The sequence below is a fragment of the Thalia democratica genome, chromosome 2 (assembly GCF_965202585.1).
Source record: "Thalia democratica chromosome 2, ktThaDemo2.hap1.1, whole genome shotgun sequence".
NCBI lineage: Eukaryota > Metazoa > Chordata > Thaliacea > Salpida > Salpidae > Thalia > Thalia democratica.
Window position 1 is genome coordinate 34,398,786 of NC_139166.1, and position 72,089 is coordinate 34,470,874.

The following is a 72,089-nucleotide window of genomic DNA, read 5'->3' on the forward strand; positions in this document are numbered from 1 at the left end:
TAACAATTTTTTAGTTAATTAAAAATTTAAGAATTAATATACACTTCTTTGTTTTTTGATACTTTTAAATTTGAACAAATTATAAAAATTAAATGTTATAGAACTTATTTTGTTGGCAACATACAGTTGATAATGATTTAGTGTAAAATAAATTACGTTCAATACGTTGTTTTTATAGCTTATTTAAAATTATACAAGAATTATAAAAACTATAATAATTTTGAGCATTGCATTTAAACAGCTAATAAATAACTATTTTCATTGAATCAAATTTAAAACAACTTTTTTTACCTTTTTAATTTTTTTTTAAATGTTTTAAAGTTTTGGCTTTTCCATCATTAGTCTTAACACAAATAAATTTATACTTTAACTTACTTACCAAAATATAAAATATATAGCACAAAGTACATATTTATATTGTTAAACAAGTAATAAAAACATCTTTAACGTAATACATTTTACGGAATTTGTTTTTATAAGTCTTTGTTCAAATTTTTTGATAAACATTATTTTTATGTTAAGTAATTAAAGTTTTATTAAACCTTTTCAACTATTTTTAATTGATTTTATTAATGCCTTTGTTTCAGAGCCAGTTTATAAAAAAAAACTTCTAACAAAGCCTAAAATTTGGTTCAAGTGCGCGAAACTAAAATAGTTTCCGAGAATTAACCACTACGTGAGAATACATGAAATTAATTAATTGATAAAGATATAGTAATCAAATGCTTTAAAGTTTTGAGTGTTTAAACTTATTAAGTTTTATAATATAAAGATATCGCAGCGCACATTTAAACACTTATATTTTTGTTTGGAAGCATTTCCTTATTTAATGATCCTTTAAGTGGTGTAAAAGAATTACATATAAAAGTCAATTTACCTTATTAAGAAAACTAAAATACTTATGACAAATGATTTATAAAACGAAAATTTACTATAAATTTAAATTTTGAGTTACTATAATAAACTTTAAAAGTTTTTATTTTAATTCTATGTAAAATTTATTTATAGTTCAGAGGAAATTAGATCTAATAAAAAATATATTTAATTCTACTGTCGGAATTGGTTTCACTAGGCTTAAAAAACATTTACAAATTTAAATACTTTTATTATTAACTAACAGTTTTACATTGAATTAAAATTTTAAAAACAGCTTATGTAAGTTAAACAGCTTTAGAAATTAATAAAAAAGGTAAACATGGTAATTTTATGCTACAAACTGTTTTTTTAGTTAATTATTAAAATTAAAATAATAAATAATGAACTTCACCACATGACCAACAACAAAAGCATCCGAGACAACCTACGACCTGACGATCGTGTGTTGAAGTTCATTGTTTGTTACTTATGGCGAGAAAAATATCAAATTTGTTGATGATGGACGAAATAAAATTTAGATATAGGTAAAAAAATTTTTTTTAGTATTTTTAGAATTTAGCTCCCATGCTATTTAATAAAATTACTGTAAGATTAGGGTAAATCTTCGTTATATAGTCGCTTTATAACTAATAGAGATCTATTTTTTTACTTAGATTTTTTTTTGGATAATTCTTTTCAAAACTATAGAATGAACTTCAAACTAATAACTTAAAACTCTAACATTATAAAGATTTAAACTTTTTTAGGTTGATGATTGTTTTTTTTTTTTGAACTTTTTCATATGTTTAGATTTAAATAGTTTTTTCAAAATATACTATTAAGTATGTTTAATTAATATATAAATGATACGCGATTGCTTAAAGAAACTAAACAAAATATTAAATAAAACTTGTAAAAATTTAATTTTGTTATGGTTCCCGAAAACGATTCGTGATTTATATTTACTTGCGTTTAATCCGCTGATGTATACATGACAACCTTCCCTTGTTTACATGTGTTTAAATGTTACTTTGTTTATATGCCCTAACACTCTTAATATTCTAATTATAGAACAGCTGTATATACACGCAACTTTGACATAAATATTTAGATTTCAACTTATGCAAATGTAAGTCAGTTTTAGAAAAATGGTAAAAATTAAACTTATTTCTCTTTGTTACTACTTATCGCGTGCAACTGTAGGAACTATATAATTAAGAATAAATATGTTTTGTTTTAACTGCAAGTACAAAAATAAATCGAACATCTTTATTGACATGTTTTTATTGTAAGTACTTTTTATAAAGTTTGTAAAATAAAACTTAACAATATTGTTTGTTTTATATCTTAATTTGGTTTTCTCCTATCAATGTGAAATAATATTATAATTTATACTAAGTTTGTAGAACTGCTATACTTGACTTTGAGTTTAGTACGTATTAACTAACTTAATATTTATTACTTCTGTGTAACTTAAATTTATGAAACTTATCGGAATTAGAATATGAACAAAAAAATGTTGGAAAAAGTAAAAAATATGTCTTTTTTATACTTTGTACTTTTTATTTTAAGTTTACTTTGCTTGTTTAATCAATAATCTAAAAAGTTAAATAAAATATTTCTAATCAGCAAAACCAATGTTATTCTTCAAATTACAAATACTTAGAAGTTCAATCTTCCAGACTCAGGAGTCTTATTTAACTAGGCTTATTACTAAGTTGAGCCTACTACATTTAATTCAAAAGTTTACACTTTAAATTATCAGTTAAAGTTTTGTATTTTTAAGCTTATTATCAGTGAAACTTTTTTTTTTCTACCTAGTTTTAATTTTATTTAGAGTTTAATAAGTATTAATAAAAGTTTTGTATATGAACTTAAAAATGATTTTTAAAATACTATTATACTAGTTTCTTTTAGGGTTTTATGATGCAAGCCATAATTTAGGGGCTAGTAAAATAAAATAAAATCATACAAAAGAATGAGAAGGAATTTTAATTTGTTTAATAGGCTTACCTGCATCAAAAACAAAATTATGTTTTTATAGCCCCTTTTCAATATTATCTTTACATTAAAATAGTACAAGACACAATACTTTAGAATACATCAAAGTAAAATAATTAAAAACTTGGAATTTTTCCTAAACTTAACCTAAATTAAACTTTAATCAAACAAAAAAGTTATAGTAAGTATCAAAAAAAAAACTTTTGTTAATACAAACTTTATTATACAACATGAAAAAAAAAACTTTTGTTGAGTTTTAAGTATAAAAGTTTTATTATTTTAATATTTTTATTCGACTAAAATATTTATTAAAAAGTATAGTCTTACCACTTCTGATTATTTTAGATTTACATCATCTGTTATGTTTTCATTAAATGTGCATAATTTCTTATAGTGTTTAAACTACTTTTTGAATATATGTTATTCACACCAATTTACTACTATCTAAAATTTACATTTTTATGTGCTACTAAAGTGTTCATACTTTATTTATAACCTTGAATTTAAAACCCGTAAAACTAATAAAGCAAATAATTATTGTTTCTCAAACTTAATGACAGCTTTAAATTGTATGTTAAATAAGCTTTATAATGCAATCGTTAATACTTTATGAAAAAATTAAATACTTTAATTTAACACTTTTTAATGAAATTTAGTTAAAGTATATTTATCAACTAATACTAAGCGTAATTGTCGCAGCTTGCATACAAAAAATAATTAGAAATTAGAGATAAATACAAATGAGAGAATAAATGAAAAAAAAACCTTTATATTTCGTTGTCCACAGATACGATTGACAACACTCGTAAACACTACAGTAGTAACTGACATAGTAGTGCATTTAGATCAAAACAATATTGAGTATAATAGTATAAATGTAATTTTTATTTATAAATTTTAAGCCTTTTAATATCAAAATTATAAACGAAGTAATTGATTAATAAAAAATTTTATGTTCTTAGTTTTAAATTAAAAGTTAATTTATAAATTTTTTTCTACTGTAATGAGAATTTATTATACAGTCCTTATACAAAATAAACTAAGTTTACATTGCTTAATGTATATTGTACTTATTTTACTCTAAGCAATATTTTTAACAGCTTGAAAACTAATTTCTTTTTGTAAAAAAGCATTAACAAATTGTAGCACAAAATGACAGCAAACCAGTTGAACAAAAATTTGCCAAAAACGACGAAGCAATTTAGCATTAAAAAGAATAATGACAGCGGAATTGGCTCAGAAATTACACACACTTGTCTTTCTGAAAACAGTTCAACTTCTTCCGGTGGAAAAAACCTGCATAAAATGTTACATAAAAACAGCAAGTCTATGAACACTTCAAAATATAAACTACGATCTACAGAATCCACAAAACACAGCTCAAGTTCATCATCTACTAACTTAGACAAAAAAGACTTTCTGTGGCACGCAGAAGAAAAAATCGCTTATGAGAAAATTCGTCTTATTGGAAAAGTTAGTTTCGCTTTTCTACGAAACCGCGAAATAAGTTTGGTTTAACTTTTTTAATACTTGTTATACCCTGCAGGGAGGTTTCTCGACTGTTTATCAAGTTCAATCGACAATTACTGGGGAAGTTTTTGCGGCAAAAGTTATTGAAAAGAAACATCTATCAAATGCTAACAAAAAAGCAAGAGTTCTTAATGAAATTGAGATTCACTCTGCTGTTAGCGGTCACCCTAACATTCTTAATTTTCAAGGCAGCTTTAAAAGCGGGGAAAACGTTTGCATTTTGACAAAAATATGCTCAAAACATGTGAGATATGTTTTAATTTATTTTCCATTTGCATACCTTAATACAGATCTGAAGTTTATATTTTAATATTTTTTTAATTGTAAAGAAATAATTTTCTTTACCTGTCTTAATTGTTAACAATAAGCCATATTCTTTTTTGATTTTAAAGACTTATTCTTCTCAACTATAATTTATAAAACAGAGCTTGCTTGGGTACATGAACAAATGTGAACAGCTTTCAGAAGAGGAAATATCAAAAAAACTAGTGCAGATCGTGCGGGGTTTACAACACTTGCACGGAATGGGAGTAATTCACCGCGACCTAAAACCTGCTAACATTATGCAAACACAAAACAACCAAATTAAAATTGGAGACTTTGGTTTGGCAACACTGGTGGATCATACAGATAAAAAGTTTTTGTTATTTGATTATAAAGAATTTGTAACTTTGTTAAGTTTTGTTATAGTGTTTAAAAGATGGTTTTACTCGACATACGAAAACCTTGGTTATTATTTAATTTTATTAACAGTACCATTTGTGGAACTCCTAATTTTATTGCTCCTGAAGTACTCAACAAGCAAGGTCATTCATTTAAATCCGATATATGGGCATTAGGCTGCACATTTTATGCACTTTTAACTTGCCAGTATCCTTTTTATGCTGTTACAATCAAGGTTTGTAAAACTGTTGTATATATATATATCATTGAATTTTTATAAATTTAGATAACTTATTTTGGTTTTATTTTATAACATATTTTATTATCTAATAAATTTTAACAGGAAACTTATCGGCAAATTGTCGAGGGAGCATACAAGGTTCCAACTTATGTTAGTAAGGATGCAAAAAACTTGCTATCATGGCTACTTAATATAAACGCAAAAAAACGACCATCTCTCGACCAAGTACTTAGGCACCCGTATTTAAAAAAAGTTCGTATTTTAATGACTTCTTAAATATAGTTTATTAAATCAACGCAAACACCTTTTATTTATTTATTTATATATATATATATATATATATATATATATATATATATATTCTTAATCAAGTGTATACAAGATATATATATTAAACATGTGGTAAACAAGATATATATATATATATATATATAACGTTGTATAAAAATACTTAATGCCTAACTGTTTTTTTTTTCAGGTTAAGATTAGTAAAAACCTTCTGCTAAATTGCAGCGATGTCGAAAAAAAAAGCCTCAACTCATTTAATAAACTTCCCGTTGTCACGAGAATATATAAGAAAGTAAAAAAAATCACTGCATATAGTCATACAAAATCCGATTCTATCTATCTCCAAGAAAGTATGTCCTATTAATTATAAAACTAAAAAGAATTAAAAAAACCTAAAAATATAAAGTATAGTAAAAAAAAAATTGTTTTGATACAAATAAACAACAACTTTAGGCTTCAACAAAAACTCAATCGAAAACCAAAACCGAGTTTTTATTACCAACTGGGTTGATTTTTCTAATCGCTATGGGTTTGGTTATCAACTTTCAGATGGAAAGATTTGTGTTCTATTCAATGACGGAAAACACTTGTCACTTCTACCGAATTCAAAGTGAGTTAAATAACCTACTGTGTAAACAATGTTTTTTAAAAGGTTGCTCTTAAATTTAAAAGAAAATAGAAGTTTAAATTAAATTATGTTATGAATAATTTTATCATTTTAACTTTGATCTCTAAATAAACAAATGGTGACAGACATACTGTTTTGTAAACTAACATTTTTGAGACTAGTTGATAAATTGAATTTTGTAGCAAAATGGAATACTGTCCAGCAAACTATTGTAAAAACGGAATTCGATTTAACTTAAATCAATATCCTTCAAGACTTCGACGATATATACAATCATTTTCAAAAATTGCTGATTATTTGAGTATTGTCAAACCAATTCAAAATGAAAAGGTTTGTTTGACTTCTGAATATTTAAACTTCAGTAATTAAAATCTATAATTTTAGTGTTTTGTTTTACAATACTTATGTAATGAAAAAATATAACCTTTTTTTTTTGTAAAATAAAAACAGTTAAAAAAACTTAATGTTTTCAAAAATTATATAAGACTTTTTTCAAACAATAATAGTAAAAACTTTTTAAACTAATTTTATTTGTAATATACTGTGAAATTTTTGTTCAATTTAAATCTAAACATACATTTTAAGTTTCTTAACTAACAATAGATAAATAACAACTGTAATTTTTTTTTTTCATTTGTAGCTCATTATAATTTTGATTAAGTTGGGTATGTAACTCGATGACCGAGAGGTCTTTTTGCGTATCCAGGCCCTTGAACAACAAAATTTTAATCAACTTTTCGTTTTTGTTCAATAAACCACTAATGTTTTCAACGTGCAGATGACAAACTCTACTTGTACGAACGTTCGGTTAGTATCGTGGACCAGGGATGAAAACTGTCTTTCGATGTATCTAAGTAATGAAAACCTCCAGTGTAAGTTTTTTAAAGATGGCAGGAAAGTTCTTTTCAAGAACATACACAACAAATCTGAAATATCTATCAGCGTTTTGAATAAGGTAAAAAAAAATTTTTTTTTCTTATTCTTACGAATAGTATATTGAAAATTGTTAATGTTAAAATAGCACGTCTGAAACTGTTAAAGTGTGTGGCTTAATATAGACAATATTTTTATTTTAATATTTCTAAAACAGAAAACCGCTAAAGAATATACGACCGATCTTTTAAATCGTTTAGCCCAAAATGAAGAAGGTAACACACTTCAGGTTGTACACAACCATTTTCACAACAAATTTTTCAATGTTGATTGCGAAAAAGACTGTCACCCTTTTTGTAAATTTTTAGAAAGTATCTAGAAAGCCTAGTTGTCCTTAATTTATAGTTATACATGTTTAGATTTAATTTTGATGCTGGTCATTTAAATTTTTGACTTTAAACATAACTTTTTAACACAGCCATACATTTTGTCTGGTTAAGGAATTTAATTGAATTACACTTGCAAATGTAAAGCATTTTTATAAGTTTTATAGCTTTACTTTTTTTATAAGTTATGTTTTTATAATCTAAGAAAAAGTATGCAATCATTTGATTTTTTAGCTGCTGTGTTTATTTTTGCTGCTAGTAATTTGACTAGTAATTTTGTTATCCAATATGTATAATGTATAAATCGAGTTTTATAAAATTTGCAATAATAAAGTTATTAAAAAAAATCATGCTAAACTGTTATTTTATTCCGTATAATAAGTCTAACTAAGAATTTCAAAGTTAATATATTTTCAATTGTAAAAAATACCACAACGAGAGATTATGGCAACGATTCATATCAATATATTAAATAATGACGTAAAAATACTTCCCTACTGAATTTATATCTTATTTTAATTTTATTAAGTTAATTACAATAACTACAGATTCAAATATGTCAAATGTTTTATATTTATACGATAGGTAAAATGAATTTACAGTACATAAATCTATACCACATTCCATTGGATTTTAGCCAATCATTTGGAATTATTTTTCACTCCAGCTTCCGGTTCGATAGAGTAGATCGTTGTGCAATATGTTTACAATTGTTATGATTAAAAGGCACGCATGAAAAATTAATAATTAACTTAAATATGATAAAAAACCAAAACTTGGCATCTGGTTTTAAAAGCTTAGTTGTTTACATAAAAAATTGCAGTTTTTTTTTTTATTGCAGCCTAAAAGAACTAGTTTAAGAAATGAAAGCTTAAGTTAAAAAATTTAATTAGGTATGAAAATATACAAAGTCTTAACTTCTTGAGCAAATGGAACTTGAAAGTTTTATTTCTTTTTTTTAGGCAGAAAAATAAACTCTTCATTTTCTGGCAGATTTACGCTATTTTATTTACTAAAAATGTGATGCGCATACTAAATTAATACATTATCAAAATTGGAAGAAAAAAAAGTTGTTCATATCGATCTATGTGTTTAACATAAGTTTAGATACTTGAAAGAAAAACGTCTGAAAATGATAAGTTTGATGTTCTACGTCGAATGTTATTTTAAGTACGATTGAATTGAGCCTCAATAAAACACTTCATAAATATTTAAGGTATATATGACGCAAGTAAATATGTAACAATAGCACAGTTTAAAATAAATTCAACAAGTGAGTAAAAATAAAACACGAGACAAAAAGTAACGTTCTTTATTTATTCAAAAGTTTCGGAATGTGTTGCAAAATTTAAATACTTATAAAACTTTGAAAACTTTTTGTTTATTGTATATTAATAAACAAAAACAATAATCTGTACTACTTTATTTTAAACCTTGAAATTTACTAAGAGTTTTACTTCTGAAGTTTCTGACAAAGTAGCTCTATATCTATTTCAGTGTTTTTATCTTAAAATGTTGTATGTACCTTGTTAAAGTTGTTGTAAACATAGTCAATTAAAAGGCTTATAAAGTCGAAAAACTAGTAATTCTTCGTAAAGCTAAACGTTTTGTTAAAAGGAGTTTGTTTTTAAATTAACTTTTAGTACTTTAACATTATAAGCTTTTTACAAAACTATTTGACATAAGAGTATGTGTTGAGCTTTATAACGTTAATTACAGCTAAAGCATATTTTGTTAAATAGCCTAAAAATTACATGCTTATTAATATAATAAAGTAAAAAATTTACGTACAGTAAAGTTTTAAAACAAAAGTTATTAAATATGAAAGTAACTAAATAGTTTAAATAAAGTGATAATAAACAAAAACTTTATTTCAATTTAAAGAACAAAAAAATAAGTTTGGAAATATTAAGTTAAAGTTTATCTTGTGTGAATAAATTATTTAATTTTTACAAAATAAAGAAAGCTGTGTATAATTTGTTTTATCAGTTTCTTTTTTATTAATAGTAACACTAAAACAAAATTAATGAAAAGAACACTTTTTAATGATTATTACTTATTTATATGAGATATCAATTGTTTTTGTACTGTAAAATTTTATTGCATTGCTGTAGTTAACACTATAATTTATTTTTCTAACCATACTTTACTGTTTTCATAATAGTTTATTTTTTCGCTCAAACATCTTAAACTTTAATTACCTATTAAATCTAGTTACATAAAGTGTATTTAGAAAATCTTTGTAAGTACTCTTTCAAGTTCTCTTTAATAATCGACAAATAATAACTTTTAGTAACCTTTTACAACAATTTTGTTTACTTATATTTTCTTAAGTAATTTGTTTTTGTTCTCTGAAGCTTAACAAAACCTGGTAAATCAAGTGATGAGGTAACTTAAAACAAAGTAAATATTAGAATTTTCAACAATAGACACATTACGATACTTATTTAACATTTTTCATGTTTTGCACTCTAAGTTTTGCTTTTTTCTTACTTTTATAATTCCATCAATACTTAAGAAAATTTTTCATTTTAACTTTTTTTCTTTGATACTGCGTTTTTTGTTAAAGACATAACTTTTTACTTTGTTAAAACACTCTTTTACAACTTTTTGTTTTAACTCGTTCTGTATAGTATTTAGTACATTGGTAGTTAATAGAATATTATAGTTATTAATTAAAAGAACTGAAGCCTTAAAGAGTTGGTTAAATAAATACATTATATAGACTTTCACTAACTATCAAAAGTATTAATTTAAGATTTAAAAACAAGTATCATGGAAATGTGGTCATTGAAAAATTTTATTTGAAAACATTTTTTTATCAAAGCTCTGTTTTCAAAGTTAAAACCAATTGTTTTGGTTTCGCAGTTTAATTTTGTCTTAAACAACAGTTTAGTTAATTTAAACAAAATATTTTCCTTAGGGTAACATTAACAACAACATATTTTATATTTAGTATAATATTTACGTTTGGAACGTTCTTACAGCGTTTTAGTTGGTTTAGTTTAGTTGCTTAACAAGGTAGTTATTTAAGAACTAGTTTGATATCTAGCGAAAAGCTATAAATAATTAACGATTTTTAAATGATAAAACTGAATAATATGTTTATAATTACATTTGATTATGTTTATATAGTTTACTTAGTTTTCTTAGACTATAAATAAATATTTAAAAACCTGCTAACAATAAAAGCTGCTATGAAATCGCTATTATAACTAGCTTTTTAAATTTTCGGCTTTATACTTATAAAAACTTATTACTACCTCATATGTAACTAAAAAGGCTCGTGGTTTTAATAAACTATTTTAAAATTGAGCCCATAGTTAAATCATCAGGGTATGAAAAACTGTAAAAAGAAATTAGAAATTTTAAGTTTATAGTACGCTGTAAAATAAGGCACCAATGTTTTAAAAATCTATTTTTATATTTAAAGTTGATTTTTTGAATTTATAAACTACTTTAATAACAAATATTTTCACAAACCTAGTATCAAAAAAAAACTGTTTTAATACCGTATCAAAAAAATTAATATAGTCATAATTTTTCAAACATTAAAAATAAAAATAAAACATAATTAACTTTTAGTTTATAACAAACTTCTTTAAAAGTTAAATCTAAAAAATGTAACGAATCATTGTTAGGCTTTAGACAAAAACTTTAAAAACAAAATCAGCAATACTTATAGTAAATAGTATCAATATTAACTACTATCAGTAAATTTTTATAACACCTAAAAAAATTATTAAAAAAATGTTTAGTTATAATAAAACAAAAACGTTAAATGAAGTCTGAAAACGAGTCTGATACCAGATCAGAAGTTTCAAATACTGAAAACAAAAACAAGTATGCTGGGGCATTGCTACTTTTTGTCATAGCATGTGCGAGGCTTGGTGGGGTTTGTTTTAATATAATGATATTTTTATAGTAGTTTTATTTTCCTTGACTTTAGTGTAGACAGTTTTGAAGGCGAATCTAAATATATATTTTACTCATTTTACAAATGTATAATAATAAGTCTTTTAAAAACAACCGCCAACTTCAATTTAAAAATTCATGATTTATATGTTCTGTGCCGATAGTTTTGTAAAATAGTAAAATTGATTAAATATCTTAACTTCATTACTTTTTGTATTTTACCTTTTATATTTAATTTTAACCATGCAGAATTTTTTTTCAGACTAAAGTTAAGTTGTTTCATAGATTTTTTTACAGGGTATGTTTTTGTCTATTCACGGGCCAACCCTACTTACACTAGCAACCAATGTAAATTCAAGTACTAGCCAAGTTTCCTGGTTGTTTAGTGGAAGATCTGTTGGACTTTTAGCTGGTGGGGTCGCAACAGGGTACATGATGAAAAAAACAAACAACATGATTGCATTTTGTAAAAATACTGTTTTTACTAAACTTATTTGTTTAAACAAGTTAAAGTTATACTGACAAAAATCATTTGCTTAAAGTATTTGTTAAAAGATAGCATAAACAGTTTTCATTTAATTTACTTTCTATGGTCCAAAGTCTTTTTAAATAGATTGAGATTTATTTAAAGCTTAGATGCAACTAGTTAATAAAAGTTTAAAATTAAAAAAAAAAGTTCATACGATCTCGAAAAAAAATATTTTTGTTTAAGTAAAAAGTCTGATTTTTTTTTCTATAACAACTCTTTAGCTTTAAATTATCAACTTTAGAAATAAACTTTATATTTTTTAATCAGTTTCTTATTTGAAAATCTTAGTTTATAATGGCTACTAAAAAGAATATGGCAGATGATTTACTTTATTTTTTGTATATAAAAGTAATAAAATATAATATAAGCCCGTGAAAGTCACTTCTACTTATTTTTTATTTATTTAAAAATATTACTAAAAGAGACTTATTCTTTAAGCTAGTCTATAAACTTGAAATCAATACAAAAACAAAGATTAACTAACGTTAACAAAAATATATTGAAATATTAGAGTCTTTAAAAACTTTTTTTCGATATTACAGACTTATGAAAAATATTTAGAGTCAAATATTAATTTTATTTTAGCATTAAAACAGTTGTTTTATATTTTTATAAACAGTTGTTCCGACTGATTATTTAACTTATCTTTCAGGCTTTTCTTCACTTCTCTTAGCTGCAGTTATAATTGCGACTCCGTGGATAACTGATTTGTGGCTGTTGGTTATTGTTGTTATGGCTGGAGGTGTTGGATTTGGGTATTTAGATGCAGGTTTTTCATATTTCTTAGAATGTTTTTAAAGTATGTAAAATAATGTTTTTTTACAGGTATGCAAGCGCTGATTCTTCAGTGCTGGGGTGAACGAAAATCGAGACCCTTAATTTCTGGTTACCACTTTTCAATTTCTATTGGTGCCTTTCTTGCGCCTTTGATAGGTTTTTTTAAACAACTAAGGTTTATTTTTATTCGACTTTTAATATCTTTTAACTTATAATTTGTAGCTCAGCCGTTTTTAGCCAAAGATGGTAACTCAACAAGCGACGATGTTTGTCCTAAAGGTTATGGTCCTACAAGTAATCAAAGTACTACTAACGTTAGTTTTAATTTACACAAGTTCTTCAAATAGTGACCGTTTTTGATTTTTATTATATGAACCTTAAAAAATGAGTAGTTTTTTTATTAAAAGTTTTTAGAAAAGTGTACTTTTTGAAAGTGTAAAGACTTAAAAATTTTTATCAATATTTTTCTCAGTTTAAACATTGCAGATAACAACTTTATTAAATTATCATTATATAAACTACATACAAAGCTTTTTACTTTTAAAGTTAACACCACAGTTTAAAAATACTTAAATATTTTTTTCAATTAAAAGTTTAATAATATTTATTGTTTTTAGGCATCTACAATGAATATACCATTTTTAGTTCAAGTTTTGGTTGTTTTTATATATACTTATACTCAAAATATATTCAATGTATAACAGAACTGCTTTCTATAAGAAATGATCTATTCACTCTTATAGTTTCTTCAGAATACAATTTTTAAACTTCACCAGCCACCGACGGTAACACCTCAAGTGGATGGTCACTGGTACAGCAACGTCGTTTGGGCATACATGATTTGCGGTGCTACTTTAGTCGTAGTTGCTGTTATGTTCTTGTACCTATGGTGGATCGATATTGAAACAAAAGTAAGAAGCCAACATCGAGATGAGGTTGAGCAGCGGCCAGAAACTGACATTAAAGAAGCAACACTTCTGATGAGTCTCATTTGCTTGTATTATTTTTGCTGCGTGGCAGGCGAAAGTACATACAACAGTTACATTTACTCAGTTTCAATTTGTTCTGATTTAAACTTTGGAGTAAGTAGTTCACGGTCTATTTTGAACTGTTTAAATATCACTAATAAAAAAACTAATAGAATTTAATTTACTTGTTTTTTTGCCATAAGTCAACTTTTTCATACATTATTTTAGTAAACAAACAATAGTATTTTAATGACTAATTGGAAATCTAACTATTATTTATAATAACTGAAATAACGAAATGTTTAAAGAGTTTTTTTTTAAGTTTAGTTTTGTTTAAGTTTTTTTGCTAAATATCAAACAGGTAAAAGAAGCAACAAATATAAACTCAGCATTTTGGCTTGCATTTGGACTCGGAAGACTTTCTGGAGTGTATTTCTTTAAAAAATTTAAACCACGTACCATAATTTTAATAGACTTTTTTGGCACTGTAATAAGTATGGTTGTCATGGTGATTTTCGGTGAAACATCTATTCCAGTGGCTTGGGCTATTACTTTTTTATACCCGTATCTTCAGGGAACAGTGTACCCTGGAGGAGTATCATGGGCGTCCCAGTACATAAATATGTCAGGAAAATACATTTGGATTTTTTCAGCTGGCCAAGCTATTGGAACAATGACTCTTGTACCCGCGAGTGGTTTCATTTTTGAATACGATCCGTTTAATGTTATGTACGTTGTTCTTGGTTGTTCGATCTTAAACAGCATAGCTTTTCTGTTGATGATCTTTGAAGGTAAACGATTATCAAAAAGACTTGGCTTGTTCAAAAATGAAACTAATGACATGAATGATAACAGTGAAAAATCAAGACTTTAGTTAGATTGCTTTATTGATTTAAAACGTAATGAAACTTTTAATTTGTAAGTAAACATATTCTCATGTTTTCAATGTTTTTGCTTTACTTGATACTTTTAAAAATTTAATTCTACACTGTTTTTATAAGTTCTAAAAATCTGAGTTTCTCATTAAAACTAAATTAAAGCTCATGTAATCTTTTAAAAAATAAATAATATTTCAAAATAATTTTATTCATAGAAATATTCTACAGGTTTAAGACTGTTTCCATTACACAAAACATATATATGTGAAACAATTATTTAAATCAATTTAAATAGTAAACAAGTTTGGTAGTTCTTTTAACTATAAGGAATTGATAAAAGTAGAGTTATATTAGTATGAGAGACCTTATGGAATTTCGATAGCTAAAATTCTTTCTTGAAAAAATGTTGTACGTTAATCTATCAGTACGTATGATTTTTCTTTTAATTGTACTAATTTACATTTCGCTGTTTCAAAACCATATAAATTGTGTTTGAAGTAAAAGTAGTATCTAATACATAGAAGGTTTATTTACTACACTATGTCAAGCATATTTAAACACTTAAGTATAATTTTTGTACATTTATTATAGATGTCTTTTGATAAATTGTAATTTTTTCATTGAAAAAACTATTTAAAAACTTTAAGTTTTGTATAAAGTAGAAATAGTACTTAACTTTTTTTAATATATAATACTTTAAGTTGTCATTTTATAAACTGATGGTATTTATGCAATAAATTTATTTAACACAATTAGGCTAAAAGTTTGCCAATTTTACTGTATAACAAACACTTAATTCAACCAACTTTCTTTACATGATTTAAACATTTTTACTAAAAATTACGATTTAGGTTTATAGTTAACGATAATATATGCCAATAGTTTATAGAAAAGTCAATTAATAAGTATTATAACTAAATAAAAGCTTAAAATAAAGTTTGTTAAAAGTTTCTTTGATTTTTATAGCCTTAAATTTTTTTGGAAAAAACTACTCTTCTTTTTAAATTTTTGTATACCTCGAAATAGCTTAATAATCTAGCTTACACACAAAAAACTTTATTTGAAAAATAGTTTACGATATGAAGCTATATGAATTTACGAAATATCTATATATCAAGTATGACCGACACTATAGTTACTTGAAGAACTACTGATAGTACATAGTTTGTAAACAAAAAGTTATATTTCATGAAGAAGTATTGAGAAAATAGTTAAATCTTAAAGTGCTTTTTGTGAGAACTAAAAAAATACAATGAACAGTTTGAGTTGCGCATTAAATGCTTCCTTTTTAAAGATATGTTTAAGTGTTAAGTATAATTTATTCAAAGTCTAGTTTACCTTATTTGGATTTATACTCATTGATACCAATTTTACCTTCTGTATGAGAACTTGTTTAATTTATATGAGTCTTTTTCGTTAGTGTTAAATGTTATAGAAATTTTATACGAGTCTTTTTTCTAGTACAGTAACCTGCCATCTAGGTACGCACTTCCTAAATACGAACTGTAGGTATTGTACGTACTCTTTTGCCGAAAAGCGTTAAGTTCAAAATGCTTTTTTTTACTTTATAAATAAAATAAAAACATACTTAAAAGAAGTAATACAAAAGTATTATACTTTAATACAACTTAAACTATATCTAAGTTAAATAAACTAAAACTAAAAGAACTAGAAAAAGTTATGAGCTTACAAGTTATATATAAAATCCAATATTTAAAACTAACATATCACAGATTAGTTATCTAACGAAAACGAACAGTCCAATTTGAATTTTTAAAACCCCATGATTAAAACATAGAAATAAAAAACACCTAAAGTGTCATAAAAAATTTAGATAAACGAAAACAATCAACAGTGCAGTTAACATCTACATACCCATTTATTGAAGCATAAACGTAAAAAGCGTAAAAAAATATAAAATAAATTAGATATACAAAAGTATGTCCATATAAACAAAATAAATAAAAAGTACATCTCTAAGATTAATAAAATTGTTAAAAACTTTTTCTTAAATCAAGCACTGCCAATAATGACAATGGAAACGACAGTCTACTATAAGTACCACAACATTTTATACTTATCTCTCGTGTTGTCTACCAAGACAAGTATTTAAAATGCAAAAGTGGCTAAATAATAAGTAAGCAGGAGTTAAATCCTATAACCCTAAACTAGCTTTTTTGAATAAACACAGTACAAGCATAATCAAGGTTTTAATTTTTTTTTTAACTTTTAATTAGTTATATGTACAATGTAAATTTTGGAGCTACAAGGAAAAGGTAGATTGAAAAACGATATAAAAATTAGTAAACATACATAAATACTCAGAAAATGCTGTGGTTATATAAACTAAATCACCTTCCACAGAGCCCACTTTAATGGCTTTTAATAATTTATTGAAAAAATTCGAATTTTAAAAGAACAGAACATAACTTTTATAAAAACAATAAAATTGATTTTAATCATCAGCTTTAGATCCGAAATGAATTGCACTTTAAAGTGTTAAATCATTGATTTTAGAGTAACTCGGAGGTGATAAAAAAGGCACAGCCAATAGCAGATGGTCCCTGTTTGTAGGCTCTGCTAATTAAATATATGTTCTTTTTTAAATTTCGAAAGGCTATGCGGAACCCCTGAGAGGCGTCGCGGAACCCTAAGGTTCCGCGGAACCCCATTTCAGAAGCATTGGTCTAGTCGACATATGAAAAGCTCCTCTTAAAATTCAGTAAACTTTAAAGTATTTAATGTTATAGTCACTTATTTGTAGTTTTGTGAATTTTAGTGATTTATTTAGAATTAAGAAGAAAGATTAATTTTTGCACTGAAATTTTACTCTTCCGTAATTCATAATTACGTCACCATGTTTTTTTTTGTATAACTTTTGTATCAATTTTTAAACAACTTTTTTCCGGGAAACAGGTCAGAAAAGCAAGGGTGACACTTTAGCACAGAGTGACACTTTAGCACGGAGTGACACTTTAGCACGGAGTGACATTTTGGCACAGATTTTTTTTCTTTACTTAAATCACATTACGTACTGTACTGTTTAAAAATCTAAAAACGAACTATGCAACAAGTTAACAGGCTTTAAATGAGTTAAAAGTTTAAGCTTTAGTTAAAACTGAAACAAAAGTAAATTTTAAAACTTTGTTAACTTGTTTTATTATTTAACTTTATATGAAAATATTTTGATACTTTTGCTTTAAAGTTTTTGCATTCAAACTATTTTAATAAATAAAGGTAGCAATAAATACAGGCCCTAGGATTATTAATGCTTTTTTTTAAATGATTTAACTAATTTTAATAAGGATAAATTTTAAGCGTAAGTTTTAAATAAAAAAATAGATATATAAAAGTCAGAAACTTTCTTATTTCATTTTAAGCCCATACTAAAAACTTTATTTATAATTTTTTTTAAGACGATATTTTTAAAAGTATGAGAACTAGTTTTCACAATTATTTGTTTGTTAATTTAATTATTTTAGATATTTAAACATTATTTAAAAAAACATATTAAAAGATTTAAAACTGCTATGTGGAAAAATGTCACTCCGTACTAAAGTGACGCCGTGCCAAAAAGTCACTCCATGCTAAAGTGTCACTCCATGCTAAAGTGTCATTCCAATGCTAAAGTGACGCCGTGCTAAAGTGACACTCCGTGCTAAAGTGTCTTTCTGTGCTAAAGTGACACCCGTGCTATAGTGTCATCCTGTGCTAAAGTGACGCTGTGCTTTTCTGACACCTACTCTTTTTCCGGTGCACAACTTGTTCAAAGAAAATAACAAAACACATTTCTTTTTTTTAATTTATTTGTGTACATTCAAGTAGGTCTTGTCAAAAATTGTATCTTACTAAATTAAACTGAACTTAAATAAATTTATAATGTAGTTATAACGTTAAAGTTTAAAAATATAAAGTCACGTAATGATCAAGTGTAAAAATTCAATTCTATTTGAATAAGATTTTATTCAACGGATGATCTCGTTTAATTTAGTTCAAACGAGTGAAACATTGTTTTGTTAATAAAATTTGAAGTTTTCAATTGATCAGTCTCCTTATCATTAAATCGAGAACTTTTTCTGTGATATATGAAGTAAAAATTACACAAGTGTAAAAGTTCACTAAATGCTAAAGGACTTTGATGTACTAATAAAATTTGTTAAATTGAAATCAAACTAAAATAAACCAGCGAAAAAAACTAACAATAAAAATAAAGCTATACTTTTTAATTCAGTTTAAGGAATTAATTACTTTGAAATTATAAAATATAAGGATTTGAAAAGTCTAGTTTGATAAAAGAACTTTTTCTGCTTACATAAACTGGGCCTTAAAGATTGAATGCATAAGGCTTCCAGAATATGTTGCTGAAAAGAGTTTTCAACTCTCACTAAAACTAAAACTCTCGCACACTCATCATGTCCAATAAATGTTGTCCAAATACAGAGAAGTATTTTTTCGCTTTTCTCCGAACGACCATCAAACCAGCTTTTCAATATTTTCGGAACATGCTGATCGATTATTAATAATTGATATTAATGTTTTAGCAAATAGCAATTCATTTTGAATCTACAGCTGATGATTAAAAGAATTTTATTGTTTGTATAAAACATACGTTCTGTTAATTTTAAATTTGAATTTTCTCAATAAATCAAATAAATACTTAAATGTATATACTTATATTGAACAAATACTCAGACTTCTAATAAATTTAAACAAATATGTTTTGTTTTTATGGTGATAGTATTTGTTTTGGGAGTTTTGCTTCAGTCATTTGTAAATTTTAGCGGTTTTTAACATGACTTTATTAGACTTAATGTAGGTGACTCAAAACCGAAATTTTCTAATTACGCACTACCGATTGGTTACGCTGTGCTCAAAGTGCGTATCTAGGTAGCAGGTCAGTGTATTAAGTGTTATGAAAATAAGCTAATTTAGAATTTTCTAAAATATATCATAATTTTTTAGCTTGGTACTAAAGTATATTTGAATTTTACTAATATAATTATTTTATGCGAAATAACTCAACAGTTATATTTATCTTCAAAATTTCCAACAAATAAGTTTAGTTAGAAAATTTTAAAGTTATGTAGTAAATTTATCCGAATCTTTTTCCTTAGAGTTAAGTGTTATAAAAAACAGACAATTTTAATAAAAAAAAACTGTTCTGATTTAGTTTAATACTAAAATATATTTGAATCTACTAATTTTATTAATTTATGCGAAAAATATCAACAGTTATTTGCATATTCAAAACTTTTAACAAATAAGTTTATTTAGAAATTCTTAAGTATTATGTAGTTAAGTTTCTACAATTATAACTTAAACGTTTAAGTCATTATTTTCAATAACCTAAGCAGCTGTTAATAAGTAAAACTATTTTATCAACTTCTGTTAAAGAGTAGATACTTTAGATAATCATTAATTTACTCAACCAATAATTGTTTTAGATGCTCTTAAAAAAATAATTGACTTAATTAAAAATATAGAAAAGAAATAAAAGAATGAATGCTTTATTTTAATGAGTATTTTTCTGTAGTTTAAGGTTTTTTTAAACTATTCAAAAAAGTAAATCAAAACAACATTTTTTCATGTTTGTTATATTTCTTTTATATTGAAACGTAAATATTTTTGTTCAAAATAAATACCTACCTAGTTTACTCATATATAAGTGTTTTTTTCAATTTTTACATGTAGTAAGGATATCTATATGGTACCTTGAACCCGTGCAAAAGAGCGAATATTAAGCAAAAAGCGTACATTGTAGGAAAAATTTTACTCTTTTAAAAATAAATAACAGATAATATTTAATTGAATTTAATTAAAAAACAATCTACTTCAGTTTATTTTAGAGTTACTAGTATATTCTAATCTTATAAAGATCATGCATTTGTTTTTTAACTTTTTTCGTTTAATAATCTAATAAAACATCATAATCTTTTTTTCAATATTATTTTTATTTTACTCGTTATCGAAGTTTAATACGTACTCTATGCAAGTGCGTACCTTATCAATCTTCCTTCTGTATTTTTAGATTGTTCTTAGAAAAGTATAAATTATTGTTATAAAATATTTTTTATACTTTAATATCAATAATATTTAGTTAGTAAGAGTACAAAAGTTAATAGCCTTAATGACTTTTTAAATTTTAAATCAGGACTAGTATTAAAGTTTAAAAAAGTTTTAATTTGTCAAATCGAAATTTACGAAATAAAACACAACTTAATATAGTTTAAGCATTCATTTTTAGTACAATTTTGACGAACTGGTGCGACCATTTAATCAATGGTGAAAAAAAAGTTGTAGTTTAGAATTGAAAAATAGCTAAACAAAACTTAAACAAGTGAAAAATTACTAGTTTTGAAAAAAAGTTAAAACAAAGTAAACCATAGACATTTAATAAAAGGTTTAAAAAACATGTTAATAGGTATTTTTAAGGTTAGAGCAACACAAATAAAAATAAAAAGTAATAATAAACAAACCTTAACGAGTATGAATCAAATGCTAAAAAATTTTAATTAAATCTATATTTGAATTCATTTACGTCAACTGTAGAGTTTTAAGATTTTTTTTTATAGAATAGTTTTTCAAAAAAAATAGTTATTTTTACGAATAAATGTTTAAAAAATGGACAAAAAAACTACATAAAAATTTTTGTTGTAAATTAAAGTTTCTTAAATAATATAAACAGTAACAATCTTAGAATAATCGAAAACTGTAAAAAAAACATAAAAATTTCTTCTAACAAATTGATTTTAAAACTAAGTTTAGACTTTGAATAAAATTTTAAGATTTAAGCTTTTAATCTAAGCTTTTAACATTTCCTAACTAAGTGTAATGCAATCTACTAAACTTGTAAAGAAACTTAAGCTTGCAGTATTCAAATCTAAAATAAGTCAAACACGCACGATAATTTTATCTATGATGTTAAAAAAGTCGTGTTAATTTAATAATTTGTTTTTCGCACTTACTTTTAGTATACTGTGCATATGTAACTTTTTTTAGAAACACTGCCTTTATTCTAAACAAATTTCAAGCTTGTACCATAAACAGTCAGTCACATTAAATTAACTAAATTTTAATTAGTTTATGTAAACATTCTTAAAAAATCTTACGCTTTTCCATGTGTGTTTTGGTAGTTCATAAATTATCTTAAAGAGTTGAAAACTAAATTCTAAATAACATTACTTGAAATTCATACAGGCTAATTTAGTAAATTAAGTTTTTTTTTTCTTTTACGTTACTTAGACTTTATTAATAAATTATTAAAAAGTCACTAATATAATAAGTTACTGAATGTAAAAAAAACATAGAAAACCTTAATGAAATAAGTTAGATTAAAAAGTACTTGGTAATTAAAAAAAAATGTAGTTTGTTTATAACTAAATAAACTACACTACCCTGGTGATTTACATTTAAAACTATTTTCAAAACTTTACACATTTAATTATGTTTTATAAGGTGATAAAGTATTTTAAAAGAGTTGTTGTAAAAGAGTTGATAAAATAATTTGTTAATAAATTAAAACATATTATCAAAACTTAATATTACAATAAAAAATAGATATAACTACTTTTAGTGTTTAATTTTACTAGGTATAGTATACTAGTTTTTTTTACTGGCTACCTTTATAATTAAAATTAGATACAATTATGTTTTAAAGATAATTAAATAAGATAACAAAACTTGGTACAAATATATTATTGATTACAAAACTATTGCATGAAAAACCTCGTTAATTCTAAAGTTTTAGTGTACTGTTCTTGTAATAAAAAGTAGATTTTTGCTTTCATCTTTTGTATGTAAAGACTCGATTACACATTTATATAAGATTATACACGAGTCTGTTTTCATCTTACTGCACACATAGCATCAATTTTTGAAAAAGTTAAGCTAAGCTTAAATCTTTTTTAACATGACTAAACTTTTATTCTAACATTTTTATCAGTAAAATTTTTTAGTTAAATATATCTAACTTACCGTTTTATAAAGAGAAATGCTGTAATAAAAACATAAGTTTCCTAAAACTAGTTATATCAAAAACTAAATACATTCAAAGCAACAGCAACTTAACTATACTTATTTATGTTTAATGCAATATAAGTGTTTGCTTCCTTTCAAATCTATTAAAATAATTTTAAGTAAGAATAAATTTTCACCTAAAAACCATGGTATAAGTTTATCAATATTTCTACTTTTTGATTACAAATTTTCCTAGCAGTTTAAACAGTATAAAAAACATTTAATAACACTTTTTTTCATAAGTTTTAGTATTTTTGTTCAAACTTCATAGTTTTTACTTTATTTTGAATCAGTATTATTTAAATTTATAATGGTTGCTTATTTTAAACTTACGTCAGTAGGTAACAAAGTTAATAAATAAGTAAACATAACAAAGTTTTATAAAAACAATGTAAAATAATTCAATTTTAAATAACGCACAAAACTTTAGAAAGTAGTGTTTCTCCAAACTAATTTATTTATATCCGTTTGTACGAGAAAAGGAAGGTATTTTCGCACATATAAGTGTTTTATGCTAAAAACAACAGAATGATAAGAGCTTTTATTAAATATTAGCAAAGATATAACAAAGACTTTTAAGATACCATCCCAATTAACTACACAAAAACCATATGCTAGGTAGTGTTTTATATATAAAATTGCAAAATTTTGTTTTAGTGTACTATATTTGAGTGCAAATAAATAGCATATAAAAGCGAGCTTGTTCTATAAAATCACAAGTTTATAGAAACTAGTTTAGAACATTGATTTACGTTTTGAAAATAGCTCAAAAAAATTAGACGTTGGTTTGTTACAAAAATTCGACTAAGATTTTCAAATTAATTTTGATTAAAAAATTTAATTCCAATTACTTATAGACAGAAACTTTTTTTTAAATGATTTGAGTAAACTATGCGATAAAGTTATACTTAAAATATATATTAATTAACTTACAGAATTTCAAAATTCTGAACATTACTTAATGTACTTTTATTTTTTAAACAAGCCTTAAATCGAGTTAAGAACATTTAAAAGCAGTAAAGAGCAATATAATGAAATAAAAACTGTAGAATAAGTTACATCTATCTTAACTTTATGTCAAAAAAAAGTTATAAAACTGATAGAACTTAGAATGAATAGAATTATACCTAATAACAAACAAATTGATAAAAATCCAAACATATGTTCAAAAACATTTTTTCTTAAGAGTAAGAAAAAATAGGATTAGCAAACTAGAGAATTAAAACAAACTTATATGCAGATTTTACTTGAAAGTTGACAGTTATATTTTAATTAAAGATTTTATTGTTCATTTTTATAAAGTTGGTTTTTTATTAATATTTAAAAAAAATTGCAGAATCATAAAAACTTAAAATGTTACTTCAAATTATAAAATTCTTAACTGTTTTCTTTTTTATCTTATGTGGTATAATAGAATCAAAGCCAGCATCTGAAAACGAACAATTAATGGAAGTAATGAAAATTTGTTTAAATAACAAAGCTGAGGTATTTTAAATTTTTATTTTGAAGGGATGAAAAATAAATTGTTTATAATTAAAAGTATCTAAATTCTCTTGAAATTTAATAGAATTTTTTAAATTTTTTCAAGTCTTTTAAAATAAAGTGTTAAAAATATTTTAAGACGGCTCGAAATTTCTTACTTAAAAAAAGTTTCTAATCATTTTCAAGTTCTAACTTATCACTAAACAGTGGTGTTCATGGTGTCCACGAAACTCTTTTAAGAATTTGTGAAGTTCATTTTTAAACTCACACTATATACTTCTGAGTTCATGGTGAACAAAAAATATAAAAAGGTCTTCCACGTATTTGTAGGGAGTTTTGAGCTTTGGGTACATAGAGTTTTATTTTTTCAGTTTAGTGTGCACATATTCCAATTACTCTTAAAACCACTGCACTAAGTGCTTACTGCTGTATTATATTTTGTTTTATCTAGCTTTAGTATAAAAAAAAAGTTTTCATAACATTTCTTTCTGATAAAAACCATAAATAAAAGTAGCATGTATACTTTTATTTAACAATATTTAATTTTGTTTAATTTGTTAATAAAATCTAACAAATATTCTCTTTCTTCTAGGTACTAGGTATCAATTAGTTTCTTAATAATTTGTAGTAGTAAATTGTTTAGGTTGTACCAGTACTTTCTATATTATGAACTTGCGCACAAAGTTGACGATATTTAATTATTTTTTATACTTCATAGAAGTTTTTAGAAATTTTTAATAGCAACAGATAAAATTAAATGATTACAACAGTAGCTCTTTTTAAAATAAACTCATATTTAAGATAGTGTTTTACTGTACTATACAATAGGATAAGTAAAAAGAGATGACCTTTTGTTTTATTAAAAGGAAAAACATACATTTAGTAAATATTACATAAACACCAACTGCAAAATTTCAAATGATGTATAAAAAGTTTCGTATAGGCGGAATTGATTTTTTTAAACAAATTAAAATCATCTTAAAATAACCCCTTTGCAGTAAATATTAATACATGATATCTCAAAATACACAAAAAATCACTTTTTACAGTCAGATATACGTTTAAAACCGTTTAAGAAAGCTCAAGAATGGTTTAGTAAATCCTTAACTTTTTTTTGATAATTATGACATTATAAAAGCGGAAAATACCAAAATTTAAGTTAGAACTCTTTAAGTCTGATCATTTAAAAGCTAACAATTTAAAAGCTTGCATTAAGCAAGGTAACTAATTTATATTCTTTAAATAGTTCATAAATATAATATATGTTATAAACAACTTTTTATGTTGCTTATTTTTATAAGTTGAGTATATAGACAAATCTTAAAAGCACTCAATTTTTCTAAACAAAAACTTAAACATGCATCTTTATCATGTAGCTATAAAAGAGCTGCAAAATAAAAACAATACTTTATATAGTTACTGAAAGTTCCCTTTAAGTTAACACTTAAGTTATCTTATGAGTTTTTATAGATATGTGTCATTTAAATTATTCAAATATCTTATTTGCGTTGAGTAAAAAGAAAGTTTCTAAAAGTATAAAATTTTTGATGTCAATCTTGCTCTGATTATACTACCTGGTTTTCGACGTCACATTCAGTCACTAAACGAAGAAAACATAGTAAAACAAAGATGTCTAAATATGTCTCAATGCTACCTCAAAAACTTAATGACGACAAGCACGCCATAAATAATACTTTTTTAAATATTACATAAAATATAACAGTTTCGTTGTTTATAGCATTTGAGACTGTTTTAGAAAAATTTCCTTTTTATTTAGTACTGATTGGCACTCCTAAAAATTTAGTTTTTTCAATATCAAAGGCCATGGTAGCCATTCTCTTTGTAACTACCATGTAACAGTGTTGTGGTCTTTTCGTACCAGTGGAAAAGACACTTAAAAGGTGGAACTAATCTTTAGGGCCCCTTTCACCAACTTTGTTCAAGTTTCCAATGCATAAGGTTCATGAGGGTTCTTAGGTGTACTAATACTAAGTCTAAGTCTTTTTAAAACAGGAAACTATTTGTCGAATTTTTGAGAACAACTAGTAACTCTAGTAGTCATAAAATATTTGCATACAAAAATCTCATGCAGCTTAAGCTTATCTTTTTTTTTTTATTCATCTAATTATCTGAAAGCCTAAACTAAAATTAACAAATGATATAAGCATGAAGGCATTTGATCAGCTCGAATTTATTTTAAAAAAGTTCTTTTCCTATCTTCTTTTTCTTTTTAAACGTACGTATCTAATTTCAAATACTCCAACTATATCAGATAATATATGATTCAAAAAGTTTATGGTGATCTTTTTAATAATTTTTAGTTTTAATCATTTTGTTTAAAATACACGTATTCTTTAAAATAATATCAATTACTAATATTAAATAAGATAGTGTTTTAATTTTGTACCGCTTTCTTTATTGCATAAATATATAAGTTTTTGTTTGATAAAATTAAGTGTGTTAAAATTTCATTAATATTTATGTAAACAATATAAAAGGTTGTCTTAAAGATGTATTGGATTAAAGAACTACTTAATTAACTTAGAATAAGTATTTTGTTTAAAGTTAACGTTATTAGCTTTTAAATAAATACAGTATAAATAGCTCTAACTTAAATTATATAGTTTCCGTTTTTTGATGTCATGTCTGTGCCAAAAAACAATAAAGGTGTGTACTAAAAACAATTTTGACTTTCAATTTTTCCTAAAAAATTTTAAACATAAATCTGCTTATAAAAATTAAAAAGTTTATATTTTTTTGTGATATCTTGTGTTTAAATTTAAAGCAAAGGAATCATCTTTTACTCATTTTAAGTTGTTTTAAAAAAATTAATTAAGCCTGTATTAAAAGTTTCTAAATCATTTTAATACTTTGCATGAGATGATTTCGTGATATTTCCCTTTTTTTTATAACTGAAAAATAAAAGGTCACCTTTTTTATAAATACCCTAATGTACAGTACACATAACTTTTCATTTGTTGATACTCTGTACACAGTTTATGAAGTTTTATTAACCACTAGTTAATACCAATACGTTTTTCAATGATTTTACAGAAAACTCTTATCAGTATTAAATTAAGAATAATTTGTAACAGCTATAATGTAGTTATAAACTTTAACTTGCTTTTGTGCATTTTTGTAAGGCTATGTTGTTTTTTAACCAGTTTTAAAACTTCATTTTTCTAATCAATTATTTTGCTATATTAATATTAAATCTAGTTATAGCAAGTGTATTAATTTTATTACTTTTTTAAAATTAGGAATTCACTGGACCAGGAAGTGCAGGAAGTTTTCATTTAAATCAAGAAACAGTACCACAAACTTCTGTAACTGACATATACAACAAAAATCAAGAGAATAATGAAATATCTAAACGATCTCCTGAAACCGAACTTCTTCGAATACTTACTAAGTTAAGAAAAAAACTGAAAGATCAAAAAATGCAAAAGTTCTTCAAAGGAGAAGTACTCAACAACTTTTTAAATGGTAGAAAATAAATGTTACATTGAGGAAACTGACAAGATAATCTATAACTTTATAATTTTTTTAATGCTTCATGTATGCACTTTTATATGTTTATAATAAACTATGATCACAATAAATTAATTTGTTTTAGTTTTATGGTAAAATAAATTTATTTTACGACATATTGTAATCTGTGGCTTGTTTTTACTATAAATACTACTTTTATACTTAAGAACCGAGAAAATAAACTAATTTGAAAAAAAAATTTAAAGACGAGTTGCAAACGTTTTTATCGCTATTTTTAACAAAATGTATTGACGACTGAAAATATATTGTTTTACTACTTAATTCGAAAATAAATAGAAAGTTTTATTTAATTATTTGGTTAGTGTTAAGCAAATAAAAAGTTAGTCATTTTATCTATAGTATTTTTTTTTTTCATCTTTTCAATCATAATAAATTAACTTGATAATTTTTTTTTGGACAGTCTAACTACAGGGTTCGGCAGGCAATTGGTTCTCGCGGGCCAAATTTCAAGTTTCAAAATTTTCCGCGGGCCGCAGTTTTAGTTTTAGTCAGTTTTTATTTATAATCGATTTTAGTCATATTTAGCTACTTATAGGGGTCCTATTTAGAATGTATTTTTTATTTTAGAGTCTAAAGTTTATATTAATAAAATACATATGTCCCAATGTTATTTCTATCATTATTTATAAATTAATTTATTAAAATAACCGTTTTGTTGTTTTAATTTCCACCTAACTCTTTAACAATTAAATAAGCAATCTTTTAGACGTTTTGTGTTTGAAAAAAAATTACACAACAATAAAAGATCGACTTACAAATACAGTGATGAAATAAAAGAATTAATAAAATTTGATATCCATTTCCTCTTCTAGTTCGGAATCATTAGATGTTGTTTTTTTCTCTTTCTTCCAGTTTTTTGCATTTTGTAGATAGCCATTTCACGTAGTCATTTACAAGCAACTCTTACTGACATCTGAAAAAAATTAGCTTAAAAAACAGATGTGGATCACTTTGTACACTTTTTATATAATCAACTTCTGTTTATTTAGTTATCATTTTATTTTAAATTGTTGAAAATAATCTTTATATATTCAATACACTGCACATCACATATTTAAAATTTTAGTTTTTTTTGTTAAGTTAACTAAAGTACAAACTAATTATATATTATCATTTTCATTTTAAACAGCGCAAGTTTTTCTTTTAAGACCCTTAAATACTTTAATAATCTATTTAAAGTTTTCATGGTTTAAATTTTTTGAAACAAAAAAGTTACATCAATTACATCAATCCAGTAGGTGTATTTAAAAGTTAAAAAATGTAAAAAAAAACCAAGATTGAAAAACTTTGCTATTTCAACAAAATAATTTCCAAATTAAAAAATATTTTAGTTTTAGTAAATAGTTTTTGATATTTTTAAATGTTTCTTTGCAAATTTCAATATAGTGATAAAACAGTTATGAAAGAATCATTTTTATAATCTCATGTCAAACCAAAGACCTGAATGATAAAGAATTGACAGTTAGTAAAGCACTGTAATGTTTGCACAGTGTTTGTACACATAAAAAGCTTTATACTAAATAAAATTACTTATTGGACTGTCATCTTACTGGATCTCAAAAAATACTCAAATCCTAGTACGTAAGCTTTTGTAAACACTTCAAGATGTTTTTGTTTAAAAGTAAAAGAAAAATCTAAACTTAAAATAAAAAAATACTTAAACTACTGTATGTATTTTTTCACATATTTAAGCTTAAGCATAGAAGATGATAAATGGTTTTTGGTTTTTAAATGATATCAAGAAAGTTAGAAACAAAACTTTTAAAAATACTGTATTTTTTTAAAAACGTCAATTTAAAGTATAGTTTTGTTTAGCGGGCCAAATTTACATGCTCGAGGGCCACATTTAAGTGCTCGCAGGCCGCAGCTTTTCTTTCGCGGGCCGCATTCCATTTAAATAAATAACATGATCGCGGGCCGCAGATATACACTTCGAGGGCTGCAGTTGGCCCGCGGGCCGCAGTTTGCCGACCCCTCGTCTAACAGCATAATTAAATATAATATCAAAATTAAAGGTAATGCACTTAAGTAAATTTTATCAGTAAGTAACATTAAAACTATTTCTGAAACGGTTTAGGAACATCATTAGTAGTTCAAACCTTTTAGAATCGTTTATTTGAAAAATCTAAACTATTTAAGGAAATTTACAGCAAACAATTTAATTTTTCGAAAATAACAAACTAAAAAAAAAAAAAAATTATTTGTATTTTTGTAAAATGAACATTAAATTAAAGTTACAAAATAACTACATAATACTATAATGTTATTAAAAGCCTAAGTTTTAAAAAAGTATACAAGTATTACATAAATTTGAAAATTCAAAACTGCAAAGTTTAAAAAAAGAGCAATAGCCTAGATAACAAACTTATAGTTTATTTCTAATCATGGTTAAAAATTCCATTTAATATTTATAAAAAGCGAAATTAAACACGAAACACTCTGTATTATATTAAATTTGCATACAAAATGTGTTTTTTGAACCAAAATAATCAAACATATTTTAATAAAAATAGACTTGAATTTTATTTTTCAACTTTTAAGTTCCAAAGACTGTGTTATATAGTAATATGCAATCATGGTTGCCACTGATCAAGCTGAGAAAAATTTGCTGACTTTTCCTGACTTTTTCCTGACTTTTTACCAAAATTTTCCTGACTTTTCTAAATCAAACTCTTAAATTAAACTTATTCTAAACTACATAATCTAACACTTGAAACTATATAAAGCTTTCAATTTTATTTTAATACAGGTTAAAAACAACAGTCATCAAACTATTAGTACATCACTTAAACCATCTGTGTATGATTGATGTTTGTAATAAACAGCTCTATCAGCAAAATACTTGTATTATTACATTATAAACACAGCTTGTCTGAAAAAAGACACAATCTTTTAGCATTTCCTAGCATAAATGTATCTAGATAAACAAAAGTTCTGCTCCGGAGACTTTCAACAGCTTTTATAACAAATACTCTACATTCTTTAACAAATTTTAAGATCTTTTGTTCCTAAACTAGGTCTTTTTTCCTCAAATTTGAAAACAAATTGGTTGCTTCACAGACAAGATCAAAAGGCAGGTTTCAGGGAAGCTTGATCATTCAATTCAATCTTGAATAACTTGGGAAGGCTGAGGTTCGAAACTATCCCGTCTTTAATAAAGATACACAGCAATTTAATCACCAAGCACGAAATTTCCTCATGCATAAAGGCAACAATAGGCTGAGTACTCTGGTACAGTGTCAAAAAAGGTTGCATGAGAGATGCTACATAACTAAAAAAATGCATCTTCACTAAGACAAGATAATCAGCCACTGCATGCCTTACGACTCGGTAACATCTGCTGTCAGGACATTTACTCTTTGGACCTAACTTCCAAACATGAAAATAAAATTTAGTGTTTGGTCAAATTTCGATGGCACGATCAGCCACTTATACCTCTCTTATAACTTATTTTATAAATTTAAACAACTTGGAAAAAATTATTAAGAGGTAAAGTATACACGTTAGTTTATTACATAAAATACTAAAATAACTGCTTAGTTATAGAACTCAACTATTTACAAAAACAAAAAACACTTTGTTTCTAAAATTATATTAGATAAACGTTTGTGTATGTATCACAGTTTCACTATGGAAGTTTCCTTGCTACAGAAACAGATCATCAATACTAAAAAGCTTACAAAATCTGCTTGTTCAAGTAGGGAACTTGTTTAAAATGTTAAAAGAAATTTTTTGCAGTTTTATAAAGGATATTCTACTAAATTATACCGGATGAAGGCACTGGAAATAAAATTAAATATTTTTGTAAATTTCTAGGAAAATTTTTTCCTGACTTTTAATTAATCTTTACCATTTGAAGGCTTTGGAAAACAAGGGATTTTGTAAATTTAAACTGACAAAATCTAACTTTTTTTAAATTTTATCAAATTTCCTGACTTTTTTCCATAACCCCCCATTTTTTCCTGACTTATGTCATTTTTTAAAATTTTTCTGATCAAATGGCAACCCTGTGCAATACACAAAAAAATCAGAAAAATTAGAATCTGTCGTTTATAAAAAGATATCTTGTTTTTTTCACCTTGGTGTTAATACTTTACGACCTGAAAACTATTTTTAATCATGTCGAGTTTTAATTACAAAAAATTATTATTTATACCAGAAAAACTGACACTTTTTATTAACAATATAATGATAAAATTTAGTATATCATTAAGTGTTAAAAATTGTTTAAAAGATTTAGTTTTCAGTATTTTTTTACTTTTTTATTGAAAAATATAAAGGTTGGGCTTAAATTAGAAAACTTCACATTGCGAGAGTTTTTTATTGGATAAACTATTTACTCTTATTAAATTGTTTGATTATTACTTTTTAATTGAAACGCGGCCCATTAAAGTTATAAACAACGGCCCGCGAAGGAAAGTTTAAGAAACTCTCAGTAGATATTCGGAGGTTTACAGCAAATGAGTCGAAGGTAAAATTAGTTTGTAGCTCAAATGTTCCACTACATATTTTGGTCTGCTAAAGGAGTCAAAAAAAAACTGCGGCGTGTTAATATTTTAAAATTTGCCCTTGACATGTTCTTCAATACTTTGAACAAAACAACGTAAAACCAACTTTTTGCTTTAGTTTATAATGATTAGTATCATACTAGTTCATGTTTCCTTAATACTGTCCAGATACAACGGCTCCTCAGATACTAATATCCAGACAATTTTTTTTTCCTTGAGCTGACAATTCCTTCCCGGTTGCGAAAATAAACGTTTTCATTTTTTGTTTATATTTAGGTATGTTTAGTTTTGTAATAACATCGAAAAGATACTGTAAAGATAATTTATTTTTTAAATTGATTACAAAAGTTTTAATTTTTTTCTAAAAATTTTAGTCAATCAAAAAATTTAAAATATTAAATTTAAATTGTCAGATTCAAGGTTTAGTGGCCACCCTGTAATAAGACCTTTTCTTTCTAAGCGAAGAATTTTCTGTTGACTAATTACACAATTTAAAGTGCGAACTTGACAAGTATTAAATGTTATTACAACTATCAAAGGTAAAAAAATATTTCTTTTTAATTTTCTGTTGGCAACCCAACTAATAGTTTCCATGTACACTGTAAATATCTCTATTTTTAGTATATGAATTAATCTTTATAGGTCGTTAGCCAGATGAAGAAATATGTTATTATTTGATGAGAGTGATAAACAATTTTTTTCGAGTGTTCTTAATTATCTACACATTTTGAAAAATAAACCAACTATGATGGAATGAAAGAAGTGCGCTAATGTGTAAAATTGCCTGAACTGAATTGAGAATGGTCAAAGTATAACTTTAAATATTGTTTACTGATTTCTATATGGTCATTTTAGCGCTATGATTATAATAATAATAATAAAGAATTTACTTTAACAATAAATATATTCATAGACAATTGACTAGTTTATTAATCGATTCTAGAACATCACAAAATATGAATAATTTATTTATTTCTTGGCGAGTCTAGCATCTCTCTCCTGTGCAATGGACAGCTTGATTCCGTTTCCTTTGGGGATGGAGATGAAATCGTCACCGGGCTGAAATAGTTTGAATTTTAATAGATATAAATAAAATGCTAAGATCAGATAACGGTTTTTAATTTGGTCAGAAAATCTTGTTTTATCAGTTCAAATGATCAAAAACACGGACCAACGTGTAACAAGAAAAATCATCATATTTGATTAGTGTGTGAAAAAATTCGTAAAAAGCTTTCAAATTTACCTTTCCGAGAACAAAGACGTTATCGAGACGAGTGGCAAAACTTTGTCCAGTTTTGTCTTTGATTTCAACGATGTCAAAGGATCCAGCATGTCTGTTGCGGTGCATGAAGGTTCCAACACGTCCCAAGTTACCACCTCCGGTTACCATACAAGTCTGACCTAGAGTTTTTAAACAGGTGTTTATGCAACTTCTTTTTGTAATTTTTAAAATAAACCAACACATAACATTTATTTCAGTTAATCAGACATTCTCGTTTAATCAAAAAATTCAGAAACACGGACCAACGTGTATAAAGAAAAGTCATCATATAACTGAAATTTAGTAACAATCAATCTGATACAACATAATTGATAATGTAATATTTACTTCAGTAGTTCCCATATTACAGGTGTAGAGGTTCGTATTTCGTTTATTACTTCAAAAATAGTATCTTCGAATATAAATTACATGCTATCTTATACCACAGCACTAGTAATCAAATATTTATCTCGTTCTGGTAAGTAAAACTTTAAGTGCGCGCAAAATTGAAAATGGCCAACAAAAAACGTTTAGGGAACTACTGTTATAGAACAATCATTTACAGAAATAAAAAGTACTTATTTAAACTAACCAGGTTCAAATTTAATGAACTGCTTGATTTTGCCAGATGCAATATCAACCATGACAGTGTCATGGACCTTGATGTCAGGGTTTGGGTATCTGATAGTCCTGGCATCATGGGTTACCAAGAATGGAACACCTTTCCTACCAGTACCAACTTTTTTCACTTTGCAAAGTTTGTACTGTCAATAAAACTATTTTTTAGTTCTTTGTATTATATATGTTGTTTAATTTGTGAATCATATCTTTTAGGTGGTTTGGCCTGAATAAAAGTTTAAAAATGACAAAAGAGTTACTTGATGCAATACAAAGTTATAACACCTTATAATATAATTTGGTATAAATAAAGGAACTTTATGTTATACAGATTTCTAACTCATTATACAAACACCATAATATTATGGTAATAATATCAAAGTTGTTGTACGTTTTGTATTATTTAAAAACAGCTAAATTATAAACAGAAAAAAAACATACAGCAGCCTCTGCATCAGAGATCCTGTGGACCTTGTAACGTCCCTTGACGTCATAGATAAGACGGAAGTGTTCCCCGGTCTTTTCGAGTGTGATGACATCTGGTAAAATATGGATAAACTTTTAATAGGTTAGTTTTTGTTGATACACGCAGTCGATTTTTGATTATAGTTTATCAGACATTCTCATTTAATCAGAGATATTCAGAAACACGGACCAACGTGTAATAAGAAAAGTCATCATTTAACTATACTCTATTTTATATAACTTATCAACAAAGAATCTCAAATCAATACATCAATTCAAGTTAGTACTAAGATAAATTAAATAACTTTAGAAAATAAATCATTCGAAACAATTATAAAATCCACAACTATGATTGTGAAAGCAAATGGAAATTGTTGATCATGCTCGCTACCTTTTATTCTTTAAAATTTTAGACTGAAAAATACAATATGTAAATACAAGTTATACATTTTGTAACAAAACAACAAAGTATTGAATAAAATTATAATTAATTCAAATAGATTAAATGATTGATGTCATTTAACATAAAATAATTAGTCAAATGTTATATTAAATTTTCTAAACATACACTAAATTATCTGTGATTTTCCAATTATATGCATATTTTAAGTAGGTGGCAACTTTGTTTTTATTTTGAAACTTTTTGTGAAGTCTTCTTAATGTACATTTCATTAGCTATTTACAATGAACTATTTTCATTTAAATTATCACACTAAATAACATTGAACTATAACTAGGTTGATTAAAAAATAAGTCAACAATTTTATATTATAATACTTCTTGACAGAAATAAATTGGAGGCTGTAAAAATTATAACATGCTTTTATTTTTATTATCTTCATTTTCTAAACCCAAACATTTTGAAAGATTCTTTTTTTAAATTAACCAAGCAGACTAGTCTATTTTTCAGAATAGACCATTAATAAATAATACAAGTTTATTAAAGTAACTAAGTACCATAATACAATGTTAACTTTTACATTTAATTCTATGACAGTTGTTTATGTTTTGCATAAAAGAAATATTAAGAAATGCAAATTTTTTCATTTCTGTTATAAACTTTTCAGCAATTAAACATCATTTTAATAACAAAAAGTCATTTAACATTTTTCTCTATGTTGCTTTTAAAAGCAGTATAACCATAAGAATTTTTTAAATAAATAACTTAAATATTATTTTCAAGGTAAAGCTTCTATAAATTTATCTATTTTATGTCTCAGAACTAGTAACTATAACATAAGTCAACACAGGCAAATTAAGTTAAAGTATTTTATTCAATTTACCCATAAATCCTGCTGGGTAAGTTGGGTCAGTTCTGACTTTACCATCAACCTTTACAAGGCGTTGCATAGTGATCTTTTTGACTTCATCATAAGTCAAAGCGTAGTGCAGACGATTTCTGAGGAAAATGCACAAAGGCAAGCACTCTCTGAGCTTGTGGGGTCCAGGAGTGGGACGTGGAGCCTGAAAAAAAAATTGACATTTGTGTTAATATAACTTAAATTGGATAGCTGTTAGTTCTATAAAAAAATTGTACTAGTAAGATTTGCTTTTAATTTAGTATCACTAATTAGGTTTAACATGTGAATTTACTTTTTAATGTAAATAAAAGAAAGTCATAGTTGATAGTTACTCAAGTTTTAAAACTTCAACTGATAAACGAATTGTGGTTTGTTTAGATATATGTCTTTTTAAATTTTACGTATAGTAATAAAAAGTAGTTAAGTTAATTTTTTAAATTCTTATTTAATAAAAATTGATTGGATACTAAATAATTGTTTTCTTAACTTAAAAATGTAACACAACTTATAAACAAAACGGTTATCATATCCATTGTAAAACATAAAGAAATTTCAATAATTACCTTGTAGAATGAGCAAAAATTACTATAAATTTATAATTTAAAACCTTTTAAACTGGCTGTTTTAAGAACCAAAGAATCATTAAGTTAATAGAAATAAGACTTGGTATTTTTTTTAAATTGATAATCAATGACTCTTTTAACCAGAAGTCTGTGTGAATAAAAAAAAGTGTTATTTATAGATTAAAGTAACTTACAAAAACTCCGGAGAGTTTGTCCAGCATCCAGTGCTTGGGGGCATTAAGCCTCTTCAGATGCTTCTTGAATCCTCTTGCCTAAAATATTATCAAGTTATTAATATTTATTATTCAAAAACACAAGATTAAAAATCAATTTAGAATTATATTTAAAAATTCAATAGAATTGCAACTTGTGTTAATATTGTTTAAAATTATTATAGTTTTTATAGTTAAGACTCTTAAAATAAATTCATACAAATAAGTTAAGTTGACAAATATCAATACTTACCATATTTTAAAATATTCTTGTTAAATTTCAATTTAATTACTAATCCTGTTACAAATGTATTATTTATGTTTATGATTTTAAAATTGATTAATTAATTCAAATTTCCCATTATATCTATCTTAAAAATATTTCAACTAGTTAAATATGTTCAATGGATTGCCACTGACTATAGGCAAATTTTATCACAGTTTTCAAAATTTTTTCTAGGTTTTTGTACTTGTTTTTGGGTCTAATTTTAGTTTAATGTTAAAAACTGTTTAAATGGCATAAAAACATTGAAAAGATTCAGTAAAACTAATCAAAATGTGTCTTTTAATAAAATAAATTTTGATGATGACAAAACGTTTTTGTCTATATGATAAATTTTGTGTCAAATCAAAAAAAAATAAAATTATTCAAGATTCCAGGTTTTTCCAGGTTTTTTTGGCCTAAATTGTCAAATGCCAGGTTAAGTAGCAACCCTGATATCTGCTAGTTTTGTACTTTTTTTATCAAATTTAGCTTTTAGATTTATTATTTATTTCTTGTGTTTTGCAATATGCTGCAAATATAATTTTTAACAATTTAAATGAAAACAAACATACTTTTTAGAATACATCTGATCTATTATTATTTAATACATTAGGATTTTAAAACTATTACATTATTTTAATGATGCCTTATGTATTTGTTGTAAAAGCAGGTCAAACTTTTTAGTAGGCCACTTGACAAAATTTGTAAAACTTAAAGTTTCAGATTTTATAGTTTTATTAAGCATTATATAATTAATAAATTTTAACTTGATGATTTTAGTTCCTTATATAACTAAAGCTAAACATGAAAAAAAATAAGACTTTAACTAAAGATGACAAAAGTTTTAACAGATAACTGAAATAACAATTATTAAAGAGAATGATTAGTTGAAGTTATCAGTAAATGAACAATTATTATGAGAATGTCTTTTAATTTATTTCAGTAAAATATGGAGCTGACTGGTGATAATAAAAAAAATAGTAACTTATTTATAACAAGGCTCATAAATTGAGTAGACTTAACTTCTAGGCAGAAAAAACATCTACTACCAAATTCACTATTAAGTTGCACATAATCATTAATTACTTGAATACTTAGAAAAGAGTAAATTTTTCAGTTTAAAGACTATATAAAATTACATCCAGTAAAATTGAGAAAATTATTTATAATTCACCAGATCCCCACGAAATTATATGTTGTTATTTTATTATTGATTGATACATAATAAATTTAAGTCTATAGTTGTGAATCTTAACAGTTCACCAAAAAGTTATTTTACTGTTATATTCATATATATATAGAAAATAGTGTGGAACACTTTCCATAGAACACACTTAAAGGAATTTATAATTTAAGATATGTTGATATAAAAAATCAAAACAGTTTAAGCATTTAGCTTTATGACACATGCGTTCTGGTTTTTTTTGATTTTTTCTTGATAAATAATACATATTTATACATATATGTTGGGTTTCAGCATAAAGATGTCTTTATACAATATAAATTTAATATATATATATATATATATATATAACTTGGACAATTTTATAACATTTAATTTCTTTAATAGCAGGCAGGAAAAAAAAGATTGAGTGGCTGACAAAATTTTATTATTATGTATGCCAGTGACTCAAATATCAATTGCAATGTCATTCTACTTATTTACTAAACTAGTCATTAATTTATCACTGTATGGGTAGACTAAATAAACAAAAACACCAGTTCTTACTTCATTGTACACTGAGTAAAATTTGGCATTAAACAGACTTCATTAAACTAATTTTGCTATGTTGGGTTTCTCCATTAAAGATGTCTTAATACAAAAGTCCGACAATAATACATTTTTTCAAGTATTTAACATTAATGTCAAGGAACTTTAATTTGATCTCTAACTGGTGGTTCAATAAAAAATTGATTTACCAATTTGAGATCAGTTACTTATAAAGTATGAACATGAGTGAGTAAACCAAATATTTTCTATTTCTTGTAAACTGTTAAATACTTTTGACAGAGCTGTTTTTTCACTAAATCTTTTAATATTCTCATACAAAGTTAAACTGCTATAATAAAAAAATTTATTTTATCAAAAATAAATACATAACTAATAATGCTTTCACTAAAGTGTAACCAAACTATAACTTTATATTTAATAATTTGAATTGACTTTTTGAGCAGTAATAGTAACATCAGTGTTAGAAGAGCATTATATCACTCATTATAAATTAATATTTTCAAAACTTGATTTAATGCTTATACACAATTAATATACTTTTCTAAACTAATGCTTTTTACTTATAGATAAATATATGTTGATTTGACATATATACTTATACTATAATAGTTAATAAACTATTGCAGATACATAACTGCTTTGGTACCTAAATATTTAACAAGTACTAACCATGGTTGATTTGGAGTTGAAGAATATTTTGGGATAAATCTACCAATAAGTATATTCAGCAACCTAAGCAGTAAAATAAAAATGTTATGTTTATCCTAGCGGATGATTTAAAGTAAAAAAATTTACAAACCAGGGCTTAAAATAAAAAATCATTATTTAAATAAACAATTTTTGACTGAATACATTAAAGTTTATTTGTTTATTTATGGTTCCTTAACACTTTTTGTTTTATATAAAGAAAAAAATTAAAAAAAAGAGTATTTATAGATACTAAAGTTTTAAAAGAAATTTATAGCACGATTGCCAGAACAAAAATCTGAACACTTAAGAAATGTTTTGTTTTTTTTAACCTAAAAAGTCATGTACGAGTAAGTTTTTTAATTCAAATAGCTTCGAAATGATTATTATGGTTTTTAGAAAAACTCTAACAAATTTATTAAATTTTAGTAATAAAAAAGTTAGTTGGAGTAATAATACACTTAACTTAAGCTTTTTTGCTGTATTTCTGTAAATCGATCGCCACACTATTACTCTAGCGCGGTATATGAACTTAAAACAAACAAACTTTTAAACAGTATTAAGAACCCCCTTTATGACTCGAATACTAGTACCTGCTATCAAGCAGAAATTTTATTTGAAATCTGTTTGATTATCAATGTTTACTAAAGCATAATATTTTTGGTTAAAACAAACAAACTTTTAGAAAATATTCAGTGTTATAATAATTTTTTAATCTCTGCTCTCAAGCAAACTTGCTATTAAGGTGAAAAGAATAATGCCACAACTGATTTTATTCTTTAACTAGGTTTGTTTTAATAAAACTGAATGTAGTTATTTCTGTTTTTATTAGGCATTGACTTTTTTATCTTTAATAAATAAATAAACAGCTCAACCTTCTTCTTTTTTATACATTTCTTTAATTTTCATCAGGAAAATTACAGTTAAAATGATACAATACATAAAAAATCATATATAACACAAAAACTATGAAAATCTATTAGATAAACAAACACAAGTACAACCAACAAAAGTAAACTTTAAGTTATCACAAATTGGTTTTAAGTGAATAAGACAATAGGGTATTTATTATTTTTTGTTTAAATATATTTGAATGGCTTCGAGTCTAATTAATTCTATAATATTGAAATGTGTCTAAAAACACTAAAACTATAAATTTAAAAATTATCTCCATAACTGAGATTGTTTACAATATAAGGCGTTCAGCTATGGACAATCTCTTAATGACATTTTTGAATACTATGAGAAATAAGTATAAGTTTTTCGTGTATTTAGTAAGATAACTAAGATTATCTTTAATCTAAGGCTTCTAAACTTTTGATTTTTTTTTAATAACGCATAAAAGTCTTAGTTAAACCCAGGGGCGTGTTTTGACTGGTTTCCTGTAAACCCCCTGAAAATAAAAAAAAGAAAAAAGAAAAAAATGTTCTTAGAATATCACTAAAAACGTTGTTTATTGACTTTGTTTTGGTTGTTTGGTAAACTTTGAATAATGAATGTTGAATTTATAACGCTGAAAGACCAAAATGTTTCCTTAACAAAAAATGCTCGTTTTTTGCTTAGCTGAAATCTATTTAAAAATTTTTTTTAATTGTGACGTCATATTAAGTAAAAGTTTTAACGTAGCATTTTTTTTCTAGGAAACTTTTTACTAAGATGATCTTAGTTCCCACTATAAATTGTTACTTAGTGTAAATAACTTTTGATACAGTATTAATTTTGAACTAGTAAGTACAATTTTACTTAAAAACTGTCCAATATAATCACTTAAGTTTTATTTTACCAAGTTGGTTGTATATAATAATGTTGTGTGAAGCTTTTGTACTTTAAAATTTATATTTTTTGTTTATGTGTCAACCAACTGGGTTTAAACCTTGAAAAGTTCAGTTTAGAGAGTTTCCAAAATTATCTTTAGACCACTACACCACCTGGCAATTTATTCTTTTATTATTTAATGGTAATTTGATATTTTTTTATTTAAGTTGTTTTATTTTTGTATATCTGTTGGCCACAAAGTTGGTTCTTGGTTTTTGAAATTTTTAACTCAGATAGATTTCAAAATCATTATTAGAATTCCTGCACCATCAGACAAACATTTAATTATATTTTAAAGATATTTTAATTTTGTTGTAAAAGTATAAACATTTTTTGGTAATTATCTAGGATGATGTCACACCAATATCAAGCTGAAATTATATTGTGTTTAATATATTTTTGAACCATAATTTTAGGCTTAAAATCAATATTTTAAGCCTTATATTATTGATCTAAAATTATTCTTCGTTTTAAACAAGCTATAAAAATACATAGTAATAATTAAGTTCATTTTTTTTAAACTAAAATACTTAACTAATTTTATTTTACAGTATAGGAATGTATATAAGTTATTGTATCAGTTGCTTTATTTAAAAAATAAAAGTAATTAAATATATAAGTTTTATTGGTTTGTGATAAGTAAGTTTTATTTATATATTCATAAAATATATTTTTAAAGCCTATAAATATGGTAAAAAGATAATTTGAATTTGTTATAATTTCAGCTTGATATTTGTGCGACATCATCCTAGGTAATTACCCATTTTTTTAGTGAAATTTCAATTTTTATAGATTAAATTACTTGAAAAAATTTTTTATTATAAATATAATTTTTTCCGACTCTTTTAGTTTTAATTTATCTAAGTTTAATACAGTATGATAAATAAAAATATATATTATTTTTCCATTATTACTTATATGTTTTTTTATTTTTAAGCAGAAAAAAAACATTTTAAACACAGAGTTTTTCGGCTAAATATTGCGTACTTAACTGGCAGTGCATACCAGGGGCGTAGCGTGGGGAGGGACACTGGCGCATGCGTGCCACCCAAAAAAGAAAAGAAGTAAAAAAAAAAAGAATGTAATATCTTTATCCTTTATTGTTTTTTTTTTTTTTGTGTAATTTGTCTTTTTTCAACTATGGTTATTTAGTATTGAAAAAGTTAAATGAAATTTTGAATAACAATTAGTGAAAAGTTTGGAAAATTACCCAATATACTGATTCGATGCGCAAACCAAAGTGCGCACCGATGTTGATGAAAGATTCCATAAGGAAAAAAAAATGTCATAAGAATTTAAACTCAAAAGGTACGCAACTAGTTAGTGCACCGCTGTAGTATAATCTTATGGCAGATTTTTCTACAAAAAGTTTACAAAAATACGTCACGATAAAAGAAAAATTAAACAATTTTACAAGTTTTTTTTCATGTTACAATAGATGTTAAGACTACTGCTAGTTTTCTGAACTTTATTTTTGTAAACATACAAGAAAAAGCTTGTCGGCCTATAAAAATAAACTTTGGTTGTGATTTTTATTTTAAACAAATACAATCAGATGAATTAAATTTAAAAAGTATACTTTTAAATATTTTACAAAGTTGTAATAAACTGTAATAACAGTTATAAAGTTGGTCTATTTTAACTTCTGTGTAACTTTATTTAAATTATGTGCAATGAGGTGTTGTTATCACTGTTGTATTGTATACTAAAGATATTGATATTTTTAATATAGATATTGGTAAAACAGATACTTTCGTTTTATTGAACTTATTCATTTTTAACAATATAAAGTTTACTGTAAGTAGTAAAAACAGTTTTTATTTAGTAAGTTTACATTTCTGCAAGTATAAGTAATTCTAATGAAATTTATACTTTTTTTTAATAGTTTAATTTGTAATGTATAAGTTACTTTGAACTTATTTTACTTAAAGAATTTATTTGAATTATATTACTTATAAAAAGATCTTTTTATAGCTAATTACAAAAGTTTCAATTTTTGGAATTTTTAGAGAAAAAATTTGCACACCTCCTGATCAAAATACCACGCTACGCCACTTGTAGCTATCAACTTTGCACAACCGTACAAAATTGCACGAGCAGACAATTTTGCACGGCTTGATTTTTTTTTACTATCAGTGTTACCCATTACGCTCGGTCGGTAGTTTTATTTATTTATTTTTATTAGTTCTTTTTCTTTATTAATCAATTTTTATTTTTACAATCACTCTTACCCTCGGCCAGTAATTTTTTTTTTATATTTTATTTTTCTGTTTTTTTGTATATATTTTTTTTGTTTTTTTTTACTCTCGTGCAAAATTGACCCTCGGTGCAATTTTGTTACCTCGTGCAATTTAGACCCGTTCCCATTTAGATTGTTACTACACTTGAAAAAAAAAAAAACAATAAACTTTGTGTGATTCAATACTAAAAAAATGCATGAAATTATGCAAAATACATATTAACTTGTATACAAACTTTAAATACAATTAGTAGCTGACTTCACCTGTATATCGGATGCAAAAGAGAACAAATTTACTGAATATTAGAAAGCTAAGGCATCGAAAATTTATATCTCATCTAATAAGAAATATTACCTTCAATTAATACAAAAATTAACCTGGAAAATTTATAAGTTGAGGAAATATTAAAAAATCTTTATTCTTAAAAATAACTGACTAGTTCATAAATATCTTAATATAGGTGCTTAAACAAAGTTTTAGGGACCAACTATAAAAGAATAGCACTTACTTACAAAAATTATGATAACTTTGAAATTAACTGTTGAAAAAACCATTTTTTTATAGAAGTTTATAGTAATTTCAAAATATCATACTGAAAAAGTTTGATTTAAACCAAAACAAATTTCCCAGCTATTTCTTACAAAAAAAAATCTGTTTAACACTAACATTGTTTAAAAAAAAATTAGCGTCCTGAAATTAAGGATATAACATTCAACTGTGAAGTACAACTATTGAAATTTGTTGACTAACCGAAAAATATTATAAGAAATCAGCGAAGTAGTAAATCGTACTTATAAATGCAGTGTCTGTCAAATTTACACGTAAATAAAGTTAAAATAATAAGATGCACGCTAGAAAAGATCTTTATCGTTGCACCTGTATTAGTATTAAATTAATCAGCAAATTTCTATACTTAAACTAATATTATAGGCAAAGAATCACAACTTTCATTTTTCTTAAAACACTAAGTTTTTGAGCTGATTTTTGTTTATCAATGCTTTATATAATTAGAATTATTCATTATTATAACTTATATACTTTTTTTTTCTTACTTATTATAAATAAGGCTAGTAAAAAAATACGAAAAAAACTACTTTCATGGCTATATTTGAAATAACTTAACTTGTTAGAAAATAACCACAAATATAATTATTCAAAACAGGTGCACTGTGTTATAACTTATTAGCAATTAATATTTTCATTTAAAAAATTAAGATTTTTTTTAACTGTAACAAAATCTAAACTTTTCTTTAAGATAATAGATGAAGTGCCTTAATGAATTAAATTAAGTTTAAAGTAAAACTAACAATAAACAGTTTATCTAGAAAAATAATAAGAGAGATATTATTGTTTATACAACGATAAAAAAAGTTTGGTCTAAGGACCTGGTGTACAAAGGAACCTTTTTATTATCGAGTTGTACACCACATGCTTATAAAATTTCTTAGGAGCTGTTACACACAATTTTTTATCATCTAAATATTTTTAAGTCTTTAGTAATAAATAATCAATTAAACGAAATTAAAAAAAAGAAAACTGAACAAAAATTATCTGAACTTTGTGTTTAGAAATGTATTTTAAAAATTGTCTAATAACATAAGAACCAAAAAAAAATATATATAACTTTAAATTAACTTATAAAAGGAAATAAACAATACCAATAGCAAACATGTGGGTACTCGAATGATTGGTTACAATTTCTTTAAAAAAGGTAAAAATGTTAACGTTGAAATATTTTTACGTTAAACTTTTATCAGTATTTTGTGCTAAAAGTGTAGTTTTTATTTTTTATTTCATAATTTTACATTTGAATAGATAAATAAACTATTGTATAATTTTTTAATTATTTTAAAGAAGTTAATTCTACCACAACTGAATTTGAATATTATAAATTAAAATATAAAGATAAGTACTGTAACATTTATGCACTTAACAAGAAAAAAATAAATAATGAATAATAATAATAATAATAATAATAAGAACAACAAATTTCCTTCTATTTTAAAATGTACTTTTTTATATTTTGAATACTTGTCTAAGTTTAAAATTGTTGTTAAAGAAAGCAGACAATATTTGCCAACATAAAAAAAGAACTGTTTTTTTTTGATTTCTTTAAAAAAGATATTTTTTAACATAAGTTTGCTTGAAACAGTTATTTTAGCTTACTATTTAAATACTTAATTTTCAGTTAAATTATATGCGACACGTTCAAAATCCACCCGCGATCAAAATCCACCCGTTCAAAATCCACCCGATCAAAATCCACCCGAGTCAAAATCCACCCGAGTCAAAATCCACCCGGTCAAAATCCACCCGAGTCAAAAACACCCGATCAAAATCCGCCCGAGTCAAAATCCACCCGGTCAAAATCAACCCGATCAAAATCAACCTGTTTAATTTAACCCAAGTTAACGGAAGGTCATAATTGCACTTCGCACGGGTTGAATTTTTAGCAGGGTGCGTCTTTTTAGCACTGCGTCACTTTCGCACTTTTCTATTGCATTCATTGGGTTTCTAATGCACAGGTCGTCATTTTTGTTCGGCGTCACTTTTTCATTTAGCGTCACTTTAGAATGAGCTCCACTTTTGCACAGCATTGAATTTACATCAAATGGAAACTTTTGCACAATTTTACATTAGCACGAAGGTGGTACTTTTGCACTGCTACAATTTTGCACGGCATTACTTTTACACAAGGTTTACTTTAGCACAACCTTCAATTTTGCACGGAAAAACTTTTGCATCGAATTTCACTTTTATAGGGCAAAAATGTTTAACGACAGCAGTTTGCATGTTCATTTTGTTGCGAAACAAGAATTAATTCCTAACAGAATTTTTTAATACCGAAACTACTTATATGTTTAAACAACTATTGAAATAAAAGTAAATATTCAAGAGATAAAAAATTAAAATTAGCTAGTAAAACAGTTAAAAAGGTAAGTAAAATAATATAACTAAACCTTAAAAATAAACTAAATATTCAAAAAAATGTTAAAAATTGCGATTTCTAAGGTAAACTATAAAAACAACTTAAGTGTTTAAAAATCAAACCTATTGTACAACAAAAAATATATCTATAATAATTTTAGAAGTATTTTAAATGTTAAACTAAAGTTAATAACATTTGTGTTAGTTAAAAAAAAGTTAAAAAAAATGAAAAGTAATTACGGTCAATGCTAAACCAATTAAATTCCCTCCTAATTCTATTTTCCCAAAGCCATTCATAATTAAAAAAAACATATAGTAAATTAAAAAATAGAAACTATAGAAAATAGTAAATTAGAAGAATCTTTAATAACAGTAGAACATTAAACCAAAAACAAAAAAATATATACAAAAGAATGTAATCTTAAGAAAAAATTTATAAAAAGTTACAAGAAGTAAATAAAAATATAAACTTAAAGTTTTAAAATTTTTCTTTTGATGAAACAAGTGTTGTGTTTTGTGTGTTGTGCTTTACTTACAATTTCATTATATTTTGTTATATAGAAAATTTCAACCATGAGTGTTGATGAAAAATGAAATATAAATAAAAGTACGATAGTATACTTTTAAAAGCTTAACATTTTTTTATCAATTCTAAAGTCCTTTACATAAAAAACATCGTCTCTACTATTCATTGAGTTTTCTCTATTATTTTGTAAATTGTAAAAAAAGTTAGTATTTAGACTTTAGCTAGAGAAAATATATACTTTAATTAAGTAGGAGTAAACAAATAAGTTAAGTTTTGTTAGATATTACACTGTGTTTTTAAGAGAATGCTACAAAAAAAAGTATTATGATTTTTCCAATTAACTTTTAAAATGTCTTATTTGTCTATATGTTGATTAAATAAAGTATGTACTACAGAACTTAAGCTTTAAATTTAAGTTATTTTCAAAAAAATTTTGTACCAGACTGTATCAACTTAAAAAAATATTTTATTAATAGGTCAAATCAAGTTTTAAAGCTGATTAATTTAATAATCTTATAAACCTTAATCTATATTAATTGACGTTTAGATTTTTTTTTCAAAGTTTACTTATTTTGAACCTTTAATTTACATGCGATAAATGTCTTTAACTTAATTTCCGACAATTTAAGTTAAAAGTTCTTCTCTGCATGTTTTAAATTAATTAGTTACAAAGTTTTATGTTTTTTAATAAATATTGAGTTGCATAGAAATTTCGGTTAAATAAGATAAAATATTATATAGCGTTCAATATAACATTGTTCATTAGCATTTATTAAAACATAAAAATGGAATTGTTATAATTTATTCACTAATTTTTGTTTGATATAATTTTCAAGACAAAAAAAAACATTTATTAAAACTTTAAAAAATTTTTAAAACTTGGGATTTAAAATAAGGTAAAAATTTCTTAAAATTAAAAAACTTTTAGAGTTTTTTTGATTAAAACTTAAACAATATTTTATATTGCTTATAAAAAATTTAAACGGTAAAGAGCATAATTGTTAAAACAAATTGTTAGTAGAAAAATTAATTTTAAAAGTGTGAAATATGTCTTTCAATCAATAAAACCAAACATAAATAAATATTTAATTTAAAGTTAATATTGTAAAAACTTAATTTGGCAATACAGTAAAGTAAAAGTAAACTGCTAGAACTAATATCTGTCTTTTTTCACACATTTAAGCTTAAGCATTTGATTTAAGTGTTTGTATCAAAAAGAAATAAATAAAGCGAGGTGAATGTTTCGACTCGGGTGTATTTTGACTCGGGTTGATTTTGATCGGGTGTATTTTGACTCGGGTGGATTTTGATCTGGTTGATTTTGATCGGGTGGATTTTGATTGGGTGGATTTTGAACGCGGGTGGATTTTGATAGTATACCAAATTAAATACATCTATAACTGATTTCTTCACATTGGCATGCTAAGAAAAAAAAAAAAAAGGAAAAAAAGTTTGTAAGTATTCTGAACTTTATACAGTAATAGTAACCTTAAAAAATAATCTAAAGAATAATCAGATAGAAAATGCTGAATTCTAGACTAAACAACTGTTATTGTAACTAAACAAATCAGCTTTTGAACAAAAAAAAGCTTGTTTAAATAAATATGAAATAATTTGTCACCGAAACCTGGTTGTAAATAAAAGATTTAATTTGCACATCTTTATACAAAACGATATAAAAATTAATGTTGTTTTGATATATGCAAAATAGTTGCAGGTGTTTGAAGCTGTTCATAAATTGTTCTAAGACTAAAACAAATTTAGTAGTTTTTATCAAGAAGTTTTGGTTATAACACCTGGGTATTCAGACCACGTAAAGTCTTATGTCTTGCCGTGAACATACCTTACTGTTATGCTCAGTGACTTCAAGCGTTGTCTGATTGTCTTGCAACCTTTAATATATTGTACACTAGCATGAGATTTTGCATCCTCGTTAGTGAAAATGATGAAAGAAAATAATACGCAAAAGTCTCCAAAGACTATAGATTTTGATGTGCCGTAAGAAAATACTCATATCAAAATCAAATCTAAACCAAAACTTTTTTTAATAAAGTTTGAAAACTTGACTAGGTTTTTATATTCCTAAATTGAATAGTTTTTTGTTTTATTTTTCAACATTGTGCTATAAATTTGGGCAGCTTCTTTAGTCGGTAGTCCATATGTGGAAATATCGGAAAATTCCCCTATAAAGAATTAATTATGGTCTTTAAAAACGGTATGGGCGTCTTTACCAAGGTCTGTAGTTTTGCAATTCAGACTTTGATTTTTAATCTTTGACCTATTTTGTTCAAAGATGACGTCACAAAAAAAAAAACATTTCTCGCCTTAAAAACTTGCTTCGGTTAAATATCCTATAAAGAGTAAACATTGGTTATTAAAAATCGATTTTATAGCTAGCTGAATATTTGAGTACTTTTATTCATATTGCTTTATCTTGTGTGCCAAGCCTTCAGTTTACGTTCTATCGTTTTGATACTTTGCAATTATGTTCTGATAAGTCTTCTAAGAGAACTTCTATTTGTCAAATCAAATAAACCAATATTGAGGTCATAATCAGCATTTAAAACGAAAAACCCGTGTAAATTGTAAATCTACGTATGTATGCTAAATCTTCAGTTTACGTTCTATCGTTTTGATACTTGCCACCTAGGTAAGCATTTTGAGAACAGCGCAAAAAGGAGTACCATACCGGCAGTGCGTACGTAAGAAACTTTGGTCTTTACTTACATAATTATATCTTTATGTTTGATTAATGGGGTATATAAATTTCAATGTTCATTATTTTTACTAATATCGCTTTTTATACGTTTTTTCACATTTATGTTTCAATTATGGGTACTAAAATTTTAACTTCACTGTTCTTTATTTTATTTAAATAAATAAAATGTAATGTTTTTGTTTAAAATATTAGATTTAAAATATAGTTTGTAAGTTCATAACTTTTTTTTTTCTTCAGTTTAAATATATAAAAATTTAATACAGTATAATCTACTTTGAAATATATTATGTTTGTATTATAGTTTATTAAACGACAAAAAAAGACACTCAAAATATTTGGTCCTGGGACTGATGCACGAAAAAACCTTTCGGTTATCGAATTGCACACCACAGATACCTTTTAACGTCCTGTACAGGACATAATTTTATGTTTATTATCTTAATTAAAAAAAAAAATTAGAAATTAATAGAACTAAACAAGTAAATACTAGTTGAATATTTTTATAGAACTAATCATTTATTTTAAGAACATTCAGTTACAAACAACTTTCTAATTATTAGTTTTTTTTTTTTTCGAAAAATAACATTTTCATTTTTCAACTAACTAAATTAACCATAGGTGGCAGAATTATATTAAACTAATTATTAAATCTTATAATGTAAAACTTTGTCTAATTAAAGTTGAACTTGTAGTATACGTTATCAAATTAAAACATTAAATAGACTCTTTAAAATAACACTTCAAGAAAACGTTGCAGCATTTAGTGTAGTATTCGCCAAGTATTCGCAAAGTATTCGAAGTTTTTTTCAAAAGATAATTTATCATATAAAATTTAAGTATTAGAAAAAAAAACTTTTTTAACCTAGAAGGTCTGAAATTTCAGAAAACAGTTTTTATTTTTTAGTATATATTTTTAAATAATCTTAAACTCAGTCATAGGAGTAGTAATTTTTTTTCCATATATGATATCCTAAAAAAATTTGTTTTGCAGAATTATCCATTAAAGAGTCAAAGTTGGTCTTTTAAATGGTATGGGCGTCTTCCTCAAGGTCTGTAGTTTTAGAATTCAGTCTTCGATTTTTAAAATTTTGTGAAAAAATGACGTCACAATGAAAATTCAATTTTCGCCTTAAAATCCTTGTTTCGGAAAGTTCTCCTATAAATAGTTAAAAATGGTGTAAGCATTGCGCCTGCTTCGCACTGCTTTTGTGAAGAGAAGAGAAATCTTTTTTCTTCGAAAAGCAGACTGCATAAAAATAGACGTCGCAAGAAGGGCGTAGGCTTTTATAATCACACTTGGCGAAAAGACATTCTTATTTCGCAGTCAGCGAAGGCTTTTGATAATAACACTCAACGAAGAGACATTTTACTTACACAAATAAGCGTAGGCATTTTACGTTTACAGCCAACGAAGGTTTTTTGTATTAGGCATTTGTTATCACTTAGAGAGGGCTTTGTTTGATTACACATTAAGCGTAGAGGCTTATTTTTCACGTAGCCAGTCCGCAAAAACGTTTGATCGAGAGATTGAGTTTCAACCCGAAACGAATACCGGCGTTAGAAACCAGCTCGAGACGTCTTGTAGTAGTCAGCCCAGTGATTTGTTGTGGTAACTTAGTTCCTGAGCTTTTGTCCTGCACGAGTGTGAGTGTCTTTTTTTTTGTATCGTAATAATAGTTTAGGTGTAAAATAAACTTTGTGTTAACAATTCTCTATCTAATAGTTTAATTTAAGTAACTAAGTTTATAATTATCTAAGTTAGAATATAGTAAGTTAACGGTCGATTACGAAAGTAGCATTTGTTAAGTATTTACTAATTTTTAATTGACTACGGTAAGTGGTCGAACTCGTTTCCAGTTCGCATTACTGAGCTCATTCTCGGTTAAGTGCGGTGAAAAATCAACAGATCGCATTACTGAGTCCCAACTTGGTTAATTGCGTAAGAATTCGTACCAATTCGCATTACTGAGCGTTGACTCGGTTAATTGCGGAGAATTCTTATCTGTTTGCATTTCTGAGTTCTATCTCGGTTAATTGCAATTGATTTCTTCACGAAAACTCTCCGGTTGGTTATTTCCTTGAAGAATGAGTTCCAAAAATAAGAATCCCAAGGCCATGTCAACAACCCACATCACTGGCATGGTCAAGAAGCACACAAAGCGTGCACACTCGGCCGATAAAGCGTCAAGCTTTAAGAGGCGAGACCAACAAAGTAACTCCGAGCTGTTAGCAGATTCTCATGTTCCAACATCAATATCTAATACTGCTCAAACTGCAACTACAAACCAGGAAACATTCAAAGCAGAACCTAACAATATACAAAATACCCAAACAAACAAAGATGAAAACAGAGAATCAACAGCAGAGGGTTATAGTGGCGTTCTTAACCGCCCGACTACTCCAACCTTTCGAGACACAAATGAATTTATAACGAAGACGATGACAGAAAAAAAACGAGAGATGCGCAGAAACTATTTCCCAGAAGGCGGGTTACCATCCATGCCAATGGGAAGTGACTGTGGATCTATGTATCCAGCACCCGGCCACAACCAGGCCGATCACTATTTAGCGCCGGATAATGCTGACGAGTTCAATTTGAAACAACAAAACGAAGAACTCAAAGCTCTTTTGAGCGATTGTCGGACAGCGTTAGCCAAAGTTACACAAGAAAGGGAAAGAATAAACATGGCCGACGCACGAAACAACAGTTGTCAAAATAATTACGTTTCACCAGCGTTTGACGCTTTGAACATGAGGGAGGGCCAATGCTCGCAAGAGTACAGACCCTCTGTCAGAAAAATGACTAATTATGATTTTGACAAAATGGCGAATACGCGATGTAATAGAGGGCCAAATTATCTACCGACTTTCAGAAATTCCAACACCGAAGAAGAACGTCATGTGCAACAAGCACCTCCCACCAACCAACTCATACATCAAAATGAAACAATGATTATTAAAAATGAGCCGGTTAGGGATGAGCGGCGTATACAAGTGATGCCTGCCCCCGAAAACATCAACACTAGAGACAGTCGGTACCCGGGACAGTCTAAATTTTGCGACTACCGTGAACCGGTCTACAACAATTTTAACGATAATTCGTATATAAATGTTAGCGATAACGATCTCGACCGTAAGTTCCATCGGTTTAGTAAAATTACTAACCCTCGCCAAACCCTGAACTATTTCATCGGAGAGTTTGAACGGTTGAACGTCACAAACGATAGAACTAAATATAATATCATAGTCGGAAAATGGGTTCCCGACGAAGTATCTCAATACTACGGCTTGACCAACCCTGAGGATCGTAATTTTCAGACGTTCAAGGAGTTTTGCGAAAAGCGTGATAATTTACTGACACCCATCCTCAGCAAACCTCCAGTTCACACGAGCAAAACACCGTTCAGTACTTACCTAACCGAGGCTACTGAATGGGCATATGCTAAAGAAGATGATCGTGTAAAATTTTTCCTATACTATCATGCACCCGTCTCTCTAAAAGGCAGGATTGAAGAGTACTTCTTAGAGGACCTGTCACAATTCAAACGTCGTGTACAATCCATCTGGTCCCGCCAAGATGACGATCACTACGCACGGAACCAACAAGTAAATTATGATAGGTCAAGAAGAAACCAAAACCAACGGTTTAGTAGGCGTCGGAATAACGGGAGAGATAATTTCCCTGACCAAAATTACATGGATGATGGTAACTACGATCAGAGTTTCGACAATCGAAACCAAGATCATGGTAACAATGGGAACTACACCCAAAACTCCAATAACCGAAACCGGTACCACGGAAACGGTAACAATAACAGACGCAATTACAACGCTCGAAACCAGAATTACGGCAACAATAGTAACTATGGCCGTAATGCCAATGGCAGAGACCGAAACTACAACAACGACTCCGGTAACGAACGTGATTATAACAACAGAAGGAACTCCAATGACGATTACAATGACCACCGTGATGTCACCCATTCAAATGAGCCTCCTTCCAGGCCGAATAATGTTAACAATTACCCACGACAGGGAAACTCCCTCCCACCCTCGCAGTAACGCGAGGCTCAGGGGGTGGGGTTAAAAAGTCTCGTGTTAGATTCGCCGAAGATACCCCAAAAGCCTGTAATATAGGTTATGGCCGATCTGACATATCTGATTCTGTACATACTTCACAAAAGGGAAATTCCCCTAATTCAAATGTATATATCCCGGAAACACATGTTGATAGAGACCTAGAGAGGGAACGCAAACATTACACAAAAAGCAAAAATTCCGTTCCTTCACAGGATGTAGATAGTGGCGATCATCAACGCAAAATTGAGATTACCGTCGATAAGACGCCAAATATAATTCCTGTTGTACATAAAGAAATGAGTACGCCTGGTTGCTCGAAGAACTATCAAGAAACCAGTCAGGTTAAAAATTATAACTTACATGATGACGCTACGATAAATAAAGCGTTACATTCTAATGTCCATGATGAGGACAAAGCCGAGCCAAATTGCTCGAAGAACCATTCGGAAAGTGATACTCCGAATGAGTTTCCCCTTCATAATGTTTCTAGGGAAGAAACATTGATTTTTCATTCAAATGTCCATGATGAGGACAAAGCCGAGCCAGATTGCTTGAAGAACCATTCGGAAAGTGATACTCCGAATGAGTTTCCCCTTCATAATGTTTCTAGGGAAGAAACATTGATTTTTCATTCAAATGTCCATGATGAGGACAAAGCCGAGCCAGATTGCTTGAAGAACCATTCGGAAAATGATACTCCGAATGAGTTTCCCCTTCATAATGTTTCTAGGGAAGAAACATTGATTTTTCATTCAAATGTCCATGATGAGGACAAAGCCGAGCCAAATTGCTCGAAGAACCATTCGGAAAATGATACTCCGAATGAGTTTCCCCTTCATAATGTTTCTAGGGAAGAAACATTGATTTTTCATTCAAATGTCCATGATGAGGACAAAGCCGAGCCAGATTGCTTGAAGAGCCATTCGGAAAATGATACTCCGAATGAGTTTCCCCTTCATAATGTTTCTGAGGAAGAAACATTGATTTTTCATTCTAATGTCCATGATGAGGACAAAGCCGAGCCAAATTGCTCGAAGAACCATTCGGAAAATGATACTCCGAATGAGTTTCCCCTTCATAATGTTTCTGAGGAAGAAACATTGATTTTTTATTCTAATGTCCATGATGAGGACAAAGCCGAGCCAAATTGCTCGAAGAACCATTCGGAAAATGATACTCCGAATGAGTTTCCCCTTCATAATGTTTCTGAGGAAGAAACATTGATTTTTCATTCTAATGTCCATGATGAGGACGAAGCCGAGCCAAATTGCTCGAAGAACCATTCGGAAAATGATACTCCGAATGTCCATTGTGACGAAAATAAGATCCAAATCTGCTCGACGAGTCCCCAAACATCCCTAGAAAAGGTGGAGGAGCCTCCCAAAAGAACAGGGGAGAAGACAGGTCTTCTTGAACCACCGGAACCTGAACCTCCACCCAAATCGTCCTTAAACATTAAAGCCCAAACTGAGAACAGCTGGATTTTCAAAATCAAAAAACCCATGAAAATTAACAAAAATAGTCTGCCTCAACAGTTGTTGTATGTTGTGGACAGCACTTCGGGCGTCATTTTTATTGTTGACTCGGGAGCCGAGATTTCTCTCATTCCCAAGTCATTGACAAATGGCATAGACCATTACTCAGACAAATTACGGGAATCGGAAACTCTCAAATCTATCCTGTGGGCAGCACAGAAGTTTGCTTGAAACTAGGGGACCTTGACGAAATAAAACACACATTCTGGGTAACACAGGAAAAAATAGTCTTCGGTGTCATAGGTCTAGACTTGTTGTGTCCGCACCAACTAGTTATTTCACCATTTGCGGCCAAACTGATCAGTAATCTTACAAATCGCTCAGCTGACTTGTATACGGCTGATACCTTGCCGGCTTCGACGTTTAACGCTACCCAAGATGAAAATAACCACAATGAGACAAAAAGTCTAGAAGATCAATGCACACAGATGCTGGATAGATACCCTGAATTAACTGAGTACCCCGATTACACTAAACCGGTTAAACATAACCATGTTCTCGATATAATCGTAGATGACTTTCAACCAAGACTAGTCAAAGCCCGTAAATGCAACAGCGCCAAGAGGACTGCTGTAGTTGAGAACTTTGCGGATCTCGTACAAAGAGGTGCAATGTCACGTGGTATAGCTGACATGTGTGCCTCTCCAATTACCATTGTGCCAAAAAAGGATGGCTCGATGAGGATCTGTGTGGATTACTCGTTCCTTAATTCTCACACTCGACCATTGTCATATCCTCTGCCTAGGATCGATGACCTCCCTGAGATCGTACCAGGAGGAACAAAATTCTTTAGCAATCTAGACTTAAAGGAGGCGTACTATAGCCTGCCCATACACCCAAGCTCGCGTGATTATGCAGCCATCGTTGCTCATCATGGGGTATTCGTTCCTAATCGAACCACATTTGGTTTGAAGAATGCCCCCATGAGATTCCAGCAGATGATGGAATGCATTTTATCACCCTGTGCACAATTTACTTTCGTATACCTGGACGATATCCTGGTATTCAGCTCATCCGAAGACAAACATCTAGAACACGTGGAAAAAGTTTTCCAGACCTTGAGCAAACACGGCCTTTATCTGAATAGAAAAAAGTGCGTTTTTGCCAAATCTAAAGTTAACTTTCTAGGCCATTCGGTAGGCGTAGATGGTATTGACATTTTAGAAGAAAAAGTCAAGGCAATCAAAGAGTTGCCCATGCCGGGGAATAGAAAGGAACTTAAAAGGTTCCTCGGTATGGTCAACTATTATTTTGACCACATCCCAAAGTTAGCTGAAACGACTAAACTTCTAAATGAAGTTTCAGGGGGCCCAAAATCTACCAATAGGAAACCTCTGAAACTGAATGACGCACAAATATTGGCTTATCATAAAACAATCGACGCGTTAGCAAACGCCGCCACTCTAGCGTTTGAACACCATGGCAAACCACTGATTATCTACTGCGACGCAAGCGATACACATATCGGCGCTGTGCTCGAGCAGGAAGGGAATGACGGAGAGCGGCGACCTCTAGCATTTTTTTCCAAGAGCTTATCGCCCCTCAAACGCGTCCGCTCAACTTTTTATAAAGAGTTACGAGCGCTATATGTAAGCATCAGACACTTTCAGAGTCGGATAATAGGTAGGGATCTTATTATCAGGACGGATAGCCAGTCTGTGGAGAAAGCTGTTAATAATCCTTTAGGGAACCAATCTCCTACAGAGCAACGTTATATAGTTGCCATAAAGGAGTACAACCCCACTGTCATACACATTAGTGGCAAAGACAATCAAGGAGCCGACTATATGAGCCGGCCACCGCCCCCAAAAGTACTATACGCTAGATCATACTATGACGATCCAGACTACATCTGTAGCTCTTCGTCAGAGTCTGAAGACTCAGATTCTGAAAATGACGTTTCAGAAGAAGAAGAGCAATTGATAACTGCTAATTCTTTAAATAGAACAGAAATAGCAAGACTACAAAGAGAAGAACGGGATCTTATCGACCAAGCAATAAAACTAGAGAAAACGGTTGAATATGAAGACCCTGAGGGCATTGCGATCATTCGAGAAGAAGGAAACGCTAAAATCATACTGCCCACTTTACTACGCCTCACAGCGTTTGAGATAGCTCACGGATATATACATCTTGGTAAAGAAAAATCCGTATTAGCTACCTCTAAAGATTATTGGTGGCCAACGTTAGTCAAAGACGTTGAGTACTGGTGCAAAACCTGCGTCGATTGCCAGGCTACGAAAGTAACCAGGTACAATCGACCCAGGATAGGTTTTTTTCCAGATAAAAATGAACGTTTCCAATACGTTCACATGGATCTGGTGGGTCCTTTGAGGACAACATCAGAAGAGAACCGATACATCCTGACCGCCAAAGACCGAGGTACCGGTTTCTTGGTGACTGCACCAATCAAAAACAAGAAAGCCGAAACCGTTAGAAACGCATTCATACAAGCATGGTGCGGAGTTCCACAGGTTGTTGTCACCGACAACGGAAAAGAATTTAAAAATTCCGTTGTTGCAACCGCTTTTGAACAATTAGGTATCGATCATCACTTTGTACCAGTATATAGCCCTTCTTCAAATGGTTTCATCGAGAGGCAGCATCGAACAATAAATGTGGCTCTCCGTGCTTTAACCGAAGAAACGAACTGGAGTTTACATCTTCCATTAATCACTGCTGAAATTAACAACGCATTTTTGGAAGGCTCTCCGTTTACACCGTCACAGTACGCTTTAGGTGTCTGCACGAACCTTAGCGGCCGCGTACTGTTTAACAAAGTAGGAAATGAGAAAACGGAACCCGGTGTTTTTGATACCCTACGCTTTTTGTTTTCCATGTCGGGAATTTCCCGAAACCATAAGAAACACTACAACAAATCTATATATTACGAACCTGATTTATTTCAGTGTGAGAAGATTTGGCTAAAAAATCCCACAAAAACACACCTCAGCCCATTATATAGCGGCCCTTATCCAGTTCTAGCAGCAGGTGATTGCTCGATGATAATACAAAAAAACAGTCGTGTGGTTAAAGTTCCCATAAAATTGGTAAAGGGTTACTACCCTCGAGAAGATTTGAATGCAAACGGGGAAAAACAGGGACGAACTCACCGCTATTACTTGCGAGAACGAAATATAACTCAAAAGTACAATGAAGAAAACTCGGGAAGTGACACTGAGTAACTTATAATTGAAGAAACGAATAACCGTCGCATTAAATCAACAACTTTTCATTATGCGACTGTTTCTCTAAAAAAACTTTGAGAGAAACCTTGATTTCAACGATTTCTATGGTTAAAAATTTGCAAAATTTTTTTTCATTATTAAAACCATATTTTAGTGAATAATTTACGTTGCTATGCATGAAACGTTAAATTCTCTGACATCAACGATTACGATCCTTTGTTATAATACGTGATACTTCTAACCAAACTGAAGCTGCACATTGTATAACTTTACCAAATCGAAGCTAACGGGCATATGAAAACGAAGGCACAAGTTTTTCTTTTCATTTGCAAACAGTTTTTACGTCTTTTGACATTCTTTAATGGCAAACACAGTGTATTTAAAACTCAAACGTTTTCTTTAGTGATATAAAACAGCTTCGAGTTTTAGCCGATTTCGGTTAAACCGTAAAAACGGCAAAACGAAATTTGTTTAACTACTAGATTTAGTTACGTTACTTAAAACAAATTTCATTTCGCAGCAAATGCATTACAATAACAACTACTGAATTACAAACTAAAAGCTCGAACGTTGTTTTTAAAATGCTTCTGTGTGAAAATTTTATCGAAATTCAAACGAAACATTGCATTGTAAATTATTGCCACTCATAAACTTAAATCGAAACTTTCCGTTTTTACTTCAAAAAATTCAGTGTTTGTAAATTTCTTTTGCAACCACAACTATAAAATATTTTAAAGGGAGTAAAAAGTTGAAACATTCCAAACCTTTAAACCAGAATAATTGATAAAAAAATATAACTTTTCAACGCCATTAAAAAACGAAATACAGTTGCATTTATTTTGAATTGCTGAAGTCTAATAATAGATGCTTAACTTCGTGGGAAGTCGTAAAGTTCGTTTCATTATTTCAATTGTTTTTTTGTTTGTTACGTAAACATCGAAACAACCGAAAATAACTTTAACGATTGAAATGAAGTTACAGACTAGTAAAAATAATACATTAAAATCACATTAGCGAGTTCGAGACTAATTATCATTAGTTAATTACCGCACCATTGCTAACTATAACAAATTTAGCAAATAGTAAAAATAATAGTTGTCGATATTCATAGACAAATCAGTGCTTAAAAGTTCTAGTAATGAATAACAACTAAACATTAATTGAATGGCGTACAACGTTAAAAGTGCATCTAACTGTAACTATGTAATGTTGATCGCATAATTATGCAAAGAAATTTAAGTACAAATGAAATAAACTACAAACTATTGAACCTTAGCATAAACTAATAACTCAACGAGAAGCATCAAGTTTCACTGACTTTCTTCATGTTTACAAAACAGGTCAAAAGTTTAGTGACTACCAAACTTACTTGTTTTCTTTTTTCGATAATTAAATTAGTGGTTTAGGTTTCTTCAAAAGTTTTTAACTAAGTTCAACTTTTGGCCCTTTAATTTCTTTCGAGTAAATTTGTTTTGATTCATCTTTATTGCTCAAAGCGCCAAGTTTGTTGATACTGCTTGAAAACAAGACGCGATGGGAGTTCATTTAGTCGTTATTCTCTTGTGCACTCACTTGTAATTTTTTTCTTTTGCAAAGTGATGAATGCATTTCACTTTTTAAAATTCATTCACTAATAGCAGTCATAGCGGTAGCACGTTGATTTTGGTATAAGTCAACATTTTTGAGTTTGTTCAAAATATTCTTAACCTTACAGTTTCGTTAACTTTCTTTAGAATTCATTCTCAATTTTGAGGCATTGTAGACTCTTGTTTGTTTTCTTAAAAAAAAAAAAACAATATTATTTTAGAGTTAACTGTCAGCGACATACAGTTTTCGTTAATAGCCTATTGCTACAGAAAAAAGTTAGAATAGTTCATTAAACCGAATATTCATTTTCTTCTTTAACTAATTTCTTTAACCAATTCACGTTCGTATTAATTGAAATTGTATTACGTTCGTGTTGATTGTATATCTATTACAATTCACCTTGTTCTTCGACATGGTTGTAGATATCAATCGTGTTTCTTCCGACCTGCAACAAGCAGCTCAAACGATACAAAGTATTCGTGCGAGTCTCCAATCACGGGACTCGCACTACCGACATGCCCGCCCTATCTTTCCCAATAGACAGTACTTGGGCAATACGAGCACCTATGTCAACAACTCACATCACTGCAGGTGATCAACAGCAGCCATGTCAACAACTCACATCACTGGCATGGTCAAGAAGCACACAAAGCGTGCACACTCGGCCGATAAAGCGTCAAGCTTTAAGAGGCGAGACCAACAAAGTAACTCCGAGCTGTTAGCAGATTCTCACGTTCCAACATCAATATCTAATACTGCTCAAACTGCAACTACGAATCAGGAAACATTCAAAGCAGAACCAAACAATATACAGAATAGAGCAACAAACAATAATGAAAACAGAGAAACAACAGCAGAGAGTTATAGTGGCGTCCTCGGGTGGGCAGTGATGTTGTTCGACGCCATTGCATGGCTGTCAGACGCCATCAGAGGGTGGCAAGCAGCCTTTCAGGCCTTGCATCTAACCCCTCTAACTGCTGAGGAAAGAACAAAACTTTCGTTCCTCAGAGTGATGAACAATTCTCTGGGGAACCAAATTAGTTTTGTGTTGGACATGGACGACGTGAGCCGCAATAAAGTAGAACGTGTCCAAGTAAAACATGAATCTTCCACCCAGACACTGGGTAACGACGGTGCAGCAGGTCTTACGTCAGGGAATTCCCCTGACGTGATAGAAGACAATGCCATTTAACAGCGTTGGTATGTGTTCCGATTCTGTACATATAGTTTTGCTCACCAAAAACTTAATTAACAACTTGGTGTCAATGTTTATTGAACCATGTTTACACCAATTGACCATGTCTTGGTTTAAATGTTGATTAAATTCACATCGTAATATTGTATATAATCATGAAAATTTCTTTCAAATAGCTAGTTTTCCTTGATCTTTAAAAGTTAACACCAAACAGCTAATAATTTTTTTTTTCATTTTCTTCTTATACAATATTGACATTTGCTATTAAGTCAATTTACAACTTAATTTAATTTTATTGGACCATAATTATACCATTGACCATGTTCTGGTTTATGATAATTGACTTTACATTACACATAGTTATACATAACTACGATGATTCCCAATATTTAACAAATTGATGATTTCATTCGCACCTCTAAAATTAACCCACTTGTTGAATGGCTTAAATTATCGATATCTGTCAACGTAGCTATCTAATCTTAAGCTGAAGTATACTCCCAATAATGCTATGGGAACATTTCCAAGTCTGTCATCATCAGATATGACTTGTTTTTTTGGATCTTAGACTGTTATCACTCCCACAAATTCTATGAGAACATTCCTAAGATCTGTCATCAACTCCTACGTCTTGGTTTTCACATTATGTAAAAATCTTACTTACTTCTACTCTCTCGATCTTCTACTCATATATATACTACTTCATTTCAAGAGACATTTATTCTTATAAGAAACCAGAGAGACCACATCTAAAAAAGTATGAAAGTATCGGTGATTCTATTGTTGTTGTGCTCTTACGGCACTTGTATGCTGCAACGTAAGTTCGTGTTGCCATATTGTACGAATGAAGTGGCAAACACGTTTAAGATTGTTCTGCCTGGCAAATGTCAGACGCAGAATAACGCAACCAAGACAATCCCCGGGATAACAGTTTTCAAACCGTTTGACCGAACTGTCAAGGTAGTTGGAACAGCATGCCGGTGGAGAAAAGAAATATACAAATGCACCTTTTTCTTCTTTGGTGCCAAGACTTGTGTTAAAACAAGTCAATCTTATAAGCCCTCCGACAGGAGAAGCTGCAAATTGGCATATCGTAATCGGTATACAGACGTCGGAAGCTTACTTCCCTCTGGTCCCAACACTTTATCCACCAACAACGCTTTAAAGCCTGTTTTCGTTTGGCCCATGACAAAGGTGATAGAAGTTATCAACTTTGTCATGGCCACCGTATCAATCTCCAAGGATGTGGTAGACAACGAATTCTACCACGTCGATCTTGGAAGATTGCAATGCGACACGCATCTTCGCAGTTGCCTTGCGGGTTCGTGGCGAGTAAACTATGCTGACCCTGGCGGGAATTCTTGCGCCACTAGACCCCGTATAGAAAACGCTTCTTTAATTCTTCACCCGACGTCGAACGGGTTTCTCTTTGAGGTCAAAAAGGCAAATATAATAACATCCGCACTGAATACGTGCTCTGAAAAAGCCACTTCGTGCTTAAAAATAAAGAAGGGTACAAAGCTCCTTTGTACCCAGTCGAGCCATGTACTTCTAGTACCAGAGACCAGCGACATCGTGACTACCGACCCTTCGGACTTTGAAATGTCTGCTTCACTGAGAACAATCCAGCAGGCGTTGTCAACAATCGCGCACGGTAGTGCGTTAAATTCGTTGATACTGAAGAGATACATAAAACAGATCACGTGTGAGTCGGCTCGCGCCAACATTGTCGCTCTGATGGGTAGCCAACAGTTAAACCCGTCTGAGGTGTTATCTCTCATCCTGGACAAAGAAGTCCAGGCCTTATACCGAGCAGGAACGCTGCAAAAACTGCGTTGTAGTGACGTACAAGCGGTTTTGCAACCCACTCTGGAATACAAGGGGCATGTTGCTAACAGGCCCCTTTTCCGAGTGTACACAGGAACGTCTTCGTTCCTTACCTCCTTAAGACAGGGACGCTTCCTGTCTAGGCGAATAAGCTCGACCATTAATTCTAGTATTAGAAAAACATTCGCTTTTAACAACAGTGTATTAATTTACGTCAACGATACCTTGGTTGATAGTAAACCAGCTCTCCAACGCGTCTCTATAAGAAACATCGAACTAAAGGAGAAGCTGTTTGATATAGACGAGGAGAACCTGAATGAGGATCTTGAACAGACAGCCGGTTCCGAGGAAGATATCACTCAACAGCAATTGAAGAACCTCCTGCTACTCACTAAAACTGAGTATGCCAGTAAAGTTGTCAACATAAACAAGATCTTGACAGAAACACACAACATGGATAAAGAGGCGGTAGTTGGTCTGTTAATGAAAGCAAAATCTGCTTTCTGGCCAGACGTTACTAAAATAGTCAACAAAATAGGCCAGATCTATACTGTCCTCATATCTTTCTTGTTGATTGTGGTAGTAATTCAGAGTCTGAGAGAAATCATAATCAACAGAAACCAACCAACAGACGAATAATGTTGTTAAGGTTTAAAAAATGTACATAGTTAACTGTCCGGTGCTCAGTCATCCCCAAGTGACAGTCACATTTTCACAAAATGAGTTTTGTTTTTCAACACCATAAACATTTGTTTTTACGTTTTATACTCACACATCACGTTTTCTTTTTTTTCAAACTTCTAGTATAGGTATAGACTACCTTTAGCAAACTCCCTTGCTTTATTCATAGAGTATTTTATTATGGCCGAGCGTTATAAACTCTCACTCAGCCTCTAAATTAGCATTATACAGTGGGCATAACCTACTAGTATAAAACTACCCTTTTTACAGATTTTACTTGTAAATAAATAACGAGTTTGTACCATGGAAAAAAATCAACCCAAAAGTCACGAGTACGAAGAAGTTTCCGATGACAGACTTTCATTATTTGGAAGTGAAGACGAATCCTTAATGAGAGATTCGATTCATGACGTCGAACAACAATCCAAAAAATCTTTAGAGATTTCCGGTGATACTAATCGTAACGAAGGGAAACACCCAAATGGCCCTAATTCGTCAGATAGCGTAGAGAACAAGCGACGCGATAGCGTACGAGCCGACGCAAGACGAAAAAGAAACCCTAGCAACAACCGTAAAAACGTCGGAGGGGGGAGTTGTATTGTCATTGACTCCGACTCAGAGGACGATTCCAAGAGCAATGCAATCCGAGTTATGAAGAACGCTACGGGTAGCAAAGAGATCAGACAGGCCCCCCTCCAAAACGAGGGGAGCAAAACCAATTTACGAATTACTACAAAGGCGGACGGACGAAAAATCTCCACTGCTAAAGCACCGCTTTCAGCATACACGCCAGTCCCAGACAGAAATTCGCCTACCACAAGATCGAGACGCGCCGAAGCATCGCCTTCAGCGTACGCTCCAATCCCGGACGACGAATTGCCGTCCACGAGATTGAAAGAAACCCGTGCCAATAGTAAACAAAAAAACTGTGTCTGTTACCCTTCGCGTAGTCACCAAGAGTTCATTAAACTGCAAACAGAATTGGAGGTGACTAAAAGACTGTTGCAAAGGGAGACCAACGAGACAGCTAGTCTCCGCGCCCAGCTGAAAATAGCAAATAAGGACGCGATGTACTTCAAAACCAAATCTAACCTTGACCACAAGGAAAACGAGTTAAGAGAGGAATTGCGTAGGCAACAACAAGAAATTGTCGCTCTTCAGAGCGAAGTTCGAAGCTTACACATCGGACGTATGAAGATCTTTTCTGAAATTACCACGTTAAAGGAGAACGACAACACAGTCGCCAACACAGATGCCAACACAGTTGCCAATCAACAATCCACCAGTCGCAGTAAGAGAAAAGACTGGTGGAAAAACAAACAGAAGAGGTCAAACCGAGGCAACCAGCGGAACAGCGGCAGCGGAGCAGCGGACCAGCGGAGCAGCGGAGCAGCGATCCAGTTGGGCGGCGGCAACCAGCAGAGCAGCGGCAGCAGAGCAGCGGACCAGCGCGAAGTAATCCAGATAAAAAGAAAAAGATTTTAACAATTGACGATAACGCACGCGAACAACACGCAGTAGGGACCAATTTTTTTTGAGTAACTTTTTATTCCTTATAGGACTATGTTTTATAGATTTTTTTAGAGAAATTTCCCTAACGTTTTTGAACAATTTTAAATGATATAAATAATTTTTGGTATTAGTTACTTCACTTCAATGTATTAGTGCTTAAACTTTTTAGATAATTTTTCTGAAGCTATAGACAATTTAAAAAAGTAAATGTTGTTAGTATTAAACATTTCACTTTAATGTATTAGTGCTTAAACTTTTTAGATAAATTTTTCTGAAGCTTTATAGACAATTTAAAAAAGTAATGTTATTAGTATTAACCATTTCACTCTAATGCATTAGTGCTTTAACTTTTTAGATAAAATTCTCTAATGTTTCATAGACAATTTAAAATAAATAATGTTGTTAGCATTAATCACTTCATTCACTCTAAAGTATAGTGTCCTTAACAAGTTTTGCCTTTTAGCGTGCGTTTTCTTGTTAATTGCCGTACTGTCCATGCTAACAGATTAAAAAAAAAAAAAAAAAAATTTCTGAAATTAACATCTAACAGATTATTTCTACCTTGTGTATAATTTACATCAGTATTCGTGCTCTTTACAGATTAAGAACTTTGACAATTAATCAATGATATCGCATTATTGTAAATTGTACCACTCATGTGTGTTTTAGAATTTTGTTATTAGATATTAAAAACTTGATTTGAGGGTTTCTTAAAAAGTTTAGAACGTTTTTCAGATAATGTTGTCTAGCTGTTATGTTTTGTTAAATTCTGCAAACTTTACCTTAGTTTAAATTTAAAAATTTTTTAATACCAACCATCGATGTAAGTTGACGCTACTTTTACGTTAAACTCTACCCCTTTCCAAATCGTTACCATTACAATGGTTTGTAAACTATTTTCTGTATTTGTGAACTTGTTTGTGAATTTGTAAATTAGTGGGTTATAATACCTTTGCATGCTTAGTTTTTCTCTTTTCACTTTTTTGCGTTAGTATTATCAAGGCTCAGGGGTAATTGACCACACAAATCCATGGCATTTCAGAAAGGAGGGCCCTGTCCTGTTTTCTTTTAAAAAAAATAAAAAAAATTAAAATTTAGGGGATAGCAGGTGGCGGTGTAAGCATTGCGCCTGCTTCGCACTGCTTTTGTGAAGAGAAGAGAAATCTTTTTTCTTCGAAAAGCAGACTGCATAAAAATAGACGTCGCAAGAAGGGCGTAGGCTTTTGGTTTTGACACACTCAACGAATACATTCGACATAGGCTTTTAGTTTAGCGATTTGTTGTGGTAACTTAGTTCTTGAGCTTTTGACCTGCACGAGTGTGAGTGTCCTTTCTTGTATCGTAAGAGTTGTTTAAGTGTAAAATAAATTGTGTTTTAATAATTCACTATCTAACAGTTTATTATAACTAGCTAAACTTAAAGTTATTTAAGTTAGATTATCGTAAGTTAACGTTTGATTACGAAAGTAGCATTTTCTAAGTAATTACTAATTTTTAATTGACTACGGCAAGTGGTCAATATTATACTAAGACGAGCCTCATTTAACCATACCTCGTTTCCAGTTCGCATTACTGAGCTCATTCTCGGTTAAGTGCGGTGAAAAATCAACAGATCGCATTACTGAGTCCCAACTTGGTTAATTGCGTAAGAATTCGTACCAATTCGCATTACTGAGCGTTGACTCGGTTAATTGCGGAGAATTCTTATCTGTTTGCATTTCTGAGTTCTATCTCGGTTAATTGCAATTGATTTCTTCACGGAAACTCTCCGGTTGGTTATTTCCTTGAAGTATGAGTTCCAAAAATAGGAATCCCAAGGCCATGTCAACAACCCACATCACTGGCATGGTCAAGAAGCACGCAAAGCGTGCACACTCGGCCGATAAAGCGTCAAGCTTTAAGAGGCGAGACCAACAAAGTAACTCCGAGCTGTTAGCAGATTCTCATGTTCCAACATCAATATCTAATACTGCTCAAACTGCAACTACAAATCAGGAAACATTCAAAGCAGAACCTAACAATAAACAGAATAGAGCAACAAACAATAGTGAAAACAGAGAATCAACAGCAGAGGGTTATAGTGGCGTCCTCGGGTGGGCCCACCGGGTGACCAACAAAAGAACCAGACCAACAAAGTAACTCCGAGCTGTTAGCAGATTCTCATGTTCCAACATCAGTATTAGATATTGATGTTGGAACGTGAGAATCTGCTAACAGCTCGGAGTTACTTTGTTGGTCTCGCCTCTTAAAGCTTGACGCTTTATCGGCCGAGTGTGCACGCTTTGTGTGCTTCTTGACCATGCCAGTGATGTGAGTTGTTGACATGGCTGCTGTTGATCACCTGCAGTGATGTGAGTTGTTGACATAGGTGCTCGTATTGCCCAAGTACTGTCTTTTGGGAAAGATAGGGCGGGCATGTCGGTAGTGCGAGTCCCGTGATTGGAGACTCGCACGAATACTTTGTATCGTTTGAGCTGCTTGTTGCAGGTCGGAAGAAACACGATTGATATCTACAACCATGTCGAAGAACAAGGTGAATTGTAATAGATATACAATCAACACGAACGTAATACAATTTCAATTAATACGAACGTGAATTGGTTAAAGAAATTAGTTAAGGAAGAAAATGAATATTCGGTTTAATGAACTATTCTAACTTTTTTCTGTAGCAATAGGCTATTAACGAAAACTGTATGTCGCTGACAGTTAACTCTAAAATAATATTGTTTTTTTTTTTTAAAGAAAACAAACAAGAGTCTACAATGCCTCAAAATTGAGAATGAATTCTAAAGAAAGTTAACGAAACTGTAAGGTTAAGAATATTTTGAACAAACTCAAAAATGTTGACTTATACCAAAATCAACGTGCTACCGCTATGACTGCTATTAGTGAATGAATTTTAAAAAGTGAAATGCATTCATCACTTTGCAAAAGAAAAAAATTACAAGTGAGTGCACAAGAGAATAACGACTAAATGAACTCCCATCGCGTCTTGTTTTCAAGCAGTATCAACAAACTTGGCGCTTTGAGCAATAAAGATGAATCAAAACAAATTTACTCGAAAGAAATTAAAGGGCCAAAAGTTGAACTTAGTTAAAAACTTTTGAAGAAACCTAAACCACTAATTTAATTATCGAAAAAAGAAAACAAGTAAGTTTGGTAGTCACTAAACTTTTGACCTGTTTTGTAAACATGAAGAAAGTCAGTGAAACTTGATGCTTCTCGTTGAGTTATTAGTTTATGCTAAGGTTCAATAGTTTGTAGTTTATTTCATTTGTACTTAAATTTCTTTGCATAATTATGCGATCAACATTACATAGTTACAGTTAGATGCACTTTTAACGTTGTACGCCATTCAATTAATGTTTAGTTGTTATTCATTACTAGAACTTTTAAGCACTGATTTGTCTATGAATATCGACAACTATTATTTTTACTATTTGCTAAATTTGTTATAGTTAGCAATGGTGCGGTAATTAACTAATGATAATTAGTCTCGAACTCGCTAATGTGATTTTAATGTATTATTTTTACTAGTCTGTAACTTCATTTCAATCGTTAAAGTTATTTTCGGTTGTTTCGATGTTTACGTAACAAACAAAAAAACAATTGAAATAATGAAACGAACTTTACGACTTCCCACGAAGTTAAGCATCTATTATTAGACTTCAGCAATTCAAAATAAATGCAGCTGTATTTCGTTTTTTAATGGCGTTGAAAAGTTATATTTTTTTATCAATTATTCTGGTTTAAAGGTTTGGAATGTTTCAACTTTTTACTCCCTTTAAAATATTTTATAGTTGTGGTTGCAAAAGAAATTTACAAACACTGAATTTTTTGAAGTAAAAACGGAAAGTTTCGATTTAAGTTTATGAGTGGCAATAATTTACAATGCAATGTTTCGTTTGAATTTCGATAAAATTTTCACACAGAAGCATTTTAAAAACAACGTTCGAGCTTTTAGTTTGTAATTCAGTAGTTGTTATTGTAATGCATTTGCTGCGAAATGAAATTTGTTTTAAGTAACGTAACTAAATCTAGTAGTTAAACAAATTTCGTTTTGCCGTTTTTACGGTTTAACCGAAATCGGCTAAAACTCGAAGCTGTTTTATATCACTAAAGAAAACGTTTGAGTTTTAAATACACTGTGTTTGCCATTAAAGAATGTCAAAAGACGTAAAAACTGTTTGCAAATGAAAAGAAAAACTTGTGCCTTCGTTTTCATATGCCCGTTAGCTTCGATTTGGTAAAGTTATACAATGTGCAGCTTCAGTTTGGTTAGAAGTATCACGTATTATAACAAAGGATCGTAATCGTTGATGTCAGAGAATTTAACGTTTCATGCATAGCAACGTAAATTATTCACTAAAATATGGTTTTAATAATGAAAAAAAATTTTGCAAATTTTTAACCATAGAAATCGTTGAAATCAAGGTTTCTCTCAAAGTTTTTTTAGAGAAACAGTCGCATAATGAAAAGTTGTTGATTTAATGCGACGGTTATTCGTTTCTTCAATTATAAGTTACTCAGTGTCACTTCCCGAGTTTTCTTCATTGTACTTTTGAGTTATATTTCGTTCTCGCAAGTAATAGCGGTGAGTTCGTCCCTGTTTTTCCCCGTTTGCATTCAAATCTTCTCGAGGGTAGTAACCCTTTACCAATTTTATGGGAACTTTAACCACACGACTGTTTTTTTGTATTATCATCGAGCAATCACCTGCTGCTAGAACTGGATAAGGGCCGCTATATAATGGGCTGAGGTGTGTTTTTGTGGGATTTTTTAGCCAAATCTTCTCACACTGAAATAAATCAGGTTCGTAATATATAGATTTGTTGTAGTGTTTCTTATGGTTTCGGGAAATTCCCGACATGGAAAACAAAAAGCGTAGGGTATCAAAAACACCGGGTTCCGTTTTCTCATTTCCTACTTTGTTAAACAGTACGCGGCCGCTAAGGTTCGTGCAGACACCTAAAGCGTACTGTGACGGTGTAAACGGAGAGCCTTCCAAAAATGCGTTGTTAATTTCAGCAGTGATTAATGGAAGATGTAAACTCCAGTTCGTTTCTTCGGTTAAAGCACGGAGAGCCACATTTATTGTTCGATGCTGCCTCTCGATGAAACCATTTGAAGAAGGGCTATATACTGGTACAAAGTGATGATCGATACCTAATTGTTCAAAAGCGGTTGCAACAACGGAATTTTTAAATTCTTTTCCGTTGTCGGTGACAACAACCTGTGGAACTCCGCACCATGCTTGTATGAATGCGTTTCTAACGGTTTCGGCTTTCTTGTTTTTGATTGGTGCAGTCACCAAGAAACCGGTACCTCGGTCTTTGGCGGTCAGGATGTATCGGTTCTCTTCTGATGTTGTCCTCAAAGGACCCACCAGATCCATGTGAACGTATTGGAAACGTTCATTTTTATCTGGAAAAAAACCTATCCTGGGTCGATTGTACCTGGTTACTTTCGTAGCCTGGCAATCGACGCAGGTTTTGCACCAGTACTCAACGTCTTTGACTAACGTTGGCCACCAATAATCTTTAGAGGTAGCTAATACGGATTTTTCTTTACCAAGATGTATATATCCGTGAGCTATCTCAAACGCTGTGAGGCGTAGTAAAGTGGGCAGTATGATTTTAGCGTTTCCTTCTTCTCGAATGATCGCAATGCCCTCAGGGTCTTCATATTCAACCGTTTTCTCTAGTTTTATTGCTTGGTCGATAAGATCCCGTTCTTCTCTTTGTAGTCTTGCTATTTCTGTTCTATTTAAAGAATTAGCAGTTATCAATTGCTCTTCTTCTTCTGAAACGTCATTTTCAGAATCTGAGTCTTCAGACTCTGACGAAGAGCTACAGATGTAGTCTGGATCGTCATAGTATGATCTAGCGTATAGTACTTTTGGGGGCGGTGGCCGGCTCATATAGTCGGCTCCTTGATTGTCTTTGCCACTAATGTGTATGACAGTGGGGTTGTACTCCTTTATGGCAACTATATAACGTTGCTCTGTAGGAGATTGGTTCCCTAAAGGATTATTAACAGCTTTCTCCACAGACTGGCTATCCGTCCTGATAATAAGATCCCTACCTATTATCCGACTCTGAAAGTGTCTGATGCTTACATATAGCGCTCGTAACTCTTTATAAAAAGTTGAGCGGACGCGTTTGAGGGGCGATAAGCTCTTGGAAAAAAATGCTAGAGGTCGCCGCTCTCCGTCATTCCCTTCCGCCGATATGTGTATCGCTTGCGTCGCAGTAGATAATCAGTGGTTTGCCATGGTGTTCAAACGCTAGAGTGGCGGCGTTTGCTAACGCGTCGATTGTTTTATGATAAGCCAATATTTGTGCGTCATTCAGTTTCAGAGGTTTCCTATTGGTAGATTTTGGGCCCCCTGAAACTTCATTTAGAAGTTTAGTCGTTTCAGCTAACTTTGGGATGTGGTCAAAATAATAGTTGACCATACCGAGGAACCTTTTAAGTTCCTTTCTATTCCCCGGCATGGGCAACTCTTTGATTGCCTTGACTTTTTCTTCTAAAATGTCAATACCATCTACGCCTACCGAATGGCCTAGAAAGTTAACTTTAGATTTGGCAAAAACGCACTTTTTTCTATTCAGATAAAGGCCGTGTTTGCTCAAGGTCTGGAAAACTTTTTCCACGTGTTCTAGATGTTTGTCTTCGGATGAGCTGAATACCAGGATATCGTCCAGGTATACGAAAGTAAATTGTGCACAGGGTGATAAAATGCATTCCATCATCTGCTGGAATCTCATGGGGGCATTCTTCAAACCAAATGTGGTTCGATTAGGAACGAATACCCCATGATGAGCAACGATGGCTGCATAATCACGCGAGCTTGGGTGTATGGGCAGGCTATAGTACGCCTCCTTTAAGTCTAGATTGCTAAAGAATTTTGTTCCTCCTGGTACGATCTCAGGGAGGTCATCGATCCTAGGCAGAGGATATGACAATGGTCGAGTGTGAGAATTAAGGAACGAGTAATCCACACAGATCCTCATCGAGCCATCCTTTTTTGGCACAATGGTAATTGGAGAGGCACACATG

General features: G+C 29.2%; 3 protein-coding genes and 1 non-coding gene across 5 annotated transcripts; 2 read left to right on the top strand and 2 right to left on the bottom strand.

Annotated features, from left to right (window-relative positions):
• The first annotated feature begins 4,008 nt into the window (after positions 1-4,008).
• On the top strand, positions 4,009-7,578 carry LOC145828551 (serine/threonine-protein kinase polo-like). Its single transcript, XM_082936308.1, has 11 exons — positions 4,009-4,329; positions 4,403-4,630; positions 4,812-5,023; positions 5,140-5,284; positions 5,393-5,542; positions 5,769-5,928; positions 6,032-6,188; positions 6,389-6,536; positions 6,985-7,161; positions 7,297-7,368; positions 7,558-7,578. Exons 1-11 carry the CDS (start codon positions 4,009-4,011, stop codon positions 7,576-7,578), a joined length of 1,791 nt encoding a protein of 596 aa, XP_082792434.1.
• A 3,668-nt stretch (positions 7,579-11,246) lies between these two features.
• Positions 11,247-14,528, top strand: LOC145828552 (sodium-dependent glucose transporter 1A-like). The gene is made up of 7 exons (XM_082936309.1): positions 11,247-11,360; positions 11,678-11,846; positions 12,562-12,678; positions 12,735-12,842; positions 12,909-13,000; positions 13,463-13,768; positions 14,016-14,528. The coding sequence occupies exons 1-7, from the start codon at positions 11,247-11,249 to the stop codon at positions 14,526-14,528; spliced, it is 1,419 nt and encodes a 472-aa protein (XP_082792435.1).
• An 18,474-nt stretch (positions 14,529-33,002) lies between these two features.
• Positions 33,003-39,213, bottom strand: LOC145829987 (small ribosomal subunit protein eS4-like). 2 transcript variants are annotated; one of them, XM_082937877.1, is made up of 7 exons: positions 39,177-39,213; positions 36,493-36,570; positions 35,718-35,898; positions 34,411-34,508; positions 33,944-34,115; positions 33,334-33,491; positions 33,003-33,149 (listed from the first exon to the last, which is right to left on the bottom strand). In XM_082937877.1, exons 1-7 carry the CDS (start codon positions 39,177-39,179, stop codon positions 33,060-33,062), a joined length of 780 nt encoding a protein of 259 aa, XP_082794003.1. In that variant the 5' UTR covers positions 39,180-39,213; the 3' UTR covers positions 33,003-33,059. The 2 variants fall into 2 exon arrangements, with proteins under 2 accessions (XP_082794003.1, XP_082794004.1); XM_082937878.1 differs by lacking the exon at positions 39,177-39,213 and adding an exon at positions 36,764-36,810.
• LOC145830306 (small nucleolar RNA SNORD18) lies at positions 34,579-34,655 on the bottom strand. The gene has a single exon (XR_014369644.1). It is a non-coding gene; the product is annotated as a small nucleolar RNA SNORD18 (small nucleolar RNA).
• Positions 39,214-72,089: the final 32,876 nt, after the last annotated feature.

Bases quoted from the DNA above. Each gene is read 5' to 3' on its own strand.
- LOC145828551 (XM_082936308.1), top strand. From the start codon at position 4,009: ATGACAGCAAACCAGTTGAACAAAAATTTGCCAAAAACGACGAAGCAA. The intron at 4,631-4,811 runs GTGAGATATGTT...TTTATAAAACAG, and splicing joins CAAAAATATGCTCAAAACAT to AGCTTGCTTGGGTACATGAA. The intron at 7,162-7,296 runs GTAAAAAAAAAT...TTTCTAAAACAG, and splicing joins CTATCAGCGTTTTGAATAAG to AAAACCGCTAAAGAATATAC.
- LOC145828552 (XM_082936309.1), top strand. From the start codon at position 11,247: ATGAAGTCTGAAAACGAGTCTGATACCAGATCAGAAGTTTCAAATACT. The intron at 11,847-12,561 runs GTAAAAATACTG...CTTATCTTTCAG, and splicing joins AAACAACATGATTGCATTTT to GCTTTTCTTCACTTCTCTTA. The intron at 12,679-12,734 runs GTTTTTCATATT...GTTTTTTTACAG, and splicing joins ATTTGGGTATTTAGATGCAG to GTATGCAAGCGCTGATTCTT.
- LOC145829987 (XM_082937877.1), bottom strand. The intron at 35,899-36,492 runs GTAAGTTACTTT...TTTTTTTTTCAG, and splicing joins ACAAACTCTCCGGAGTTTTT to GCTCCACGTCCCACTCCTGG. The intron at 33,492-33,943 runs GTTAGTTTAAAT...TAAAAACTCTAG, and splicing joins GTTCATTAAATTTGAACCTG to GTCAGACTTGTATGGTAACC.